The 72089-nt window shown below is 46.6% G+C and overlaps 1 protein-coding gene across 1 annotated transcript; it reads right to left on the reverse strand.

Moving 5' to 3' along the window:
• Positions 1 to 9182: 9182 nt before the first annotated feature.
• LOC144123905 (uncharacterized) lies at positions 9183 to 30177 on the reverse strand. The gene is made up of 4 exons (XM_077656618.1): positions 29891 to 30177; positions 20361 to 20523; positions 10322 to 10693; positions 9183 to 9215 (listed from the first exon to the last, which is right to left on the reverse strand). The coding sequence occupies exons 1-4, from the start codon at positions 30175 to 30177 to the stop codon at positions 9183 to 9185; spliced, it is 855 nt and encodes a 284-aa protein (XP_077512744.1).
• Between the last annotated feature and the right edge of the window lie 41912 nt (positions 30178 to 72089).

Here is a 72089-nt window from a genome sequence, read left to right on the forward strand (position 1 = left end):
TGGGCAAACTACGTGAGACACAGTCCCATGCGGTGAACCCGTCTGTGAGGCCAGTCAAGCCGCGCAGTACACGGAGTAGTCTGACCAGGCACTCAGGCTACTCAAGTCACGTGAAGAATTTTCCTTCCGGGGCTGTCATTTCACAGAGTGGCAAGAGTTGCTTCGATTTCTCAATGGGACCGCTTTAAGCAAAGTGATGAATGAAAAAGATTAAGCGCAAATGTGCAATCACCAGAACGGCGCATTGCCAACGTGGGGTGCTGCTGTTCACGATTGACGAGATGACTGGAAGTGTAGGCTGTTTCTATTTTCGCTTTAGGTGAAGATGCAGGGCATCAACTTTGAATATTTATTTCTCATAAAAAGAAACTTCTTCATGGTATTTGGTTACATACGGTTCATAAAGGGAGAAGGAACGTTTCATAATTTGGTCAGGATCAGTGCAGTTGGAATGTTGAATAAAAAGTTTTTTCAACTACAGGTAGAACAGGAGGTGTCGCAGGCCCCGCAACGAAAGACGTTTGAAACGCACACCGCCGAACAAAACAGGCATGCCGGAATTTGTGTCGCCGTTTCCAGGGAATTTGGTCAAGAATGGAGACAGGATAGATAAGCGGGCGAGTTGGTGATACATAATGCAAAAAAACAGCGCGAACAAACGGGGACCAGACGAAGAATACACAGGAACAAGCGCTTGTTCCTGTGTATTCTTCGTCTAGTCCCCGTTTGTTCGCGCTGTTTTTTTGCATTATAATGGAGACAGACACAATTAAAAACACAAGGAAAAATACAATCCTTGCCTTGCGAGTCGTAATCGCTAGGAAGAAAAAAAGTCACTAATTAGCTCATATGCATCAGGTCACCTCAGAAAACGAATTTATTGACGTTGTCCTTCTTAAGGTCAGTGCCTCTTATGCTTAGTGTGGAGCAAACAAAGTCTATGCACAGTTGAAAACTACAACAATGAGTGAAAAAACCTTGAGGCGATTCCCATTGAACCTAATCGCTTCGAATAACGAGGCCCAACGTATGTAACAAAAGCTTTTATTTGAAAAAAGAACTTTCAAACAACAGTACGCGTACTAGACTCATTGACTTCATTTCTCGGCGGCCGCCGCGGTGGCTCAGTGGTTTTGGCGCTCGGCAGCAGACCCCAAAGACGCGGGATCGATACCGGCCGCGGCGCTTGAATTTCGATGGAGGCGAAATTCTAGAGGCCCGTGTAATGTGTGATGTAAATGCCCGTTAAAGAAACCCAGGTGGTCGAAATTTCCGGAGCCCTTCACTACGGCGTGCCTCATAGCCTGAGTAGCTTTTCGACGGTAAACCCCATAAACCAAAGCATGATTTTATTTATTTTAAAGCTGCTTTCTGGACTACCACCACACGGGTAATTGGTTAAGCTAGTTACCATGGTCGGTTCTCAGGTGTTTGTGGCAAATAACTTCGCCATGTCCCTGGCGGAAAACAATCAGAAGTTTCTTTTGTTTGGTCCAATTTTATTGTTTGGTTCTGCTTATCGTGTATGAGACACTCTCTGTGCTACTTTATGACCAAAAAGTCAACAAATTACAAGTATTCTGAATATATCTTTTCCTAAAATGTCTCTCCAGGTAGCTTATTTTTATGGCAACTACAATTTTGTCAAAGAGCAATATAAATATTTTGGTCAGATTTTAGCGACACAAGTGTGTACCATCCGGCAGATTTTCATAGAAATCAGTCAATGTTTAAAAGTGAACTATTTGTGCCGGACCTCCTCTAAACGAAATTCTGAAGAAAGTCATCGCCCTAAAACAATTTCTTAGCGCTTTTTTTATTAAAGGCATACTTACTAGGGTGGTCGGTCAAGATTGGAATTAACTTCCGTTTTAGACTGATGCATATTTCCGTAAAAAGGTCGGCTTCAGTTTCCCAACCGCATGACGTTTGACTAGGAGTAAAGAATACTGGCATTGAGCAGAGTTTTTTTATGCAGCCGAAGGTAATAGAGCTAGTGAACAAAAGCAGCAATTTGAGTCGCCGAGTCTGTGTTCGGCGATGACGTTTTGTAAATATGTTCCAATTATTATGACTGAAAATGTCGCTGGCTTTGACGACCAAGCTGGAAAGAAAATGTGGCACGCACGGCCGCTCAAAACCAGAGCTCCGACGTTTTCGAAGCTGAGCGCTTAAAAAAGCATACATTCTGCCTGCCTCCACCACGCAGCAAATGCGGGAACAGCTCGACACTGGTGCTATCAGCGTTTGCACAAAGCGCAGCGCCACACGGTGCAAATATGCCGCTCCGTTCCTGGGTTACATGTGCTAATGTTTTTACTTGCCACAGTAAACTCGAAAAAAGCCCTATACGTAGAGAAAAGCGAAGTGAGGTTTCATGCAGTATATTCCGGCGTCGATCACGGCAGATGTTAAATGCCAGATTTAACCACCAGATAGCTCGACAATAACGGAACATGCTAGGGATAATCCTATTCCTGAAGTAAACACCTTAAAGAAGGATCTGCGCATAAAATAAACGGAGCTGACGCTCGCATAATTTTTGCGTAAAGTGGACATGCAACTGTTTTCTAAAAGCCTCAGTTGGCTCAAGTTTCCAAGCAGTGGTTCTTTGTAGGCACAGCATGTAAAGGATAGAAAGAGTGATCAGGTTTGAGATAGGGTTTTAAAAGTGATAACAGTTTTTTGGACTCCATTTCAGGTGTTCACATAAATTTCACGGCCTAAAAAATGCTTCCTTACCTACTCATCTATTGGAGCCAGCAACGCAGAACATAGAAGAATCTCTTGTTTGGAGCCTAAGTCGTTCCGACATAATAAATGCATCACCGTCAGCCTCACTACGCTCACTGCAGACAAATGCCTATCACATCTTTCATTACTTGGGTAGATACACTGTGGCCGGGAAGGATTTTACGAGATTTTTTTTCTACCGATACCGACATTACGGATGCTTTTCGAGCCTTCAGCGTGGCAGCGCTCTACTCTGTGGCTACGCTGCCCGGCTGTCACGTGTTTGGTCGCGTGGTGCGGAGCAGCTGCAGCCGGCGCGGCGCCAGGGCTGATCACGTGGTTCGTCACGTGGATGGTCACGTGACCAAGTTCCACTCGGCCAGCTGTAGCTATCGCGTCACTCCATGTTTAACCAGAGCTAAACCACCGCATATTTTTTTTTTCATTTTAAGCAAGTACAGAGGTTTTCTCTCGCTCTTTGTGAATCATGAAATCAATGCAACACAAAGCCACGAATGTATATTGCAACAAGATTGTCAAACAAACTTCTCATTTGCCCCGGCAGACATTCAACACTTACCTAGCTATGAAGAGATGAGCGAAGAGCCTATGGCCGACGACAGCATGCCCTATGGATCCCTCGAGGCACCCATTGGATGGCGAACCATACAGGGCGAGTGGTTCCAGGAGGTCAGACGGCGAAGTTCCAGCTATGTGATATTTAGTAGCTCTCAGACCTTGCACACAGGTTCACTGTTTTCAAGGCCTAATAGTCCTCCCGGGGAAATCTGGGTCCTAATAAATATTTGCTACAAGATTTTTTGCTTCTTGTGAGGAATTATTCGGGGCGCTATTAGGATGTTTGGTAGAATAAGGCACTGACGAGACTGGCCACCGGTTTTGAAATTCGTTTTTTGATGCGCGAACATGAATTTAGGCATTCTTTGCAATCCACCCAGAAACATCTAGAAACATACGTGAGGATGAATGGGTGCCTTTCAGTTTATCGTTCGTTTTTTCTTCCATCTGTACCAACCTTACATTGCGGAGACCCCATGCTAGTGTAGTCCTAAAAAGATCTCATGGGAGAAAAACTTCTAGAACAAATTCAAAGCACGTTCTGTCTACCCGTGTTTCACTAGTGTCGTCGTCAGTTCGCCCAGAATCTTCCTTTTAATGCTATTGCGCCGTTTCCAGGCGTCGTGCGGATTCTGTACGCAGCTCAAGAAGAAAACACGAAGAAGCAGAAACCTCTCTATAAAATGGTGGAGCGTATCTGAAAAATACTTCAGCAATACTTGTTTTTAGGCTGCTTGGTTAGGATCCATGCTAGCAGCGCACTAAGGACAAGTTATAACAAGAAGTACGACGGGACAAGGCACTGAACTATGAACTTTTATTTTTAAAGGCGAGGCGGACCGGAATTTAAGAATTTCCCCATCAGGCCACATGACCACGAAAAACCAAAACAAAACCAAACAAAACATGGTACAAAAAGTTCACGGATGAAGATGCGAGGACAAGACTTCACGTGATTAAGAAAGAAAATACTAAATCAGAACAATGCAAAATATAAGATATCTTCCTACAAGTGCTTGGTTGGCTTTGTATAAGTTTGAGCTGCGCAAATTTTTTACCTGAGTTTGTTTTCTTTGTAGGAAGATATCTTATATTTTGCCTTGTTCTTATTCTGTATTTTCCTTCTTAGTTACGTGAGGTCTTGCCCTCGCTTCTCGTATCTGAAGTTTTTGTGCCATGTTTCGTTTGGTTTTTTATTTGTTTTCTCGTGGTCATGTGGCCTGATAGGGCACTTCTAAAGTACTGGTCCGCCTCCCCTTTCAAAATAAATTTTGACAGTTCAGCGCCTCGTCCCGTCGTACATATTGTTCTTGTGCCTTTTCCTTAATGTGCTGCTGGCATGGTATCTGAAAAGCGGCAATTTTTGATCCACACAATTAGACCTGCGCGTTACGACGTAGCGTGTCAGATAACTACCTCAGAGCGTAACAATGTCTGAGGAACACGTGTAAAATAATTGAGTGACACATGTCGCACGCATTGCTTCTGGGAAGCACAGTATTTATGCGTGCGTGCGTGCGTGCGTGTGTGTGTGCGCGCGCGCGTGTGTGTGTTTGTGTGGGTACGTGCACGTGCGAGCGTGCGTGCGTGCGCGTGAGTGCGTGCGTTCGTTTCGAACATGCATTCTTTTTTGGCACTTAAGCCCTGAAATGCCAGGAGACGCCGCCGTCATTCTGCCCGCACGCATCTGCGTCCGCGACCGCTCCGGCACCCGAGGCTATGTGCTGCTCGTTTTTTGTAGCTACATTACGGCAGCATTTCGAGCCTTCAGCCTGACTGCGCCACCACGCTGTCACGTGATTGGTCACGGGGTGCGGAGAAGCTGCCGGCGTCGCGGCGCCGTGGCTGATCACGTGGTTCGTCACCGGCTTGGCCACGTGACCAGCCACGTGGTGCGGAGCAGCTGCTGCTGCCGGCGGCTGCCACGTTTGTGCGCATGCGCCGTATCAAGTGGGACGAAGATGAGGAAGGAACGCCCAGCGAAACGGGGCGGCGAAAGACTGACTTGGCAATTCAAGTGAGCAAGTTCAGCTTCACTCGGCCAGCTGTAGCAATCGCATCACTCCAGGTTTAGCAAGAACTAAACCACCGCCAATTTTTTTTCTTGTTAAGCAAATAGCTTGTGTATTAGCTAAACGAGCTAAACATTAGCTAAACATTGAGATAATAGTACACCATTTAGCATGCACAGTGCCAGCGTGGAATTCTCCCAGAGATAGGTTTGTATATAACTAGCTATATATCTCTCCTTTGCGTATCAAAACGCAAGCTGAGCTCTCATTATCTGAAGAAATGCTTTCTTGCGCACAATTTTAAACGTTACTTGCGTAAACACAGTAATAACGCTGCAAGAATCGCCCATGATGCGAACGCTTGCTTGGTAGCGCTCCACGTGGCATCAACACTTCCCGCTAATTGTATCTACATTCTCTGATATAAACAATATTACATTTTTAATTGCTTTAGTCAGAATCGGGTTTGGCAAGCCTAAAGTACAAAGCTAAAGTACAAACGTGCTCAAGTAGAAACTGAAGTACAAAATTGCTTGATGAGCACACCCTAACTATGGCTGTAGATGCATCGCCTGCCCAGACAAAATTGCGCGGCGTGAAGTGTATTGAGCAATTTTGAAAGAAAAAATAGCGCATTATCGAAAGCCACCTGTGGATTCTTCGCTAAGTGGAAATTTTTACCTTCAAGCGCGTATTTTCCCCACAGTGCATCCTTGCAAATGCTCTTGAAAATGCTCTTCAAACTAGAACACATTGTGTATCGGTGAAGCATCGCGCAGAAATGAATACCCTAAAATGCCTTTGGGGACCTGCCAGGATAACTATTGATAAACACTTAACTATATTCCCATCGGTTCTTTAATGCAACCCCTGCTGAGGTATGAAGATCATCCAGGAACAGAAATGCAAAACCTTACGAAGCCTAATCTATCTCGTTTTGAACAAACCTTCTTGCCGTCTTTCTTGTGTTCATGTCAAGCGCATAATGCGTGGAGATCGTAAACGCAGAAGTGAAATGCCTAAATTATTGGTGCAATCAGATTTGTTGCATGTGTGTAACTTATTTATAAGAATATCGTATTTCAAGTGATACTAAAAATACTGTAATATATGCCATAAAGAACATGCGTTATACGCGGATTGTACCTGCGTAAGGCAACTAATGTAGATTTGCAACTTAACAAGAAACCTTCAGTCGTCAACTAAATTGTAGCTTTCCTTATCTATATTGCAAACGGACATCAGAAATCTACCTCCACAGAAGATAAGCGCTAGATGACAACCACAATGCTAAGTAATTGTATTGAGCCACCGCAGAAATAAATTTAACGTACTAATAATGACAAATAAAAACGTAACGTTTTTATGCATCAGACCAATTTCCGATAGAGCAAACACGCTAAGCAGCGGCAATACTACTTGTTACTGTGTCCCGCAATATAATATTTTTGCAAATTCAGTGATCCTATTCAAAGGTTCAAAAACTGTCTTGTGGTATGAACGAGAGCAGCAAACAGCTTGCGTGCAGTTCTTTCCTTATAGACCTTCCAAATTAGCGCAAATGCAAGCGCGCTAACCGATGCAAGCCGATGCGTATGGTCGGTGAGGGTGCTTGGCCTTCAAAACAAGCCTTGCACGGCACTTACACCACACTGTTTCGACGTTTCTGTTTCAACGCTATCTCTTTATTTTTTCGCTTTGTTATTAAAAAATGAAATCCCGCGTTTGCCATTCTACATTCATTTATCCCGACACCCTTGACCAATTAATCTAGATGTTAGCCTCTTTAGAGCTTATTTTTTGTTAGGAACGAGACAATTCCGCAAAGCTCCGCCTGCTCGAACTGTGGCAATGTGGCGTTTATAAAAACGTGTGCGTCGGTGTGTTTTATAAAGGCTTGTGTGCTTAACGCTATGGCTTCAGAGTTACCACAGGCAATAACGTGTCAAAATTTTTTTAGAAGCATTAGAAATATCTTCCAAGAGAGCTTTACAAATCGGGAAAACACCATGCAATAATGGAAGAAATATAGCTTCCGTATTGTGATTTCGTGCTCCATTGGGCAGTAATGCGATGGCACTGAAACTATTTTTTTTACGCTGCCCGGGGTTCCCCGTATGCGCCATTTGTTGGCTTCAGCGAATTAAAATAAAAGCGACCAGAATGGTAGAATGTAAAGTTTTTTGTTAATTGCTCCTTAGCATTATCTAGAATTCTCTTTAAAAAAACGTTTCCTTGCCGTTTTTTTTGCCTGCAGAAGCTTAAAAACTGCCGGTCAGAAAATTCCCCTCTCAAAACAATCTGAAACTCCGTACAGTTTCCTTTCTCCAACTCTGAGTCATAAAATTCTTAAAAAAAGGAGAAAATTCCACAATTGGATCGTCGCTTCGGAACAGCTCATGATTCCCTAGTTTCAGTGCAGCGGTGGTAATCCGTCGCGCCTTCAGCAGCGAGAAGTGTAACGCATTTTCGAGCACTTGCGATATGCTAACAATCTTCATAAGTGAGCCACAGTTAACTGACACCAGATGCACCTTCTTGTACATAGCTAGAGCTAAGCCAGTTCCTCTGCACATGGGCAATGTTTGCGCAGATACTTAAGAGTTACCTGCGCAAAGCAGGTGTACAGGTTGTTTTCGGTGCCCACTACTATTTGATGATATATGCTGCAATACTAACGCCATCCTTGAGGTAAGATATACGCCTGGCCTTTCGTAGCACTGCGGGGGCCCTGCGTTTGGATCCCACCGGCGGCTCAACGTTATTTTTCTTCAAATTTGTAATCAAGCGCCTTTCAGCAATGATCCAATTACAGGATTAATTTCACATTGATCAGCATCAAAAACAAAAAATTAAATAACCTGTGCTTTCTTTTCTTTCGATAACCTAAGCGCCGCGGTAGCTCAGTGGTTATGGCGCTCGACTGCTGACCTGACAGACGTGGGTTTGATCCCGGCCTCGGCGGTCGAATTTCGATAGAGGCGAAATTCTAGAGTCCCGTGAACTGTGCGATGTCAGCGCAAGAACTCCAGATGGTCGAAATTTCCAGATCCTTTTACTACGGTGTCTCTCATAGCCTGAGTCGCTTTGGGAAGTAAAACACCCATAAACCATAAACCATCTTTCGCAATCTAACAACTGGCACCCTCTTTAGAGGATGCCAGCCAGTGTACTCTCTAGGAGCTTCTACTCCTCCAAATTGCCTAAGGAGTGGAACGCCTCCTTCGGCAAAGAGTACAATGTAATGCAGCGGAGCTATATAGTCACCTACGACCCGTACCTCATGAAAACTAGGTCGCCCTTGATCCCGCTTAACGAAAATAAATAACTCTCCATTTGAGCTGCAGAAAAGAAGCGATATGCCTGAGCAAAGGTTCTGGATCAGTTCCATAAAGCGAAAGCATGCTTTTACGTACATGAATATGAGAAGTGAACGTCTTGTAACTTTCGCAATTTATCCGCAACATAGCGCAATCGCTAAGTATTTTACGCGCTCCGGAGCTGCCATTCTTATTTTGGTACATCTGATTCAAAACGGTGACCTTCCGAGAAAAAGCGCTTCGCTGAAAAGAGCGATGCTAGGGTTCAAGGAAAACAGTTCTGTCAGATGCCGTAAACGTTCTCGATACGCCGCGAAACATCACTCTAAATACTTGCTATTGCAGTGCTGGTACGGTGCGAATGTTCGACCAGCGCTTAAGTCAAGATTGACTTCGTTTTTAATACAAAGAAATATGCAACAGCACAGCAGTTATCTTCTTCACGAACGGTGAGGCTTAAACATACCGTGCACCATGAAATTGCTTCCGAGAAAATATTATCGGTGGCGCGCAGCTGCTGTCGGGACTGTTTCATCACTTACTGTGCTTTGACAACAAACGCGGCAGCTGCCTGGGAAGTTAAATGACAGAAGTTCACGAAACATAAGCAGGAAGCGCCACGGAATTAATAATGAAAACATTTATAAGTGTTCAAAACATGAAACTCTCGTTTCAGTGATAGTGAAGAGGTAGCGCACCCGCCTCACAACCCGTAAAGTTCCTCGGTTCGTTTCCTAGCTTCACACAGTTTTTTTCCCCGGCAGCATCTTAATAAAGGAGTATATCTACTCCTGCAGAGGGCATACTCTTGGAAGGAGTGCGGCAAGTCTGGAAAAAAGGAGTGGAATATGGGACAAGCGGATACTCCATCGAAAGGAGTTCCCAGTACTCCTTATGTTCTTAGAGTGCGGAATCTGTTTGCTTCCTTCGTTTGTATGTAATAACGAGCCCCTCTTTTTCCTGCACTTGCCCACTCAATAGATTAACGAGGTCCTTGGCTGTGGCACTCTTAATGCGATAGATATCTTAAGAGTGTTCTCGTACGTGTTTCTTTGTTGGTGTTCGATCACCTTCGCGGCAATACTATGCCCGCACTTATACAGGAGGGTGGCGCTGGTGCACATTTTCAAGGAGAGGTTACACGCAACATACATACAATCGAAAGTAGAAGATAGAACATCCAGCGCCGTAGCTCAGTTGGTAGAGCACCGAACACGAAATGCGGAAGTCATGGGTTCGGATCCCACCGCCGGATCACACACGAGAAATAAATACACCAGGTGAGCGAGATGAAGTTTTATTTGCAGGACAGCGTAAATCCGCACTAAGACGACAAAGAGCACGACAGGCGTAGTCCACCGCGCTTTGCACCTGCCGACAGAATGAACGTTTCTTCTATACCGTGATTTAATAAAGAATTTCAAACACTTATCTACGCTGCTTTTACTTTTCCTGCTGATGGTACTAATCAGCATCATTGAACGCGCCTCCTGATTTTTTCCCGTTTTTGCGGGCCGGGCTCAGCACATTCTTAATACTCGCAGTTCGACCTGAAAAATGTAGCACAACTACGTCAGCTGTGGCCGTTGCTTGGTCACGCTCATCAGAATCGTCCACAAACGACGTTTCATAGACGTCTTCTTTAGAGTATGTTCCCTCGGCCTCCCTGAAGCTTACTTCCGCAGTGGTATCAGCAGTTAAGCCAGCTTTTCTCCTTAAGCCGGGGTCTTTCTTCTCGGAAGGGGCTCTTGTAATCGTAGAAGACGTCTTCTGCGCTGTAGGCTCCGGAGGTGACGTCAAGCTCAGCGTTGCAGGGCTTTGGATGTTGCTCAGCATAGAGCGGCTCATATGCGCAGCCATCGCAGCGCTGATCACGATGATGCCTATGCAGGCACACACGCCGCAGATGACTCGCAGCTGAGGACACTGGTCCATGCCTGAGGTCGTGCTGCTCTGTTCCTTGCTGGCTGGCGCGTGCTCCAGGTAGACGATACTGCCAGCCTCAGACATCAGCGGTGCGGGAGGATGTTTGAAGCGCACTCGCGGGTTCTGCATGAGAGGGGTGTTGGAAACGACATAAATAATACATCCCTGTCTTAATATTAAAGTCACATGGTTTTGAGCTTTCGAACTGATGCAGGTACTGATCCTCTGCATCATTCCCTGCAACGTATGGCTGATGTGTGCTTGCTCTGTGCGCAATACGGCAGCCTGCTTTGGGAAGTGTTGAATTCTGTTTACTTCTCACCAGAAAAAATGGTTTGTGAGTTGGTTAAGCCCCTTACCTTGATTGCATGCTACTGTCGTGTAACTCACTGAAAGCTGCGATGAAAGACAACCTGTACTCAAATGTCAGAAGCGATCAGGGCTCGACCGTGAACTGAGTACATTTGTTCAGGGTTCCAACCCAATATCAGTTGTTCGGTCACATAGAGAATGTCGGTCTGCCCAGCCTAATGTAGCCATGGATTCACAAATATGCTTCAACGCATGTGCGTGTGAGGGCTTCACGTTATTAGACGGCCGCACAACTTATGTGCACAAGTGGATTTCACGTATATCTCAGTGCCTGATCTGAAGAAATCTCTATGACTTAACTTTGATCATCCTGTATAAAGATTTCATAGATTATTAGAAAGATTTTACTCAGTGAAAAACAGCACTCGTAAGCGTGGCGGTACCTGCGTGTAGAAGAGGTATGTGGAAGGTTGTTGAAAATACATGTAGATGCTGAACAGCCGCCAGAGTCGTAAGTAGGGATAGTGATAAAATGAAGGTGTCAGGCAAGGAGACATGATTTTAGCAGCACCGTTAACGGCGTGTTTACAGCAGTTATTGAAAAAAATGGATTGCGAGGAGTTCTCAATAGATGTTAATGCGGAATTCCTACGTAACCTTCCGTTAACTTATGACAGTGGTTTACTAAAAACTCAGGTTAAGAAACATTGATCATGCATGATCGAGGACTTTCTATGGTAAAGCTCACCGGCGAACCTGAAAATAATATGAACAAATGTAAACTAGTGTTCAGTAGTCTGGGTGTCACTGAACAGTTAACGACAACCAGCGATGCATCAGAAGCTTTCAGGAAATACACCAACTTAGGGCACGTAGAATCCGGAGACCCGGACAATGGGAGTCGCATAACTAAGCGAGAAGAAAGGAGGAGTTCATTTTGTTGGCCGTCTCAGTTCGTGGATCAAACGTTACCATTAATGCTGAAGTAGCAAGCTTATGACCATGGTAGCTTGCCAGTACCAGTTAACGTAGGTGGCAGAACTTTGAAGGCTAATCAAAAGCTTGAAATTGAGTTTCTGATAGCGGTATGACCTGAAGAAAAGAAAATGGTGTTTGTAATGTTAAGAGATAGGAAGAGAGCAGCATCAGTCATTAAATAAATTCAAGTTATTCATATCGCAGTTAAAATGACGAAGGACAAATGAGCATTACCAGTGCATGTAATGCGAGGGCAAGCTAACATTGTGGTAAGGGTTTGGAGTAAGCGAGGAAGTAATAGTGACCGAGGGCGATCGAGTGGTCAGGTGGGCAGATGGGATTAGAAATTTTGCGGGATTAAGGTGGCCGCCGCAGGCACCGGGCAGGGTTGATTAAAGAAATTTGGGCAACGCCTACAACCAGTAGGGGTCGTAGCTAGGCTGATGCTGCAGATGATGGCGTGCGGCTTTTCAGAGCATGAGAAAGACAGGTCAAAGGAGGAACGCTTTGCGTCTCCCATGAGAAAATGAGGAGGAAAGCTCGGAGGTGGACAGCGCGGAGGGAATGAAAGCGCTCCGGTTAAAAACGAGGAGGAGGGCAGAAGAGGGAAAAAAAGGTGGGCGGGGCGCTCCTCAGCGCACTTTCCGCTATTAGATCACGTATTTACTTGAAGCATCGGATTGGCTGACGGTCGTGCACCCGAAATGGCTACACTGCTGACAATAGAAGAGCTCAGAATAGGTGGAGAGAGGCTCATGGGTGCAATAAAGACAGAATTACCATTGATATGCAACTGCTGTGCTGATGTAGCCACGGATTCACAAATATGCTTCAACGCATGTGCGTGTGAGGGCTTCACGTTATTAGACGGCACCTGAGAGATCGGATGGATAGGTTTTACGTTTACAAAACGCACTGGTCACTTACTGCAACAGCATTAGCTACTGTGTCAGCGTCTTTAGTGATCGATAAGCACGGTGTCGGCCACTCCCAGGGTAACTTCACTTATACTGCAGATGTAAATGCTTTTATCAGTAAGGCCTTGGATTAGCGGCTCCAGCGTAAATGTTTAAGCATTTGTGCGCAAGGAAACGTGTTCTAACAAGCAGGGGCATGATTTCAACAAGACATTGAAGAAATTAAGGCTTTGAAGAAACAAACGTGCTCTAAACAGACGTAGACAGAATGCTAGACTACTGTGTTGGTCTGTTAAGTGCACCGTTGTTTATTAAAGATCATGAACAAACTAGCTCATCAAAAGGTGTAGCTAGAAATTAGGACATACACTTAGTTCTGGTCAAATACATTAAACCTACTCTAATATGACCATTCTTTTTTGTTTTGAGAAAACTGACAGCTTAGAGTGACGGATAAAACACAAACTCTAAGGGCAACAATGGGGCCACTTGTAAATCTGGTTAAAAAATTTTCGACTTGAAACGAAAAGATGTAGGACACACAAAAAAAATAAAAATTGAGGGCCCAATCAAACCTGTCTTTGATGCATTGATGCGGGCCGGTTTGAAGAAGACAGTTTTTTTAACTCATCATCATCTCTAATGGTTAAATTTACAACGAGACGCAAGTAAAGAGGAGACATTATCCCCTTTTAGGAAGTCGGCGCGCGCCATCTCGCGTTACAATGCTATCGTCACATTATGCGAAAGCTGTATTTTTTAATCAGCTTGTGAGACCGTTGCGTTGATCGGCGTTAAGTTCGACATCAAATGCACAAATGTAAACAAAAAGATTGCAGATTCACTAAAGGTTTCATTGTTGTCAGAATATCCAGTAAAAAATCACATTAATACCTTTCATCAGCACAGCAGTTGCATATCAATGGTAATTCTGTCTTTATTGCACCCATGAGCCTCTCTCCACCTATTCTGAGCTCTTCTATTGTCAGCAGTGTAGCCATTTCGGGTGCACGACCGTCAGCCAATCCGATGCTTCAAGTAAATACGTGATCTAATAGCGGAAAGTGCGCTGAGGAGCGCCCCGCCCACCTTTTTTCCCCTCTTCTGCCCTCCTCCTCGTTTTTAACCGGAGCGCTTTCATTCCCTCCGCGCTGTCCACCTCCGAGCTTTCCTCCTCATTTTCTCATGGGAGACGCAAAGCGTTCCTCCTTTGACCTGTCTTTCTCATGCTCTGAAAAGCCGCACGCCATCATCTGCAGCATCAGCCTAGCTACGACCCCTACTGGCTGAAGGCGTTGCCCAAATTTCTTTAATCAACCCTGCCCGGTGCCTGCGGCGGCCACCTTAATCCCGCAAAATTTCTAATCCCATCTGCCCACCTGACCACTCGATCGCCCTCTGTCACTATTACTTCCTCGCTTACTCCAAACCCTTACCACAATGTTAGCTTGCCCTCGCATTACATGCACTGGTAATGCTCATTTGTCCTTCGTCATTTTAACTGCGATATGAATAACTTGAATTTATTTAATGACTGATGCTGCTCTCTTCAAATTTCTTAACATTACAAACACCATTTTCTTTTCTTCAGGTCATACCGCTATCAGAAACTCAATTTCAAGCTTTTGATTAGCCTTCAAAGTTCTGCCACCTACGTTAACTGGTACTGGCAAGCTACCATGGTCATAAGCTTGCTACTTCAGCATTAATGGTAACGTTTGATCCACGAACTGAGACGGCCAACAAAATGAACTCCTCCTTTCTTCTCGCTTAGTTATGCGACTCCCATTGTCCGGGTCTCCGGATTCTACGTGCCCTAAGTTGGTGTATTTCCTGAAAGCTTCTGATGCATCGCTGGTTGTCGTTAACTGTTCAGTGACACCCAGACTACTGAACACTAGTTTACATTTGTTCATATTATTTTCAGGTTCGCCGTTGAGCTTTACCATAGAAAGTCCTCGATCATGCATTATCAATGTTTCTTCACCTGAGTTTTTAGTAAACCACTGTCATAAGTTAACGGAAGGTTACGTAGGAATTCCGCATTAACATCTATTGAGAACTCCTCGCAATCCATGTTTTTCAATAACTGCTGTAAACACGCCGTTAACGGTGCTGCTAAAATCATGTCTCCTTGCCTGACACCTTCATTTTATCACTATCCCTACTTACGACTCTGGCGGCTGTTCAGCATCTACATGTATTTTCAACAACCTTCCACATACCTCTTCTACACGCAGGTACCGCCACGCTTACGAGTGCTGTTTTTCACTGAGTAAAATCTTTCTAATAATCTATGAAATCTTTATACAGGATGATCAAAGTTAAGTCATAGAGATTTCTTCAGATCAGGCACTGAGATATACGTGAAATCCACTTGTGCACATAAGTTGTGCGGCCAGGGAGACAAAAGGTGAGATAATATTCGTCTCTGTCAGGCACCTAATTACCTAAAACTATTTATTGAACTTTTTTAGGGAATGCAGTGAGCCGGGCATGTTAATATCGGAAGTTTATAGACAAACATATTTTCAATGCAATTCTGTTTTGTACAAGTCTTCTAAATGCCCGTGTTCCGAAATGTCCGACTGCAAGTCTTCATATGTTCGTATAATTACACATACAAGACTGATGAACAGCTCCTAGCTCCTCCCCGGGGTGAGGCGTCTGTTGCTTGCGGCGTTCAGTCTGGAAACGGGGTTAAAGCATAGATAAAGGTGATAAATACTCCCCTCCCTTTCGCTCTCGGTTGGGGAAATAAAAAATTAAGATCCCAAAACCGCTGCCGAAACACGCAACCGCTCAGTCTGCAACGACAGGGACGGTGCCTTGCCGAGGCATGGGAGGCAGCGGAAAAACCGGAGGAGAAAATGCGTGCGTAATGGGTGCCCAGATGGACGGGCGATGTCTTTGCCTGTGTTATGCAAATAAAGTAACTGCTGATTCTAATTCGTATAATTTGTTTTCATTGAAATCAACAAAAAACGTGACTTGGCAGTGCGGAATACTCCATTTTGCTTTTTAATGTCCAATGAGCTCATGCACAAACCTGAATTTGTATGTAAACATGACACCCGTAAAGATATTATGCCTTCTAGAAAAGTCCAAAATATTTCCTATCGCAGCAGCGACACACATAAACCACTATCGCGTTGCTCCATTAAATCAGTGCAGTGCTTCTGGGTTGATGGTCGCACGGGCCGCTTTTAACCCGTTCTTTATGGCATTAAAGTCAATTCTCTCTCAATTGCACAGATATGACCTTTAATGCAGCTCCCCCAAAGCAAGCAAGCGTAGAAAAATCAAGGAATCTGGGTCGCAAACACCACATCTGCATTGGACCTGATCCACAGTCGTTGAAAATGTTTGTTCAACAAGCTCTTTAATTGTAGAAGAGGAACGTAGTGGTACTCTATCATGCTGTACCAGAATTCACGCGCCTAATTACGGAGCAGATTAGCGAAGTAGTCGACAGCACCAGCAAGTATTTGTTGCGCGCACCTCATTCTGTCGAGATTGTCCTGAAAAATTTTAGGACCAATAATACTATCATCTTGTATTTTACAATATACATTCACAAGAGTAGATATTCACACTCAACCATACTGGGTGCTTGTTTTTGCCGCAGTCGATAGTAATTCTCTTGAAAGCAGTCGAAGAAGTTGTAAACATTCACAGTGACATTCGGACAAAACCGAGGTTCATCAGTCCAAACTAATTTTTTGTAGGAATTGCTTACCGTCATCAATTTTGATCAGGCCCAAATATATAAAGTGAAGCCGCTTTTCAAAATCTGCTTTATTAAACTCCTGGCGAAGGCAAACGTGGTACGGATGGAAGTTACAGTTCCTTAACAAATTGACGGCTGTTACGAAGGTGCGTCGTACTCTTAGTAATCTGTTGCAGGCTGACTAATGGCATGCAGTTAACGTACACGAAACTGTCAATTTACAAGCCTTCATCGACAATCACTTTTGTGGCCTGTCCCTGATGTTGGTTTTAGGCGTTTATGCGGAGGCGTTGAAAAACGTTTATGAAATTTTACTTAATCGGACGCTGACGCTTTGGCTGGCGAGCCGCTGAGACGCATCGCTCATGAGGCGTTGTCATTCATCTGAGCCAACGGAAGTACACGTCTGTTTTAAACGCGACAATGTTAAGGAGCTCGTGTCGCAGAAGAGCCGGTGTCGTCGGCGTCTTTGGCCGTGAGCGAAAAATGGCGCATCTCTGTGGACACCTGAACCGCGCCGTAAGAGAAAGGATTTTCCTTCCCTTACGGGAGAGCCAACGAATGAACGCCGTGAGCGGACGCACTTCACCTCGGCTCCGTGGATTCTTTTGTAGTTCTAAAAGGCTTTCGGGAGTAATTAGGCAAGCAACTATAAATAAATAAGCAAACAAATGCTTTACCTCGCGGGACTCACGTAAGCGTGCAGGTGATCTGATTTAGATCATGTTTACAGGAGTTACAAGAAGTTGGTCAAGAGAAATAAACCAGCGAAAAAAAGACGCAGGACAAGAAGACACACACAGACTGCAGCCGGGAAAAAGTTGGTGGCCAGGCTTTCATGCACCAGTGGTACACAACTGCGTTTCGGCGCAATTTCCATTTTTTTATTGCGACTTACACATGCACCTACAAAAAAGATATGTACGCGCAGTCACCTACGCAAAACATATGCATCAGTCGAAATTTGGTTTTCGTGTTACCCTGGTAGGACGTGAAAGCCCCCTACCGGGTTAACGAAATCTCCGGCTTGCAGGCGCCGCCATGCTTTCGCTTCTCTATTACTTAGCATCTTATCCGGCGGTGGCAGCAGTTTTCTGTTTAGTCTATAGTTCTCAACGATTTCAGAATAGGTTTGCGCGCGTTCGTCCAGGTTCCGACAATCCGGCGGTTCCATGGCTACAGGGAAGCAAAGAATATGGGAATGCGCTGACTACCCCGGAGTCGACGAAGATATTGATAGCAGAGAAAGCTGGGAAGCTATGTTGCGCAGCGAAGAAACCGCTCGGCAGAAACCAGCCAATCCGCCTGGCGGCTGATGCCGCTCTTTGCTAGCCTTTAGTCACGGAGGCTCCGACCCCCACCCACCAGGCCTGCGTGCCGGGGGCGGTAAGGGGTCTCCATTTGCGGTGGAAATAAAAACTCTCATCCATCCATCCATCTGTCCAGTCGAGATTTCCACAAGTGAAATTGTCGCGACTTGACTTCCGCTGCTGGCGCAGTCCGCGGCGTCATTGGTTCCGCCGCTTTCTGAAGCTGCTTATAGCTCGAACATGCATGGTGAAAGTCCATACTGTTCAACACTGCTTAAATTATCCAAAATTTTTAAAACGTAGCCCTTGAAAGCCAGCTGAAGCAAAGCGCTACGCAGCAAGGCCGTCAGTTCCGTACTGAGATCCCCGTGGATGACGTCACGACAGTCCCGGCCAATCGCGGGCAAGAGCAGCGTTTGCTCGGCGCCCTTAGCGAAGAGCCCGTTTTCTTCTAAAAAACAGCTTTTTGCGCTTATTTCCGCTATTTTTGAATGAGATATTCTTTTTCAGCGGAATAAAAGCTATAAAATGATGAGAACTCAATTTTTTCCGAAAAGTGCTTCAGCTGCCTTTTAAGCGTCGTCCAAATTTTTTTCTTGGGTGGAGTACCTCGTCCCGGAGGAAGCAGCTATGTAAGTGACGTGGGTTTCAACGTTATTCTTCGTGGTGGTTTTTCACAGGCGGCGCTAAAGCGGAGGCAATCTTGTAGCTCGCAACGAATGCAACCCGTTGACGAGATGATGTCGCAATGCGATTGCAAGCAGTGCAAAAACGTGCCGAAAAATTGTTTGCCATGATGGACCTTAAAACTGTAACGCCTAATGCTTACCCCACACCGCGCAGTCACTACTGTATTTCCGCAAGCGAGATTGAAAGAGGAACATATATCAGCCGTACATATGCCATGACCCCGCCGACAAACAAAACGCAGCACGCAACATCCGCGTTACAGAGGGTAGAAGCGTTGCACAGATCCGCGCAGTCTTGCATGCGTAATTATAAGAAGAGATGTGAAAACTAGTTGGTTATATGACCTTATAAATTTATTTATTTTTTATTCATTATTTATTTATTATAACTTGATATGCCCCAATACAGGAGTATAAGATGACGGAGTGGAGTTCAGGGCAAACGGTTGTTTCTATGGATGGTCTGAATGATGATGGGTCGGAATAAAGTACGACGCCGTTGGGCAAGTGATTCGAGTCCTTTGTAGTGCGTACAAAAAATGATGACAGAGAAGCACTTGTCCGGACAGGGAGAGGGCAAACAGCCCTCTGGTGGTTTGTGCGGCTCGACATGGGGTGGGCAGGGCTGATATGAGAATTTATCATAGGATAATAGCAAAACTCATGAAAAGGCAGTCTTGCAACAGTACGGCGGTCTGCCAAGTTTGTAAGATGAGCATTACGTTTTAGTTTAGTTACATTTACGTGATAGGAAAAGGCCAAGCGAATGAATCTTGCTGCGCGGTTTTGTGTTGCTTGTAGCATGTTAGATAGGTTACTGTGATAGGCGTCCCAAACAGCGCATGCGTATCTAAATTGCGAGGACTGAATGTTAAATAAGCTAATAATTTTACTGATAGGAGGCCTAGGTGAAGAGTTCGCCGAAAATAACCGAAACGCGATTAGCATTTACTCAAACGTTCATCAAGAGAGTTTACTTAATTACGTGACTTATGGTGGCAGTTATCTCATTTTGTGTCCCCGTGCCTGCGTCACTTATGTGCTGAGGTGGATTTCACGTACCTCTCAGCGCCTAACTTTAAAGCGTAGCTTTGGTTACCCTGTATAAGGGTTCGTTATATTCCTCGCACTGCTTGATTACTGTAATGATTGTACGCATATCCCCGATTGTCGAGTTGCCTATGACCCATATCCTGGAATATGGCAGATGTGGTATCTGAAATTTATTACTTGCTTTATAATCATCACCATGTGTTCGAGGTGTTTGGAGGGTCACTCTGGCTTGCTTAAATAAGTGTCTGTTAACCCTGCCCCTTGTTACGCTAGTACATGTATTAAAGTGTTGGCACTCTTCCGCTCTCTTACAAAGGCTTTGACCTTCACCAGAAGACAACAGCTCCATAACTGAGCTGATGTCCTACTTGACTGTCATACCTGCCCTAAAACGTGCACCCTCATATTTGGACTAATACACGCATGGCGAAAAATTGCAGTACAGTGATTATCATACCATCGAGCTTAAAAATGCAGAGAAGATTACGCCTAGACGGGAGTTTCGACACACGAAAGTTTCTTCTTCATTGTCTTGTTGTTCCTCTGTGAAAGCGTCTGTTTTAGACGCAGACAGCAGTACTTCAGTTAACTTCTGGTCCTATAGCCATGCTTATTTGGATTTCCTCGCACTTTGCATTCATTCATATAGTACTCGTAAGCTTAAGAAATAGAAAATATTGTTGGTTCGAGGCTGTCAGGCCGGCTTCCTGAGAGAAGTGGAATAAAGAAATAATGCGTTAGTAAACAAAAGAACTAAAACTCAAAGGGACCTAAACTGAATCGATCCACTGAAGAAATTACCTTTGCCTGCGGCAGTGGTGGTAACAGTGGCGACAGTCCAAATGTGGGCTGTGGCCTTCTCCACGCAGCAATCCTCGGAGAGAGCAGCCAACTCAGATCGCTCAGTTCTTGCGCCGGCGCCTGGTCCGCAGACAGTCGAATCCGGTGACTGGTGAAGTGCAGTCTGCAGTTAAAATTATGCACTATATGCAGTGGTTTGGCTCAGTATATGACAGCAGTCAGCTTTCCACACCAGAATACCACTTCATAAGTTCCAACCATGCAATGTTGTGCCCCAAAGTATTGCGCCTATCAGTTACTGTGATGGCCGCCTTTTTGCCGCCCCTCTCCTTACCCATGTTACAAAAGCCAGAACGACAGAATACCCGGAATTGCGGACGGCAGATTGTGGAGCATGCGAAAAGCGCCAAAGTTACTTTTGCATGCTGTGGATGACAGTCACTCTCCCAAAACTCGCAGTTATGGTGAATCCACTGTTAGGAAAATAACATTTCTGATTATTTCAGTTTAGTGGCGGGCACTACCACGTTCTTGAAAACAAATATCCGAATATCCGAATGTCATTTCTAGATATGATTCTTGAGCTTCGCTGCTCTTCCTATCTGCTGTGGCACTCCGCTTTTAAATTTTGCCTAATAATCGGGCGTTACGCGTCGCGCTGATTTTCGTCGGTGTTAGATTCTGATAAAAAATCCACGTATCACTTTCCCTGCTTCCTGGATGCTGCTTTACTCGTGCTTGTCATTGATGTACCCATGATTTTTTTTCCATTCTTCGATCTGCTATGATTATCCGAATTTCTTACTAGGCATTACACCTTTGCTTAAAAGCCGAAAAATAAACAGATGAAGGTGAGTCGAAATCAGTTTCCAAATTCCTTTTATTTCAATATTGCTAACAATTAAAATTGCTCTCCATTCATTAGGAGTCACACGCAGCGAGGTGTAATCAGTGATGTGATAAAGCGCTGAATGTACTCAATCCTGTATCGCACAAGGATGGGGACTCCCATTGATCTATGAACATAAAGTTCATAGTGATCAATTTAGCATATATGGGCATTAATCCATTAAACCTATGGCGTCATGCTCTTAAGGCGAAGTTTAGGTGATTATGCGTGGTGTTTAGCAAGTGCTTATGCGAGGGAAATGCGATTATACAGAAAATGGCACCCCATGCCGCCCGCCCCGCTTATCTCCCACACACTTGGCACTGTGTGGTGCGGGCAAGCTTTAAGGGAGCCGCGATTTTAATAGGCCTTCACGTCATAACTCTAAATGCTAGCACAGAAGGGCTTCACATGGTTTACCTGCAACTTTGACACATTCGACGCTTTGAAGGCAGTCAAATTCTCGATCTGAGTTTCCCTTCAAAACTAACTCTTTAAGAAATACAGTTCTTTGCAGATAAATGATATTTACTGCAAGATCAAAAACTTGTACTTGTAGTGTTACGTCTCACTCTAATCAAGAAAACATCTCTGTGTCTTTGATCGTTTTCAAAGCAGCTTAACGCTCCTACATGTAAGCCAATTAGAGTAGAGTTTCTTGACATTGTGACATTCCGTGTGTGCTACGAGGATCCACGTTCGACGGCGCGGCGTACACGGAGACCCGTAACAGCGGCATCATCAATTATCCAGCCATGCTCTTTGAGTGACGACCAGAACAACCGGACCCGCCGCCGCCCCGGGGAAACAGGCTTTATCCTCCCCAATTTCCGGGCACATTCCAGGACAAGGGAGCTGTCAGCGGGCCAGAGCGCGCCGTACCACAGCCGACGCTATGCGCTACCGCGAAGACAACATTCTTTCCCTCCTTCCCCTTTCGACGTGGGCTATCGCCGGGAAGGCACCCACAGCTTCCCGCCGTGCCTCGTGAACAAAAGCGCATTCCCAGAAGGGCCGTGACGGACACCTGTCATGGCGGACAGGCAGTACTCGCCAAGAATGTGGAAAGACAGGCGCTAGTGAATTAGCTCCGAAGAGAGAGCCTGTGTATACTCTCACTTGAGAGAGAGTGGTGGCGTTTTTGTTGTTTATTTAGTTTGTATTGTTAACAGACTCTGGGTTCGAGGCTAAGCCCAACCCAAGGGGTGGTCCCCATCTCGCATGTTATTTTGGATTGGAGAATTGATGCTTTGGGCGGGCCACTGGAAATGACCGCCCTTAGTCCTTTGTTAATCAAGTGCTTAAAAGCACATGTAAGCGGATGCAGTCGAGTCTGAGCTGAGGACGACATCGTTCGCCAAGAGGGCCTTCAGCGCCGAAGCCCGACGGCGTGCAGCTTCTGCCAGCAACCGCTCGAGCCCAACTCCGGAGCCACTCCATCGCCCCCATGAAGTCGTCGGTACGTAAGCTCGGACGCCCCAGCCTCTGATGTATAACCTTAATCATGTGTAATTATTGAATATACCTGTTTGTTTAAACTGAGCCATACGGTGTCTCTTTGCCTCTCCGTCCCGTGTGGACCTGCGCATTATGGGGGTCATCACACTGGTGTCAGAAGTGGGGTCTCAAAAGCAAATGTCCTCTGAATGCTGCGACATTCATGACTTCAAAATTGTAATCAAAAGGGAATCACGGGACTGATTGTGGGACTTTTACCCCCATTTGAGAGGCTTGAGGCACCGGAGGGTTTGAAAAAAAAATGTCTTTATCTGAGGGAGCTCCCACTCCACAGCCGTCGCTCGGAGCAAGCATGCTGGCATTAGGAAGCGTCGTTCCGACGTTTACAGGAGATAAGACAGGGGTTCCAATCTTCGATTTCTTTTCCATGCTAGAAGAGATTGGGAAAATGGGGGGATGGTCCGATGCTCAAATGCTGGGAATGGCGAGGTGTAAGATGGCAGGAGCTGCTCATGATTTTGCATGGCGAGACGAAAAAGTAAAATCCACAAAATCATTTGCGGAATTTAAGAAGCTCGCGTTTGAGCATTTCGACACGGAACCACGTCACGTGCGGGTACAGAGGTTCCGTGACGCCGGATAGATGGCGGGGGAGGACGTGCGAACATTTGCGTCGCGGCTTCAGCGCCTAGCGCACGATACGTTAAGCAGGGAGGAGGAAGGAGACCAGCTTAAGAAGAAATACGCGGAGGATATACTTAAAGAGGAAATGACCGCTTTGTTCGTGGCTGGTCTGCAAGACCCCGTGCGCCGGTTCGTGCTCTCGCGCAAGCCGAGCAATTTCGACCAAGCCGTGGAGGCCGCATTGGATGAGGAACAAAATGAGGCGTTAACGACAGCCGCAGCGAGAGTACGCGTCATAGAGAGAGCGGTGCTCAACCCTGAGGTTGCTCTCTTGACAGAGCGGTTAGATCCCTTAGAACAGCTGCTATCTCAGCAGGTAGAATGCCAGGTTGAAGCGCGCGCTCAACAGCGCCCATTCGCTGGAAACCGGAGACCGCCACAAAGCTACAGGTGCGGTATGCGAGATTTTGAAGAAATCGTATGCTTCGCTTGCCAGGGTCGCGGACACATCGCCAGGTTCTGCCAAAACGTGCGCCGTGGGGAGCCACAAAGAGAAGCAGGCGAGACACGCCCTAAGCAAGCCTACAGCGGGGCTCCAGATACCGAGTCAAAAAGCTAGTTAGTCCTCCCCAGCCTGAGGAGCGTGGGGAGGGAGCAGTAGATGATGAGGTGGTGGTAGTTTGTGTGGCCGACGAGGCATGCCCTGTTGTGCGTTGCAAGTTAAATGGTTGTTGTATGGAATTGTTGATAGATACGGGGTCAAAGGTGACATTGCTTAAGGAGAGCAGTTTTAACACGCTTCGAAGGAAGGGGGACCGCGAGGTGTTGGAAGCGTCTGGTGGTATGGCAACCAAATTTGTAGGCATAACGGGGGATCCTCTTGGCATAAGTGGACTCTACCGGTTACACTTCTCTCTCGGCGGAATTGCATTGGAGCACCCCTGCTACGTATGCCCGGACACGGTGTCTCTGCCAAACGGAGTGTCAGGTATATTAGGGCAGGATTTTTTGAGAAAAGGGAAGGTAGTAGTCTCATTCTCTGAGGAAGAGGTTAATGCGGGCGGCTCAAAAGTTCCGTTTTTGAACAGGAGAGGGGCTGAGATTCGCATTACCGATATTGACACCCGTCAAACAGTGGGATCATTGGAGAAGGTATATTCGCGGGTTGCCGTCCGGCTGGTCGAGGAGGCGGTCGTCCTTCCTTGGTCGGAGCACATTTTGTACGCGTTTGTGCCTTCAGATGTAGAGAGCGGCGCCGTGGGAGTGCTTGAGCCGGTCGACTCTCTCAGCAATGGCCTGAAGGCAGCCGCGTGCCTCGTGACAGTTAATGACGCCCACAGAGTGCCCCTACGGGTGGTTAACTGTAGCCAGCAGCCACTGAGCCTTCCCAAGAACAAAACATTGGCTTTCTTCACCTCTGCAATAGAGCAACGTGAGCCCACCGATACGGTACTCGCAACTGTAGAGCATGCTAGTCCTTCGGCTGCTCCAAAGGTGTCGTTCGATCTTTCTCACGTAAATTCCAGGGAGAGGGAGGCTCTGGCTGGTTTGCTGAACGACTACTCGGAGGTATTCGCCGCGTCCAACCTGGATTTGGGCTGCTGTGGCGTTATAAAGCACAGGATAGAAACCGGCACTTCATCGCCCGTTTACCAGCGTGCGTACAGGATTCCTTACTCCCAACGTGAGGAGATGGAGCGGCAGGTGCAGGACCTGATTGATCGCGGCATTGTCGAACACTCAAAGTCACCCTGGGGAGCACCAGCACTATTGGTGGAAAAGCCAGATGGCTCGTATCGATTGGTAGTGGACTACCGCAAACTAAATGCCGTAACTCGCATCGATCCATACCCCATCCCCAATATACAGGAGACGCTTTCTCAGCTGGGCTCTGCCAGGTACTTCACGGTAGTGGACATGGCGGCGGGATTCTGGCAGATAGCAATGGATCCGGCAGATGCCGAGAAAACGGCATTCAACACGCCCTCAGGGCACTATGAATGGAAAAGAATGCCGATGGGTCTGGCCAACAGCCCTGCTGTCTGGCAGAGAACCGCTGATGTTATCCTGGCAGGTCTTCTGGGGAGGCTGTGCTTCGTGTATATGGATGACATTATCATATACAGTGACAGTTTTGATAACCATTTGCGCGATATTGAGCAGGTTTTGGTGCGACTAAGAGTAGCGGGTCTCAAGCTGAAGCCCTCTAAGTGCCAATTCCTCAAAAACGAGGTGAAGTACCTCGGGCACGTTGTTTCAGCTGACGGCGTGCGACCGGACCCTGAGAAACTAAGGTGTGTCTCGGATTTTCCATCCCCGACTAGCGTCCGCCAGGTCCGGCAGTTTCTCGGCCTGATCGGTTACTACCGAAGGCACATAGAGGAGTTCGCCAAGTTCGCTAAGCCGCTCACCGCCTTAACAGCCAAAAATGTCGCCTTTCGCTGGGACGAAAACGCGGAGAATTCTTTTGGGGCCCTGAAAAGGAAGCTAATGAGTGCCCCGCTGTTGCGCCACCCGGATTTTAATTTGCCCTTCGTTATGGCCACAGATGCGTCAAAGTTCGCAGTTGGTGCCGTGCTATCTCAGGTTATCGAGGGCAAAGAACATCCCGTTGCTTTTGCTAGCCGACAGCTGAGCCCCACAGAGCAAAAGTACGGAGCTACGGAAAGGGAGTGCCTCGCCGTTGTCTGGGCAGTAAAGCACTTCAGATGCTACCTTTACGGCCGCAAATTCAAGCTAGTCACAGACTGCCATCCTCTGAAATGGGTGATGAGTGTCAGGGACCCTAGCTCGCGACTCGCTAGATGGAATCTACACCTGCAGGAATACTGCTTTGAAGTTGAGCACAAGTCAGGAAAGACACATCTGAATGCTGATGCACTCAGCCGCACAGCTGCCGTGGCAGCTATAGATGAGTTTGTCCCCGTAGTCGACCCCGCCGAATTACGCACAGAGCAGTGCAAAGATCCTGACCTGAAGCGAATAATCGAAAGCTTAGAGGGCGCACCGTCTCACCCCGAACAGCTAGGTTATTTCATTGACAAAGACGGCACCCTGTGTCGGCGCACGAGGCCAACCAGGAAAGGGAGACCAGAGAAAACCGCTTGGGAGAGAGTCGTCATACCTCGGTCGTGGACAGAAAGGGTTCTTCGCGAGTTTCACGATGCGCCATGCGCCGGTCATTTTGGCGTAGCAAAGACACGCAGGCGTGTGGAGCGTTTGTACTTTTGGAGTGGCATGCGACAGGATGTTAGAGACTACTGTGCGAAGTGTCATTCCTGTCTCGAAAGAAAAACACCCAAGGGACGAAGACCAGCTCCAATTCAGCCGTTCTCTGAGGTTTCGGCTCCCTTCGAGCGGACAGGTATGGACATAATGGGCCCATTGCCCACGACCACTTCCGGAAACAAGTACATTTTAGTATTTGTCGATCACCTTTCAAAATACGCGGAAGCGGTAGCACTCCCAGATCAGAAGGCAGACACGGTTGCAAGAGCATTTGTCGAACAGATCGTGCTCCGACATGGACCCCCGGGGCAACTCTTGACAGATCGGGGAACGAACTTCGTGTCGCAGCTAATGAGGAGAGTTTGCGAGCTGCTTAAGATCGCTAAGAAGCAGACAACACTGTATTATCCGGCTTGCAACGGCGCGGTGGAGCGACTGAACCAAACCGTGGCCGGGTTCCTGTCGCATTTTGTTTCGCGCGACCAGCGGGACTGGGACTTGTGGCTCCCGTATGCAATGTTTGCCTACAATTCCGCAGCACACGAGAGCACGGGCGAATCGCCATTCTTTCTTCTCTACGGCCGAGACCCGGACCAGCCTAGTGAAGTGCCAGAGGGCCCCCGTCGTGTCCCATACGCTTCACTGGACGACTATAAGGTTGAGCTAGAATCGCGCTTGCAAGTGGCGAGGGACATCGCAAAGGAGTCCTTAAAGAAAGCGGCGAAGCGCAGGAAGGAGGTGCACGATCGCAGTGCTAGAGACGCGCCGTTTGATGTGGGGGACAGCGTGTACATTGAAAACTGCCAAAGGCAGATTGGGCTAGCTCGTAAGTTCCAGACGAAGTGGAGAGGACCGTGCGAGGTTGTCGAGAAGCTTTCTCCGGTAAACTTCAGAGTCCGAGACGTGAACCGGCGTTTGATAAGGATACACGCAAATCGCCTCAAGTCGGCACCGGTTCAGTATTCACGAAATGAGGAAAGGGAAAGCGCGGATTTTGATGGGGACAGAAGTGAAGCGGAGCACGCAGATAGTTCGCAAGAAACGCCCTCTCCTGCATTTGTTCGGCAGGCGCCCGAGGTGACGGCCGGAATGCCACCGGATTTACTTCATGCATTGCTAGAAGAAGAAGCGCGCGAGGTTGCCGCGCAGATAACGCCAGGAGAGGCTCCTGCCACGAGCCCTCGCGAGTCCCAAAGCAGACAAAGGGGCACAGACTTACTTAGTATGACTCATGAAGGCCGATATCCGCTGCGAAATCGGAAAGCTAAGTCGGACTAATGGCGTAAACAGAGCGGAGTTGTGAACTGGTTAGAATTGTGTAATGCCGCAGCTCATAACATTGCTATGTGCTTATGTGTTAAGTTATCAGAGTTGGTAGTTAAACCTTTCTGTCATTATGTAACACCTTCACAGGAGAGCATGCGGAGCGCATGCAGAACCTGCCCTACTTCCTTTCGTTATCTATATTTTTGTCTGTGCCGTGATCGTGCTAGAAGTGGGAGCTCCTTTGTAACTGTGGTAAATTTATTTCGTCCAGTTTGGACTAGAAAGGAGAGGCTTGGGTGCTGAGTTTCATGTTTATCTGTAAAAGAAGATCAGTGCTGCCCCTGGAGACGCCAGTATTGACAGCGGAGGCATATGGTGTTGTGCAGTGGTGTTGAGTGCAGCGAAAAGTGTTTTGTCGGACGCACTGTGCGAGGCGATTCAGAAAGACAAGGGGAGCTGCGTGGACTCAAATGTTCGGAGAACATTCTTCTGGAGGGTGAGCGAGTGTGACATTCCGTGTGTGCTACGAGGATCCACGTTCGACGGCGCGGCGTAGACGGAGACCCGTGACAGCGGCATCATCAATTATCCAGCCATGCTCTTTGAGTGACGACCAGAACAACCGGACCCGCCGCCGCCCCGGGGAAACAGGCTTTATCCTCCCCAATTTCCGGGCACATTCCAGGACAAGGGAGCTGTCAGCGGGCCAGAGCGCGCCGTACCACAGCCGACGCTATGCGCTACCGCGAAGACAACATTCTTTTTCTCCTTCCCCTTTCGACGTGGGCTATCGCCGGGAAGGCACCCACAGCTTCCCGCCGTGCCTCGTGAACAAAAGCGCATTCCCAGAAGGGCCGTGACGGACACCTGTCATGGCGGACAAGCAGTACTCGCCAAGAATGTGGAAAGACAGGCGCTAGTGAATTAGCTCCGAAGAGAGAGCCTGTGTATACTCTCACTTGAGAGAGAGTGGTGGCGTTTTTGTTGTTTATTTAGTTTGTATTGTTAACAGACTCTGGGTTCGAGGCTAAGCCCAACCCAAGGGGTGGTCCCCATCTCGCATGTTATTTTGGATTGGAGAATTGATGCTTTGGGCGGGCCACTGGAAATGACCGCCCTTAGTCCTTTGTTAATCAAGTGCTTAAAAGCACATGTAAACGGATGCAGTCGAGTCTGAGCTGAGGACGACATCGTTCGCCAAGAGGGCCTTCAGCGCCGAAGCCCGACGGCGTGCAGCTTCTGCCAGCAACCGCTCGAGCCCAACTCCGGAGCCACTCCATCGCCCCCATGAAGTCGTCGGCACGTAAGCTCGGACGCCCCATCCTCTGATGTATAACCTTAATCATGTGTAATTATTGAATATACCTGTTTGTTTAAACTGAGCCATACCTTGTCTCTTTGCCTCTCCGTCCCGTGTGGACCTGCGCATTATGGGGGTCATCACAACATTCTTCTAGAGATATGCCCTGCGCCTAAATTATACTTAAAAGTGCTATACTAAGAATACTAGCTACAAGAACTATGTCAGTGTCCATATAATGAAATGCTTTCTCCGCAATCCGGCATTCGTTGTGCAAAAAGTAACGCTAACTCTGTGTGCTAAGTTAATTTAAATGAAAACTTTTTAATCGCTCCGACTGATTTCATTCGCTTTATGTGTGAAATCCATTCCCTCCATACACAACTAACCTTCATCTTTCTTGGACCCTCCGATACGCGCCCACGTTACTACGCTATGGTGGCCGTCAAAAGCATTCTGCAATTAAAAATTTTTAACCTTTCGCGCCCCGCTAGCGTTCCAGCCATGAAATTGACTTTCAATCGAAGGAGCATGAAGCCTCGCTGCTGTTCATTTTTCGCAATGTATAACACTATTAGTAGTCTCTTCCTGCACGATGTTTTCAGCTACCCAAGAATATGTGGTTTTTAAACCGTCGTAATTTGAATGTTTGCATACGCGTTATCCCCAGCAGTTTCCACTCCGAATCCGCCTCACAAAAAAAAAAACTACAGGAGATTGGAACAGCCGACGGTCCAAATCACAACGCGCATTATCAGCACTCACCCAGGTGGTGTAAGCGCTGCGTAGCCCCTGTCTGCAGGAGCTGGTGGCGGCCCTGTTGGCGGACTGTCAAGAGGGCACATCGAAAAGTGGAGCTTCTGTTCGTCCTCACGCACTGCCTCCCCAGGACTGGAGGGGCTTGGGGTTGGATTCGGTTGCGCTGGCGGGAGAATTTCCGAAATCTTGCGCCAAAGAGCCGCGCCTTCTGCCGCCACTCTTCCATGATTCGGTGCCTTGCGCTGAGGCGACGCGGGAACTCTGCGATTCGGACGCCTTCTTGAGTGCCTCATTCTGGTGACAGTCAGGTTCAGTTCTCCTGCTTCTTCTTCACCTCCTCGCGACAAGGCAGCCTGCTTTCATGTCGTCATTGTCCTCGGTGTCCATGCTCTACTGCAAACACTTTGAAAAACCCTAATTCCGTTCTGTCAAGGGCCTCCACACAAGATGTTTGGGTTGCGCCTGAAGACTTATTTGAAAGCTGTGTTAGCAACGATGAACAATGATGTATAACCAAATCAATGGGTTCTGAATACGGTACGTAGCAAGTAAACGCACCTAGGGTAGAGGGCGAACTGTATCTATACTAACCAGTTTGATTAAACATAAAAAAAACAAACCAAACGAACAATGTAGTTTCATGACCGCAATTGATGCATCTATTTGGCGTGTCCACAACACAAAACCTTCGATTTTCCTCCTCAGTGCCGATTTAGAGCAACGCTTCTAATCTTGTAGATTATTGTTATGAAATTCCTCTTTTTCTTTATACTGTACTGATTTACTGGAATGTGTTCACTTACTTTCCTGGGGCTATTATTAAAGTCCTTTTTTAGTGTTCTCGCATTACTTTATTTTCAAACACCACAGCAAGGGTGCAAAGGTTGGGACTTTCTGCTCATCCTTGAGCCACACCACCATCATCATCAAAATTAGTGAGGCAGGGGATGAGAGGCAACGGAATTGCGCCTCGGAGTTCCCCACGAATAGCGCAAACAAGTTTCAGGAGCTGAGGAAAACAAAATCTAGTTCTTGCTTAGCGTCAATGTGGAGAGTGACTGCCCAGCCTTTCAAAGCTGCTGGACAGTCATAACTCGTCTCTACTCTGCTTCTTAAAGGTAAATTTTCTGGTGGATACAAATACGTGCAGTGTTTCTCAGCATGCTGACCTCTTCCGAGACCTTAGGCTGTCTTCTTCACAGGAATGAACAGAACCAATGTGGCACAGGTTACTGATTGAACCGCATTTCATTTTTTGAATTAGCACAGAAATGTGCAGAATGGTCGCTGGCATGTCAGTAGAGGCTCAAGAAAGCGGACAGAAACTTTATTTGAATTTAAATAGGCTTCCGTCGGATATTCCTGTCTTTATCGACTCATCCCATTATCGCATTTTTCGCCTGCCAAGCACCTCCAGCAGTATGACGACCCGAGGAGAGCCGTGCAGGTAGGCTTGGGGGGGGGGGGGGGGGGGGGGGAATTAGGGCGGCACTTTTAATCCCAGGGCTAGGTATATGTTGTAGTTGTTGTTAGCCTATCAGAAGATGGCACATACCCACACTGGAGGATCGGCCAAGAATCTGGTGGCTATTCACCTGTACTCAAGTAATTAAAATGAAAAGCACGCGGGAAAGCAACACCGGAGGATACTTCCACATCAAATGAAAAGGTATAAAAGTTTTGATTTCAAAATTAGTAATAATAATAATAAAATAATATAGAGATGGGCTGAAAAAGAATTATTGAGTCAAAATATCCCAATCGCGCCTCTCGAGCCAACCGCTGCTTTGTCGTCGTTTTGATTAAGCTCTTAGGCTGCACGGTGCTAGGCACGTGGCAATATTGTATGCACTGAGAAAGGTAATTCATATCTGCGAGTCATCGAACTCTAGATAATGCGGAATAACGGCCACATATGTTCAGGTTAGCTTCAGTAGGCTTAAATTTAGAGCAACCGTGATTCAGCGCACACGCACTTGGTGCTAATAACTGATGAGCGAAAACTGTCGATGCGATTTGACGAGCGCCAACAGAAGATCGTCACGCAGACGACATGGAATTGTGCTGGACCACTACCGCTCCATGCTATTGAAGATGTGACTACACCGCTCGTCGGCCTCTCGCAACAGCGGTCACCATGCGAGCAATCCTTTGGCGTCTGAAACTGCATCTGGGCGTGGCTTTCTTTGAAGCAGCTCATCGCCGCTTCAGGTTCTCGTGATAGTGAATTCCCCCTCGTCTGTAACCAGGCAGGAAATAATGCGCCGCTGCATAAAGGTGGCTTGTATGGCTGTTTTGACTTGTCAACTAACTAATTCTCTAGCGTCCTAGTCACGGGACGACTTCAGCTTCTGTACCATTCGTAGCACTCAAGCTTACAAGAGGTCTGATTAAAATGGAAGGTCACTGAACGTAAACGAACTAGAAATGAAGGGCGAGGAAGTCCGGAGAAAGGAAGGCTGCACAGGAGCATCCACGGTGATAATAAACCCAAGCTTCACTGACGTTCAGGCTAAGATGAAAAGGTGCAGTTTCAGAGCCAATGAACTTGCAAGGCTGCCTAATAAGAAAACGAAGTTAAGTTGGCGGCTGTGGAGAATTCATTTGGATATTGACCTCCACCACAGCAGCTACTGCAGCTTCAAAGGTTCGCCAAAAACGTCTAATGATGAATTATTCCAGCAGGACCATATGCAAGGACTTAGAGAGCAAACTTAGAATAAATTGACTTTGAGGGATTACGCGGATGGATCGCAAAGGTCAGGGACACCATTAACGAAGATTGACCTCCAGGCTTGGCCGTTGAGCTGGCGCTGAAAGGGCTGCTCTGTGCGAGCCAGCTTTGCCTTCCACTGCTAATAGCTGAGTTCCTAAGAATTACTTGTGTACGCTCCAAGTTGCTCGAGAGAATTCAAAACCATGTAGAGGTTGCTGGAAACGTCTCTCCAGACCATCCATATAAGGAAAGATCTATTTTCACGACACCAGTGTAGCCTTTTTGTGCGTCTTGGCTTCGCGTCTTCTGAGATAGAGCTGTTGATGGTGGGTATCGGGGTCGCTTCTCGATACAACCTTGGTCAGGATGACGCCCGCTCCATCCCGGACAGGAGTGCCGCTGAGTGAAGGGTCCGTTAGTGGAGAAAGAAGACTTGGTTTATTTTACATATTTACAAGCCTTCAAGTTCAGAAGGGAGCTCCTCCAACTGCATCCGCAGTCCAGATTTATACACTGCGTCTTCCCTAGATTCCCCAGGTAGGGGACGCCCTCGCCGTGGTACCAGGGTGTGGACAAACTCACTATCACACACAAACAGACACCTCCGCACAATGGACACGCCTCTGGCATAAGTTGAGCCCGAGGGAGAGGGGTATGCGGCCAGGACCCCGCCGGGCTGGCAGGAGACGTCAGGTGTTCGGCCCGCTCTCCGCCGGTCGGTGAACTTCGAAGAAGCCGAGGCGCAAAGCCGGAGCGTCCCGTCGGGAGAAATTCCCTAGTGGTTCTGCCATTAGCGATGGCCGGCGAAGCCCGCAGACGAGCCACTGTGGAGATCCGTTCCCACGCTGGTGCTGTACTCGTGAAGCCAGGAGTAGTCGGGTCGGTGGAGACGTTGGGGAAAATCGGAAGACATCCGGAACCACTTCGCGGCCGGCGACAGCGACTCCTTAAAGGAATTTTCGCAGAACCCTGATCCCCGCTTGTCTCACGCAGCAACGACCGGGCGAGCGCGGTAAATGCACCCTGCTGACACCTGGCGAGAGATTCTGTCTTGGTGGCAATCCTAGAGACATGCTGGCGCCAATCCTAATAGAGCATTATCTATGACATTCGGGATTACTCTGTTCCCCTCTTCAGGTGCTTACAAGATTTCATCTAAGCTACGGCGCCCAGGAGGCGCCTAAATCTGAGACGACTGCTTCATGATTTCTAATTTTTGTTCTTTTACTTATACTTAGAGCAAACGTTTTCGAGATGACATTATTAAAATGTTACACTTAAAATATGTAGAGATGACAGAACGCTACTTTCAACACATTTTCGATCGTGTTACATATCTACCTGACAGCAGACCGAACAGGCGGAGTGCATATGATCGCGTTATTTCTTGACGAAGACAAAAAAGTTGAAAAGAATGTGAGAAGAAGAAGTGACTGCCACCGCCTAACCTCTCGCATCGTGGCCTCTCTGCACTGCCAAGGACTTCTGCTACAGGGCCCAGACGCCTGCAGTCAAGGAGAGGGTAAGAGATTAAACTTGTCATCAGATAGCCCAGATGAGTACGCGCTTTCCTGATTACTACGCGAGTATTAATTTCTCACTCCTGATGAGTCTCACTATTATATGCTGCCCATTCTTGGACCAATACGTGATTCAGGGTCTATAATAGGTACATAGAGCAGTTTCCAGAATTCTCGCTGTCGCCCCGAGGAGCATGTGAAGAAACATAACAAGCAGCTAAAATGCACACAAGGGAACACTGTTTTTTTTTTTTTTTTGCAGAGCCTGCAGTACAGTTTGCTCATAAAACGGCTGCCTGAACTACGTTCGAATATGCTGGAAAATGTTTTAGAGCTATGCCTTAAGGAACGTGGCGAATATCAATCCCGCCACGGCGACTAATTGGCTGTTTTGTTGTGCAGGCGAGCGCTAGCTGCGAAATTGGGTTCTCTATCCGGTAGTTACTTTTGGTGTATCGGAAGAAAATAACGTGCCTTTCAGTGAAGAACAGGTAGCAGAAATGCATGAGCGTAAGACCAGTTAACCATCCAGAGCCCAAAATAATCAAATGAATAAAATTCCGCACATAACATCACCCGGGTACATCTGCTAGCTGTAAGTTGACTTTTTCACGCGCTTGCTGTAGGATAATTAATAACTTCAATGCTATTTCATTATTCTGTATAACTTCCACAAACCCAATCTGTAAAGCGCAAATTCTGAAGTAATTACATAGGCTGTGTTAAGGCCACACCCTTTAAGCGCAAGCGCCAATAACCAACACCTCTGAGGAATGTCGACTTGTACAGCTGCTGTAAACAGCCCTCTAATTATATTCTGGTGCTGTGAACTCGTCACATAGGCCAGCCTTTTCCTCTTCCTTGTCGATGGAGACAAAATGCACGAAATATAATCGGCGTTGTAACTGCAGAATATGCATCACCAAGCTCGACTGTCTGTAGACCACAAAAAAAGACGACACGCGCTTCGTTTGGTGCAAGCCTAAAAAAAATTGAACGAAAATATCTTACGGCCCCGTTAGTAATCTAAACATTAATTCGCAGGCTCAGACGAATGGCGCGACAGACGCCGCTCCAGTCGGCCCACGAGCGGGCATCTAGACGTAGCCCCGTGCTCACGCCATCGAGTCCTACGAGCCCACGGGTGAGTACGGAGCTAGCTGTTTTGCAAACATTAATCCCACATGCCTATCAGTTCCTTAGGCTGTTCACGGTTTTCTTTCTGGGAGAAGTGTATGACGATCATCGAGCACGCTTGCTGTGACGCCGCCAAGTAATTCAGTTTTTTGTGGGCACAGGTCTGCCCTATAAACAGTTTCTTTAAGAATCCCTTTACGCTGTATTTATTACTGCCGTCACTATTACGTGACGATAATTATATTCTCATAGAAAACTATTAAAACATTTTGAGCGAAACAAACTACGCGAAACCAGAGGCGCTTTCGGCGATTGGCGTGACCGTCAGTTGGCGCTCAAAGCAATATCGCCAAACTATCCGCTGGCTTTTTGATGGCTAAAGCACAGTAAGCGATAACCTCGTTCATGATGCTTCTTGAGTGAGCGAGCGTAATCATGAGATTTTCTTTGGCAATCATGAAGCGAATATCAACTGATGGGTAATTTACTGTGTCGAAGACGCAAGGTCTGCCTTAGTAAATTACCCAAACAAAGGCTACGAAATACAAGCCTTAAAATGCGATCACTTTCGGAGAGAACACTCACGGCTGTTTCTGTTTTGACGCAAGAGATCCGAACTTGAGCTGAGAGTATACAGTAAAATTGTCACTAAAATTCCTGAACCTTAGAGCGCTCGCCCATGCATTCAAAAAGGCCTTGAAATGACTACAATTTTCTGCGAACAAAATTCCAGAAATCCTCCAGGGTGGTTGAGGCTGATGCGCGGGCGCCAACAAAATCTGCTGGCGTCTCCAGCAGATTACGCGAATGGCTGCAAAATCCCAGCCAGATTTAGTATTTCCGAACTGCGTAAGGTCTCAGAAAATGCGTTCAATATATGTTTTGCGCTTCATTTGGACCTGTATGCGGTGAGGTACTTTAATACTCAAGCAATCTTTTTCAGGACTTCGAAGAGCCCATCAGATGTGCTTCAGGATTCAAGTCCTCCCTACTGGTTTGTGCACTTCGTCTTTTACGCGCTCTATTTTGTGATTCAAATAGCTAGGCACCTCTTTTGCTCAAAGCAGAGCGCACTCACATTCAGCAGTACCCATGTCTCAATATCTTTTTTTAAACGGGTTGCCCTGCATGTTTCTCGAAAAATGGTTTAGCCAAAGCACCGCTTTTTTAACCATGGCACAGGTGATCGCAGAAATATCTCATTGCAACACTGTTTGTCGCAAATACTATTTTGTAATTTATTAAATGCTGCCGTGGTTTTTAACCAAAAATATTACCTGACCACGTTGCAGAGTTCCAAAAACTCCACGTTACACTAACCTGGCAAGTGCTTCGATAGTAGTACGCTCGCTGGCGGCTATTCCTACCAATGAAGAGAAGCCCATATGGGAGGACCGTTTGTAACTGTGTCACTCCACAAAATGAAGCCGTAGAATAGTGCCGCAGGACAACTAGTGCGATGCTGGCTCCGCCGGTGATGCGCGCTTCGCCGCTCTTGTAGATCACGCCATCTTCCTAGGCTACTTTAAACGGGTTATGCCTACAATATTTGTTGTAATCATGAAAACTTTTCTTGCTACGAATCAACAGCATTTATAGATTTCAGTTACGTAAAAAGTGCGCCGTTTCAAAATGTTATTACGAATAAGTGGTCTTTTAAAACACACTATAAATGAATGCGGGCACGATATATCTCTGCGTTGGAAGACTGGGCATGTTCAGGCTATAGCTTTCGCTTTTTTGTCAAGCTCAGTTGTCGCGGAGTAAAAGACTGAAAATAATACCTTGCCTGAGTGCTGGCAGCCTATGAATGTGTGAATGTTAAGTAGAAAATGAACGATTTTGCATATATGGGCATCAATCAACCAAAGATACCCTTCAGACGGAGTTAAGTGCCCCCTCCAATTGAATAATTAACGCCTGCTTTCGCATGCCTACTCTGTTTAGCTATGTTAAGTCCTTGCCAATTTTTCCCAAGGAACGTAGAAATTTTTTTGAGCTGGTGAGGCTAGAGCGAGTCTGATTGCTCAATTTTTTCACGCCGCTTGTCCAACGGCTCCCCTGTGCAGCTGCGACTGCTGCTTGGTAACAATAGCAGCACATGAGGAATTCACAGCTGGCAACGGCTCTGTATTTACCAGAAAGGCTTTTAACGTGAAGGTCGGAAGAGCTATCTGCACTAATAGTAGGTGCTTGGTTGTTAATATTTCGATTAAAAAAAAATGTGGCTCCAATCCATGCTGTGAATGTGGTTTGACAGCGAAGATAAAATGACGCCCAATTACCTATTGTGACGTGAAACCAGAGACAAGTGAAATATACTTATTTTACCCTTTATTACTTCACAACGACATTCACTACTGCTTGATGATCACTATGATATACACTGAAATTTTCAGCTCTAAATGTAGATAGTCATTAGTAGGGTTAGATCAATGCATGAACAATGAATGGTTGTCAGTTGAGCTGCATTGGTGAAATGGTGTTCTTATTGTTCACACGCGCCTTGTCATTCATAATGTGGTTTTGATGCTTGTTTTTTTTTCTAATGAAAACGAGTACTGAGCTGTATGCGGTATGCCCGGTTATCATTTACCATTCATATATTTTTATTTTTCGTTCTTTTAATTTTGAATTTTAATGTGTTTGCTTATTTTTAAACTATAATGATTTGTTTGTTTTTTATTTCTGTGTTTTTTTTATTCTTCTCACATTACGACTCCTCTATGATCAGTATGACACACCAGCTATATTCTGTTGGGTACATTTCCACTTGGAATAGCACTGAATTTTTAGCCTGGCGTTTTTTGCTGACGACGCCGATGACACGGAAATTTAGTTGGACGGTAGAGGTAATATATGGTTCACAATAACTGGACCATTTTCACGGGCCGCAATCTTCATGTAGAAGCGTATCATGCTGCAATCGCTCGCTTTGCTTTTGTTTGAAACGAGATAAGGAAAATTAAGCATTATTACGCAAGCGGGCTTTCACACATATCTCAACCTAAAGAAAAATTTGACGTCTCTCTCGCTAGAAGTGTTGTATGAGAATAAAAAGACGCCCCTTTGGCGAATACGTCATGAGTGACAGGTGTATTGAAAAGATAAAGGCAATATTTTATGCTATAAAAGCGCATAAGAACGTTGGAATCGTCTGAGACAGGTAGGTGGCCATCACGTTTGGGCAAACAGAGACTAGTTGAAATGCCTGCTTCAAAACCACAATGGCTGTGAAAACAATATGTGTAAGACATGCAGTTTTTTCTAGCGCATGATCTTTCTTGGTTTTATTCGGCTAAAGTCGGGCCACAAAATTCTTTTTTCGGCAGACAGGTGGTGATGCTTACCCGTGTTTCGCCATAATAATTATTCTGTGGAAGAGTTAAAAGTTGAAAAGCGTGTGCATAGTTGCCATCCGTTAAGGGGCACTTCCGTTTTTTTTTTAAATTTCAGGCATTGCTTTTAAAGATGACGCTATGAAAAATTGTTGTGACGGTAATTAACATTGGTGGCAAAAAGAGCTTGTCACATAAATTACAACATATGCACGAAACGCATATAGCAAATTCTGGGTTGTGATACGACTACGAGGTGGTAGCAGGAGCTACCTTCAGGTGTAGTTAACATATTTATAAAGTTGTAATGTTAACTAGACTCTTTTGCAACATTTACCACCTTTAGAAAGACTTGACAGGATATACCGCTAGTAACGTTTAATACACTATCTAATATTATAGATATTTAGGACGATCGTCTTTTGCCACGACCGCGCGCCATATTGCGGGACTTAATTCTGACAGTTTTAACTATTCTTACCGCAGCCAATAGAAACACCACAGCGTCTACAATCCCAGTCTGAGTGGTTAAGAAAAAACTTCCTTCAGCCTGATTTCAAGGCTAATTTCAAGCGGTATAGCTTTTGATACCACTAATTGCTAATAATTACAAGAAAAGTATGCGGAATGTTCTATACTGAAAGTACCAGTCTTCCAACTCCTGAAATTTGAATCTGCAACCGAACTCAAGTCTCACCATGCTACCGAAGCAATTCGCCCAGTCTTTTTGAAATGAATGGCCTTATATATATTGAACACAGATTGTCCTAGGATATACCGGTCGCCATTTTGTTACAAGTAATGATTTTAGACCTATAAATGCCATTTACCTGCCCTGTCCTTTTGCAATAAGCTGTGGTAAGCCTTCATGCACATGCATGACAGTTCAAAATCCAGTATTTAGTCACATGAACACTGACGGAAGGTATAGTTTACGCGCAGCACTTCTCAAGTACAAATAATTTAAAATGATCTTGCGCAATGCTCTGATACAGGAAGACACCTCAGCATCCTCCTGCAAACCGCCGACTAACTGTTCTCCTATTTCACGTCCTCGCATTCACTCGCTGGCGCCGCGTTTCGTTCTCGTGCCTTTTCTGCGGCGCGGCCTCTTCGTCCTTTTGTGCCCTTACTGCCACTTCGAAGGAGGCTTAAGAAGCCACCATTGCCTTAGCAATCACGCGCATGGAGGCAAGTTATATACTTTCAGACTCTCAAGCTGCCATATTAAGTTCTGCTCGCAGGAGAGTTCACGTCCCTGCATACTGAACTCCCTCGCCGCATACCCGCCCCGCCACATGATCATATGGGTGTCTGCTCAGTCCGGGAATCCCAGAAAAGAGGCTGCCAGCGCTTTAGCCCGAGGTTCTCTCAACCAGCACCCGCGGCCTCCAATCTAGGGTTCTCACGAGAGCTCATGCATTCGTTCAGTGAACTGGCGCAAACCTGCAAAGCCGAACGTCGGCTCAACCCCCCCGCCCCATCGCTCCCTCGACAATTATTACCAGACACTTTGGAGGTGGCTCCAAACACGCACCTTACACTCCACTTATATTCGTTTTCGCAATCACGAAGTCCGCACAAACCCCTCCTGTACCCTCTGCCACCACCCCAAAGCCTCTCTCGATCATATCCTTTTCCTCTGCACGGCTGATTGTCCCCCGCGGGGCCTGGAGCACCTTACCATTTGGAACGCTTGGGAGACCCTACTGCGCTCCGAGGACCCCACCAAGCAAGCCAGCGCCTTAGGCCGGTCTGCCAGCGTCATGAGCCTCCGGGACATGAACATTTGATTTCAGTGGGTCCGTGCGGGGGCCCAAGGACCTGCGCGTCCTAAACTTCCCTGTTTCAAATAGTTTTCATCACCACCTTTCCACCGGGGGGAGTGTGGGGGGTAGCGAAGAGGGTAGAATGAGAGGGACAGGGAACGCACCATATGTTCCCAAACACACACATACCCGAAAACAGAGTCAAATCCCAGTCCAAGTTCAAATACGGGAAGGCCGTCCGATGTCCATGAGGTCCTCAAGTAATACCGTGCTACAGGAGGGTGACCTCAGTCCGTTGGGACCGGGGGACTTGCTACTGTGGGCGCTCTTCAAATCATTGGCCAAGACCGACGAGAAGTGGTGGCTGTGTATATTTCTCTGCAGTCGCAAGTGCTCCAAGCGCCCGATGTCGCCGCATGTGATGGGTTTGCCACAAAATCAGCTAGGTTGTGTCTGTCCGATAAACACACTCATATTTATGGGATGGTTTTAAATAAGAACGAAAATGTTTTTCTCTTTTTACCCCTTGGATAAAGCTCATTCACAGTGGTTCAGATATGCGGCGAGTGAAAGGGATTTCTCTGTTTATGGCGCCGATCTGGGTGAAAAGCAGCGCGGCTCGGCGAGGACGGTTGGTCCGTGACCTACTTGTTCCACCTTCAACGAGATAGGACGTTGGCATTTTAGACGAGACGTCCCGTTTAATGCAAACATGGCAGCGAGCAAATTGATGCAACGCCGTAGCCTCTCCTTCGTGGAGATGCGATAAAAGAATGCACGTTTTTATAGGACAAAGATGCACCTACGGTTAACGATATTGTGTGCAAAGACGAGTTTTACAAGGAGATTGGAAAATAAATAACACTCAGGGGGCGCGTAAAGCTGCTTTTCGTCAATTATTGAATTAGGTTGTTTCAGTATTGCGTACGCAAAAACTGTCGCTCTTCGAAGAGTACATTCACAAACGCTATCTCTGGTTGAACCTTATTATGCGGTTTTTATAGGTGTTTAAATCGCGTAACTCCAGCGAAGGATAGGAGAGGAGGTAGCGTTTCCAACATAATGGCACGCTCTAAAGCGCGAAGCTTTGCATCGTAGTGAGATTATGGTTGTTACCGTGTTTTTCAATACCTGTGCTGGGCATAAATGGTGCACGAGGATTTCGCTTCTTGTCATCAAGACAACAAAAAATATGAGCAATAAATATGTTGTTTTTATGTCGCTAGACGATTCTACCGATCATACAGCTAATTCGAAACATTAGTTTATGAACAAACATGGTTGCCGTTGAACGAAATGCAAGCCGCCGCTATTGATCATGTTAACCGTCATCGCAAAGTATAGATATCCATGTATTCTCAGAAAAGCGAGAATTAGCTGTAGTTTCCCTTTTGCCAGTGTCAACCGACGAGAAGACGTTTTTTTTGCGAGAGAGTCCACTTCGCTCGCATCAGCTTTATAGGAATATTAAGGGGCCTCTAACCCGATTTGCTTGAAGCAAGTGCCGTTCATTACGGTCTCGGCAAAACCACACATGGCATTAGGCAGCAATGTGTTGCAGTTATCATATATCTAATATTCCGGTCAGATATGCTATAGCATATTTTCTGGTTCATTATGGTAAAGGCAGTAACGAGTTCTACCCTAAAGCGTGTTGCCTATATCATGTACTGCGTCCACTGCCTTTGATTCCTCTGATGTAACAGTCATGTGTGGGTGGTAACAGCTGCAGTTCTCTCTCTTTTATTGCATACGCTGGCTTTCAGGTTGAAAATAGAGAGAAAGAAGGCAGTAACGGTGAAGAAAATGGATCAACAGCAGCAGTTTCTTGCCTTATATGAGACAGCAAGCTTCACAAACATAAATAAATGACATGCAAAAGAGGCACAGAATTTTGTTTTATCTTACATAGAGCGCAAAGACATACTCATACGTCATCGCTTACTATCATGTATTTTATTTTAGGGTGAAAGCACTAATCCGGTTTTTGTGAGCCATGAAAAATCGCCTATATACGATGTATGTCCGCATCACCTCTATATCACCTCAATATCCATGACTAGTATTCATACCTGCGGCGGCGTGAACAGATATGCTTCAAAGACCTCTGCGCGAGACCACTAGCGCATCGCCACTTCTTTTTCCCCTTTATTGACCACTAGGCTATCGCCACAGCCGATCACGCTCTGTGTTTAACACCACCACACACTAGCGCAGTGCACTGCAGAGCTTCTTCTTCACAGAATTCCATCTGGTCCGTCCGGGGGCACTGTCCGCTTATCGTCGTCTTCTACGCAGCACAAAATCGTGTTTTCGCACTGATTCGAATGTAGTAAGCATGCTCTAGAGTTTTTACTGATACTGTTTTAAAAGGCCTTTACAACGCACCGATACTTACAGAGGACTGGGCGTGAAACTGATCTGAAATTTTTTCGAACTCAACAGTCAGCGCCCTTTTTTTCTTAGAATAAATGTCATCAGCCTGATAATATCCTCTTGGCTGACAGCACGAATGCCGCAACTTTAGTATGGTAGCCCGGGAACTCCTAAATTTGCGGGTGGCATTCTATCTGAATCTAAAATATCTTATGCATTTTTGCTCGAATATGTGCTTTTCTTCTGTTGTTTATTTTAACAGGCGGATGAAATTTTCGCTCGCGACAAAGGACGACAGAAAAGTGAACCATGAACTATAGGTTGTTCAGTCAGTTAGGTAGACTGTGCTGTATCTTTTTTTGTCGCTTAATGCATGTGTACGGTTGCTTCGGGACTGACCCACTGTCAGCATGTTTTAAGGGTGCAATACCTGCAAGATTTTATATGCACCAATGCAATGCAATACACTCTCTACTTGAAGTCGCAGTAACATAAGGCGAGCTAAGAATATAAAGCCCTAACTCCTTTCTAATTCCCACGGTGTTCACGCCTGCAGTTATAATAAAAAAAAAGTGAGCAGAGACAAGACTGCTTACGTGTGACCAGGCGTAAGCTCGCCCGCCCCCTCAATGAACGCAGTAGCCGCGCGCTGCGGCGTGATGTAAACCGATGCCTCGATGCTGGGAATTCTGCATGGGTGAATTCTGCGCGCTAACTCCGGGAAAGCAGTCGCCGGCTGTACTGCGGCCCGCGCTCCGCCTAAAGGGTCTGACGCGATAGCTAATGGATTAATGGCCTTATATGCAGAATCGGTCTGTCCATACTTAACATTCAACGATCACTAACAGTCTTCTCTCTCTCTCTCTCTCTCTCAACCACACACTCACGCACAAACACAAACACACACGTGCACGCACACACACCCACGCACGCACGCGCGCGCGCGCACACGGCCGGTTTTTTGCTCAATGGGGCAAGTTATACTAACGTCTAAAAAATGCCACAGAGTTATAGCACCGCGCGATCCGCTACTATGAACCGCTGCCGCGTGGCGCCACTCCGCGTACGCAGAACGCCATGGGGGCGCCAGATGGCGCCACGTTGCCGTCAGCTGCGTGCACGCCTGGACCACCCAGCGCGTATGTAGTGGTGCTGCGCAGAAGCTGTACACGGTAGCGAATCACGAATCGCGCAACGCTTTAACTCTAATATCTGGCAATCGGTGGACCAATCCGATGGAAATGCGAAGTATCAGTCAATCGGCATTACAGAACACGACACACGGCACACATTTCTTTGCATTCACCTCTATTGCGCACTTTGTCGCCTTTGTACTTCTTTACACTTGACTCCCTACCTATGCGGTCTGTCCCATGTTTCATCTCAACTACTCATCGGCACTCGGATCTGGAGGTGACTAGCACGCATCGACTTCAACGAAAGAGTGACGTCCTGAGCGTGTGCGCCACACTACTATCTCTTCTTCCTCTTCTCCTTAGTAATCTCGACTCCTCTTACCAGCTCGCTTTTCTCCTCACCCTTTGCCTTCCTGTATAGCCACCCGGCGGGTTGTTTGCTTCGCGACCACCCTCATGTTGCGCATTCCTTCGCTCTTGTCAGAACCTCCTCCGTCTAGGTTAATTAATTAATTAATTTATTTATTTGAAATACCCTCAGGGCCATACGGCATTATAGAGGGGAGTGGTTATACAATGTAGTTAAACATAGAAATATGAGCACAATTTTACGTAAGGTTGCTAGTTATGCAATGTTAGTTAATGCATCTTGAAATAAACGGTGATCATTAAATAGAGCCAGTGGTGCGGGAAGGTGATTCCACTCATCGAATGTCCGGGAGAAAAAGGAATGAAAGTAGGTTTTCGTTCTGCAGAATGGTATTCCAACCTTGTGGGCGTGATCCATGCGGGATGACACGTACTGTGGGGGTGAAATAAGTTCTTCGCGTAGATAAGAATGGTGAAAAAGTTTATGAAAAAGGCGAAGACGATTGCCATCGCCAGAGCCCACCTTCTGGGCTCTGCCGATGGCAACCGCTTTCTGGGCTCTCCTCCTCTTCCCTATATGTTGAGGGGATTTTGCTCTCATCAGTTTCTCACCTGCCAGCAGTGGCATGTGCCATCAGAGAGAGCACCGCCAGTTGACATTTTTAAAGCGTTAGCACTTATAGCGAGCATAAGTGGGCAATTGCCGCATTTAGCCTCATGGCAGCATCAGACATGGCAGGACAGTGGCACTTTGTTTTTGAATGGTACGACTGAACAGCACTGACGAATGGAACGGAGGAAAAGACAGGCAGAGAGCGCATGTGTCTGTCTCTTTTTACGTCCCGTCCGTCAGCGCTGTTTCGTCGTACCATACAACATGAACAAATCAGCCCGACTCAGCCCTCTCCTTGTCTTCCGTGAACACTGGTTCAGAACAGCAGAAAAAGTTCTAACGCGCCTAATTGTTTGTTTGGTCTAAGTACGCAAAATCTTCCATCAGTTTTTTTTTTCTGACACGTAGGTTTTAATGCTCTCGCATTATTAGAATATTCCACAGCAATGCTATGACGAAAGCAACAGTGAAGAAACGTCAAAAATAATGCGCTTACGAGTTAGACACATAACTTTTGAAGGTCAGTGCAAAAAATCTGGCTTCGTTTTTAATTCCCATTAATCTATTTTTTTTAATATTGGATCTTTTTTCTCAGAATGGCTAAAAAAAGGTTCAAATATGCCGTCAAGAATGGAACAATTAGGTAACACTCATTGATCTAAAATTATATATTTCCAGCAAAACTTGAATTTCTGAATTTTTTCATAGCTCGCATTGAGTTATTTGCCCCATTGAAAAATAATAGCCCATTCCAGGGAACGTAAGTTTTGCTGTTTGTTCATACTTCGAGTTCCACTTCTTCCACCCAAGTTTGCCTCTCTTCAGGACTAACTTCACAGCTCTAATACGAGCTACACGGGACAAAAAAGCACAAAGTAAAAAGGAAACAAATTTATTCCTGAAAAGTTTTGAACTCTTTTTTTTGTAGCCATGCTTGCGTCCATTATATATACGAAGTTTAATTAGCGTTCCTTTTATTGGTGATTGCTAGAGAATATTTTATTATTACTCCTTCTGTAGTCTCGCTACAACTTAGGCACCAGTATATTGTGGCACACGAGTTAGGACCTAGTACTGCATAGACCGGCATAAAGCACATATAACAATAAACTAGAGCTGCCGTGGCGGATCATTGATTACAGTGGTCGGTTGCCGGCCAGCATGAAGCGGGTTCGACCCCGACGGCGGCGGTCCCGTGTCTATAGAGGCGAAATTCTAGAGGCGCGTTTACTGTGCGACGTGAATGCACGTTAAGGAACCTCACGGGCCTAAATTATCCGGAGCCAAACACTACGGCGTCCATATCAGCCTTAGTCACTTTGGGACGGTAAAGCCGTATAAACCTAAACATAAACATGTATAAGTACGTATTCTCATCTAATCATACATCGAAAAGTTCTTGTTGTTTCAGGCACACTCATACGTCGATGCCACGCAGTTAATCTTTTTTCGGCTAAAAAGATCTTCAAGGAGGTGACGTGACGCAGATCCATACATGGCGTCTGCATAATGTTTTCATACGTGTCAACGTTCGCTCGCTTTTTTATGTTTTGCTGTGCTTCGGCAGAAGTAAGTTACCACCAGTTTACACTGGCAGCTTATGTCCATGCGCTTCATGCATACATACACCAGTTTGTCCAATTTATGCCTTTCGACACAAAAGGGATAATTTGTACACCACGCCGCTTGCGCAATTTCAAATCTGCCAGGAATATCGCTTCCCACATAAAAATTTCTTCTTTTTGCATGCATAATGCGGGAGCACAGCTGAGCAAATTGCAAGAGGCCTGAGAAAACAACGCGCGTATTCTGCTTATTCGCATTTTTTTTCTTATTGTGCGCCAATCTATATATATAAAACTCACTGCTATCGGTTTCCCGTCATTTTCCTTCCTAGTTCTATTTTCAACCCCCCCCCCCCCCCCCTTACTTTATGCATCAATGTCTCGGCGATTAATACAACTTGCTGCAGATAAAGATGTTTGCTTTTGATTCCTTTGCAGTTTTTGAATGAGCTGAATCCTAATGCGTAATTCTTTATTTGACCGTGTATTGTACATCCAGCAGGCATGTTTCTTTTCAAAGGACAGTTTAACATCTAAATCTTAAGGATGTATTCAGTAGGAAGCTAATTGGTACAAGTCAGCTTTTGGCTATGTTGCCTAAGGGTATTTAAAAATTATTGCTACTAAGCGTTGATGGCAGTCCAGTAATCATAATCACGGAGAAAAGGGTTAAAAAATTAATTTGTGCTTACTTCCGCCCAGCAATAATTGAATAACTCGGCGGCGATAGCCACAAGCGTGCTCGGCGGTCCTCGAACAGAAACCCTGTATATCCTGTCAGCGCTCAGTTTAAAGCCGGGCGTAATTCATCCTTGCTCACGATAGTTACCAGAAACAAAAGCTCCTAATAGGCGAAAGGGCCCTGCTGTGCTTTCACACAGTCCGCGGGCGATTTGATTGCTTCCAGCTATGTTCAGAAACTATTTAGGTGGTCATCAAAGTTTGAGTCGAAGACAACGACGTCATCTAAATATACAAGGCACACTCTCCCACTTCAGAGCTGCCAGTACTGCTTCCGTTACCAGTCAGAACGTTGCTGGTACAGAACAGAGTCCAAATTGAATCGCCGTGAAATCGAAAAACCCACCTGGTGCGATGAATGTGGTTTTCTCTTGGACTCTTTCATTGACTTTAGTTTTCCAGTTCCCGCTCTTGAAGTCCCCCGAAGAGAAGTACTTCCTGTTGCACAGCCGCTCCAGTGTGTCGTCGATGTGGGGGATTGGTTAGACATCCTTCTTAGTAATGGTGTTGAAGGGGCAGTTATCGACGTAGAACCACAGTGTGCCGTCCCTGTTTCTCTCCTAAACAACAAGTGCCGCCCAGCGACTCTTCGACTGCTGGATGACGACGTACCAAATTATTTTTTCCACTTGGTCCGGGCCCGAATGGCTTAGCTCTGTCGCAGCGACACACGGAAGAGGCTTTGGCGGAATGGTCAGGTGTGCTCGTCCGTTACAATGCGATGTTTGGCAATCGGTGTTTGTCTGACCTTTAGAAGGCGACGAGAAGCTCTAACTTTGAAGAATGTTGCGTATTTCATCTTTGATCTTCTGTCTTCCGTGGCAGCAACGGGTTGATGTCGAATGCGGGCAAGTTGTCTTGATTACGCGAAATCCTTTGCTGATCGGACGGAGAGGGCGAAGGCCCCTCGTACGCCGGATAGTTCATCTAAAAAAAGCAATCGTCGTGAATTTGTTGGGGTGTCGGTATTCTTCACTAAAGTTTGCCACCAGTGCCTCAGCCACTCCATTTCGGAAGCCGGTGGTGCTTCTATAGTCATCCCCAGTCCTTGGTCTAAGGGAAGCTGCGTGTTTCCCTCGATGATACCCTAGATGTTCTTGATAATTCTGGCACAAATTGAGATGATGACGCTTGATCGAGGCAGAACACGCACTGCTGCTTCAAACACACTCAAGGTGACGGGATTCTCCGACTTAGTCTTGCTAGGCATACGGCTTCCCACTGAAAACGCGATGGCCTGTAGTTCTGTCTGCATCTTCTGGCCGCGCTCAATTTTTTGTCGTCAATGAACGTTCGAGATAAGGGACCAGAGCAGCTACAACAATCCGGAAACTTGCGGAAGTATTGCACTTAGCCATGATCACTCGAGTTAGGTCTGCTCGCCTTCTCGCTTCACAAAAAAAAAAAGACAAAATCGCGTGCCGCATCTTCCAGTGTCAACGAAGAAACAGTACCAATTTTCGCGACAGCACGTCCCATCATTCTCACATAGGCCAAGACAGGTTACTTGAGGCGCACTAGACTGCCTTGAGCGTAGTTAATAGCACTATTACCGTACCGGACGTTAATAATGTCATGAACTATGAAGCAAGAAAGATGTTTGACAGATCAAATGCCACAGATGACCCTACGTAAATGCTTTACAGCTCCAATATGCTAGTGGGTTTGAGATCGACACAAGCGTGGCACTGCGATAAAATTACAGCAGCGGCGAAAACATTTCCACAGAAATTTCAGAATTGTTTCGAAAGGCATTAGCATCATTATATTCTATGCTGGGCTTGACATTTATTGTCTCTATAAGGCAGCGAAGAGAGCAATAGCAAACATTGCCCTTCTGTCGGCGCTACAAATTTAGAGACACAATTATGCGCCGCCTTACGGGTGTAAAGCGAAAGCGTTAATGCTAATTTGCTAGTTTCTTGCTTAATTAGCACCTCTTTTAATTCATGATCATCATCACTAGCCAGAGTACACCCTCTGCAGGGCAAAGATCTCTCCCAAGTCTCTCTAATTAACCCTGTGCTTCGCCAGCAGGCATAAGGGGCCACGACATACACCACAGTACAAAATTCTCTATTTAACCAAGTCGAACGAACGTCAATAGCCTAGCGCAAACGTGTGGGACTATAGTCGCATTCAGCTCACGAACGACGCGGCTTTTCCCCTTCAAAGGACCTTTTTCCAGACGGTAGCGTCGGTCACTTCTCATGAGCCAGCTAGCGTCAGAATGCAGGAAGTGGCATGATAATGCAGGTAGGGGACTATCCCCGGCCATGGAGGGAGGGGACTGTCGCCTATCATCTTCCACTTCCTCCATTACCTCGTTAGCAGGGTCATGAGAATCGGCCGATGCCATTGGCTGGACGGAGGTCCTTTGACGTGAAAAATGCGCTTTGTTCTTGAGTTGTATCCGGCTACAGCAACCCAATGGCCATGTTTTCAATTTCCAAGTAAATACCGCAGTTATCTGTTCAGCGAAATTGATTTACTTAACCTAATTATGGGTCGTAATGATATTAAGTGAAACTACAACTCATAATCCCAGCTTTATTCGAGTTCTGGCTATTCTCATTCCACAGGTGAAAGTTTGCGTTTGAGCCCTCTGGGCTAATCCTATATTAGTGTGAGAAGATGTGCGGCTTTTCCAGTGAAAGTCCGCTTTAACGCTGCCAGGTTTGAAGTCCTGCATTCATAAGGCTGAATGTTGTTTCTCTACCGAGATTAGAAGATTAGAAAAAGCAGGACATCTGCATTTTATTTTTGTATCAATCGCCGAGTGCCTGCTGGAGGAAGCGAAAGGACAGAAAAGCATACCAAGAAAAAAAAATGAATTGAGACAGAGAGCTCCGCATTTCTGCATCAAATGTCTCAGTCTGAAAAAGTGGCGAAGAAGTGCAATGCTCCCGTTTTGTCAGATTTCCGAAAACATGATCGATGGATCCCCATCTTATGGATGCAAAAAAAGAAAGCTGGATGCGGGACCAATCATACCAGGCCCAAGTGCGCAAGTGGTTTTGTATGAATTACCCCTTCTGCGTGGAAAGATATGCATTTAACAAGCTGTAAGGGAGCGCGAACTTGAATTGTCACTCCAAAACTCTGCAAATTTACACCTGGGGTAGACTGTAAGTACAGAAAAATATAAATCAAAGCTTAAGATTATAATGTAAAGATTTTAAGCCGAAGCCACGAGACTGGGGCACGTGAAGTCTTTGATGCCGCTTTTATCCGAAAAACGTATCAACAATGCATCGGCGACGTCAGTGTACAGATAACAAAAAGACATTTTCTCCTAACAAAAAGTTCTTACGGCTTGTGCCGTCTTCCTTTATGTGGTGCGCCCTTTCCGTTGCCCTAGCCGTTGTCCGTCCTAAATCCTGACCCTAGCTAGCCCCATACAAAACGCTACTAAAATAGAAGCACACATTTCGGAATGCTAAAAGAGTTGTTTATGAACTGCATTGGCCTACCTGGCCAGCAGTGCGCTGGAAATAAAAACAATCAAGCGCGTGTAGTGTTTCATCATAAAAGGAGAAATTGGGACTGACGATTACATAGTGTAAAGCTAATCTTATCAGCGACTTTTTTGTGCCCTCTGCTGTGACTCTTTTCAGAGAGCCCCACCTCACGGAAGTTGTTCTCTGCTTTCCATTCTTCGCAGTCACCTAGGCAGCTGTACAAGCGCCTCGTCAGTCCGCGTGTGCAGCATAAACCCTCGCCGTACCGCATCGCCATAGCCGCAGCCGTCGGCGCTGCACTCTTAACCGGCGCCTGCTTCCTGCTTCTGCTCGGTATTTTCCATGGATCGCTCCGTAACGAAACCACGCTCTGCACCAGTCCCGCCTGCGAGCAGTTCGCCAAGCTCATAGCGGAGTCCGTCAACGGCTCCTTAAATCCGTGCGCCAACTTCGATGCGTACGTCTGCGCTGGGTGGCACACCAAGCGCAAGTTCTCGGTGCACGTGGAGCTTGTCGCCAATGCAGTCGACAAAATGACCGAAGTCGTCAGCAGAGACACGAGCCCTCCGACCACAGGCCAGAACATAGTGCAGAAAGCCGGCCTCTTCTACCGCTCCTGTGATATGGTCTGGCGTGGCGAGCGCGATGAGCTCCCTGTGATCCGCGAGTGCTTCCGGCGAGCTGGCATCGTGTGGCCGCGCCTGTCCACGACACCCGATGTTCTGCGGACGCTGCTGAGCCTTAACATCGAGTTCGACTGGGCCGTCGTGATTAAAGTTGTCCCACGCCGACACAACATCTGGGTCTTTGTCCCCCTATCTTTTGATCTCGCGGTGGAAGAGCAAGAAAGACTTCGCCGACTGGACAGCAGGCGTACCAGCTTCGAGTTCATAAGGAAAACGTTCTCCGGAGGCGATACAGATAGGGCTGTTACGTTCGAAGAAGTCAGCGAGCTGGAAGAGACGTTTCTCCCTCGGCTTCATGCCGCTCGAAAACGCTTAACAATGCAGGCATTCCCAGACCATAGCCTACAGGAAGAGAAATGGATGGAGTTACTCGCAGAATTCAACGTGACTAGCGTGCCAAATTTTCGGACATTTAGATTATATTACGTAATGACATTTATCGAACTTTGGAAGAAATTAGGCGAGAACAAAACTCACCTTTTCGTGTCTGGGATGGCAGCAAGGTACGCCAGTGTGTTTGCAAACTACCAGCTCATCTCGAACTACTATGGTACAAGCAATCATGAACTTATTCGATACCATCATGGCCGCTTGTGCTACAGACTCGTCTACCAATTCGTCGGAGACTACCTCTTCGTTCCGTACAATGCGCTGATATTTTACCCTCAAATACGCGAAGATGTGGAACGTGTCGTCCTGTCCATCAGAAAAGAATTCGCTTCTCGGCTGTCTTCGCAGCCACATTACTCTGACGACACTTCCATGAGTGTCCGGTGGAGCTCACTCGACGTTGTGATGGGTGCATTGAACCGATCGATGTCTAGGGACGCGAGCTTCAACGCTGCAACTAACTCCCTCCCCGAGATGGCTCTCTCGCTTACTAAGAACAGGGAGAAAGCTTGGGGAATGTTTCGACTCCAGGAGAACGACACCATACCGCGGACGCTCGGTTGGCAAACCCTCAACCAGTTCTCGTCGTATTCTAACTGGCTCCACGACTATGTCCTTGCTCCATACGTAATTTCATTTCCGCTGTACGACTTTAGCATTGTTGACGCTTTAAAGTACGGCGCACTTGGAGCTCACGTAGCGAAAGCGTCCGCTGAAATATCTCTCATCCACTACTTCAACATTAACGCAACGACGGACTTGATACAATCTGCTCGCAATTGTGTCACGCCCCCGGAGGGGAGATCATGGCTAGCCAGTCTGTCAGATTTCGCGTCCTTGGACATGTTGGTGGACGCATTCAAGAGCCGCGGCTTTCAGAACAGATTGGCTGACTTCAGCAGCATGACAGAGCTGCAGCTTTTCTTCGTTTCCTGGTGCTACATCAAGTGTCGCGGATTCTCGGAGGTTCTGGGGGACGACTGCAACACTGCTGTGCGGCACGTGGCAGCCTTCAGCTTGGCTTTCTCGTGCACTGTGGGCGAACCGCTCAACCCACGAAATAAGTGCACCATATTTTAGTGCGAAAGTTTGCGCTTGTTTATGAAATGGCAAAATGATCTGCCGCTAAGACTCAAAAGCACCGCCATTTTTCTTTTCAATGCACTTCTCCGCTTACTTCACTTTATTTTACCTTGAACACATTAAAATAGTTCAACGCAGTGGTCTCATCTAGGGATACACCAAAGGTCGTTAGAATGGCATTCGTCGAGACTTATTCCATGACCTCAGAAAATAAAATCTTTACACAACCCCACTCGTACTGGTGAATAAGCGTGTTCTTGAGATTACGGGGGTTTTATAAAATTTCACCGTATTTGTGATTTTAAATCTGAATTCAGCGCCGCACTGTTAATTTTTTATTTACATTCCCGCGCAAATCGAACCGCCGCAAAGGCGCGGACGTGAAAAGGATGTTCATCATGTCTGTGCCTTTGCGCCGTTTCGGTACTGCTGGACCAACTTGTCCAAGCCCCATTTTGTAGACTAGGGGGAATATAAAGTCGATCGGCAGCGCCTTGAGTGTACAATTACACGGAAAATGTGAGCCCAGTTTGAAGTAGTAAAGTATTCGAGTTCGCCTGGTTTCCCGTTTTGTAACGCATTGTTGGTCGCCTTGGACTCCACAGATGTGTCGGCCTACTTCACTTGGTTGTTACCGATGCCGTTGCAGTTTGGCACAGCTCATTGTCGGTGGTCCTGAGTAATGCAATGAACGGCATCACAAACAGAAGGCAACTCCAGCCGATCCATCACGTAAAAGCGTCATGCTTAGCCTTAATGAAATCTGCTATACTACTTTAGATTCTATTTTCTGAATAAGTCGAGCATGTGGACTACTGGAACGCTCGATGGTAGGCAGAAACGAGATTCTATTATATAGAGCATACACAGTAAAGTCTGAGTCACATTGTTCCCTCTAAAAGAGGAATTCTCTATGTTTTGGGGAGACAATGAATATCAGTTATGTTCAGCTGTTTGACCGGAGGAATTAGCTGTTGGCAACATAAGAGGAATCAGAAGAGCCAACTTTGAGCTACCTTTTCTTCTGTGTTTATCTGTCACGTTTGACTTGTCCTGAGAAATGCAGTGTTTTAAAGAAAGACTTGCTTTGCCTCGTTGCGTAATGATATCTCCAGTTTCTTAAACTTTAAGTAACACTCTTACTATTTACCTAGCCGTGCCTACCACTCCGGGTAATTTTCGTACCTTCACTGAGGCGTGTGGAGAGTGAGAACTGGCACAAGAATCTATGCACTGTACCATTTCCCCTTGTAGTGTTTGTATCACGATAAGCAAACGTCGAAAACGACGCAAGGAAGGCAGAACCGGAGCCACCGTCTGCCGACCACGGTTGCGGCGCCCATGGTGAGGACTCCTGGCAGCCGTGGCAACCATCTGGGTCTCATACGGGTACTGACGACAAGAGTGCCGTGCAACCGCAGAAACAAGCAGCGAGCACCACTGAGGAAGATCCAGGGGCGGTCACCGCAGGAGGCGGAGTATCGACGGCAGCCCTCGATTCCGAAGACGCCGATCACGACTCGGGGTTTTCTCCTGGCGCCAGGGGCTACGAAGCCTCAACACCACATCGGTACCCGACCAGGGAAAGACGTCCCCGGATCGGTACAAACCGGGGCCGTGATTGTGCCAACCAACATTTGGAGCTACAGCTTAAACAGTTAACTTGTTTCTGCTATGTCTGTATAAAATCTAACCTTTCGTTATAAATGACAACCATTTGTGATGAGAGCATGCAAAGTTTAGGGAAGAGGGAATGTAGTGTTTGTATTACGATAAGCAAGCGGCAGACTCATGGCCACGTGCCAGTGTTTGGGCAACGCCCCCTTGCCTGTCTGTATCTCGTGCATGGCGTGCTGGTTTGCATGGGCAGTCGTAGACCAGCGGGACGCGCGGTCTGACGGCCTGCTGACATTAAGCCTGAGTTATTTTTACACCTCGGCTACAATGTCGTTTCCCTCCCAAGACACAACACCCCTCACATCTCGATTTCAGATGTACGCTTCTTGAACAACAATCGCAACTGTTCACTTATAGCTGTCTCTGCTAACCCCATTTCTCCAGTAACCCCAGCCCACCGCACACACGCTTCTCGTCAATGTCGGATACGTGATGTCCAAATGTGTTGATAGCACCACCTTATTTTGAGGTCTATAATAAAAGGTTGGTGAGAACTGCTGATGACCATGCGCGGTCTCTGCTGTTGCTCATGGCGCTATAATATTGCTGACTGAAATGGACTGGTTACTTGCACTGCAAGATCTCTCATTCCTCCCGGGGCTGGCTACTGCTGCTGTTTTGCCAATAAAGCCAGTGCTTCCGATGGTGGCTGCTGTGCTTGTGCTTTCTTTTTGAACCCTTGCTCAGGGAGCTAACCTGTGCTGTCTTTTTCTCTCAAGCGGGTACCGCATAATATTTACTTATGCCACCAAGTCTCCGCTCTCTAAAACAGCGGCATATATTGAGCAGTATTTAACAGTAGAAAGTAGGAATATGATTCATCCATTAGCATCTGCGGGTTTAATGCCAAGCACAATTCAGTTATGCATTGCTTCGAAACCTTTTAGTGCCTTTATCTAAAGACGAAGGACAAAAAGAAGAACTGAGCAGACGGGAGAGCACTTGTCCTGTCTGCTACTTCCTTCGCAATGGAAAAAATGTTATTTTCAGCCAGAAAGCGTAGCAGTAAATTAGCTGTCTCCCTTCACTGAAAATCGGTCCACGTCAGACACGTCCACACGTAGACTACCAAATGGACAAAAGGTGGCTTTGATCATGTCTAACTGCACACATAGATATTAAATAATGAAAACTCAAACAAGCGTGATGGCAGTCAGTTTCTCAAAATTTCTTGGTCCTTTCACTGACACGGACGATAAGGACTTCAATGCAGCCTCTTTTTGCATGTAGCGTGAAATTTTCTTTGTGTGCACAAGTGCCGGTGGCAGAAAGAATTCGTCCGAAGCGCTCTGTAGTAGCTAGCGTTTAATCATTTACGTTTACACTCAAAACGTTTACGTTTACGTCTACACGCTAGCTACGTTTGCGTTTATACGTTTAAAAAAAATTCAATAAGGAATGTGGTTAGGTTTTACGTGTAGAAGAAAAGCTGAGGAGCCCTCTACGAACGCGAAGCAGAACGAATTTAAAATATGAGCGGAACTTTTTATAGATCATAAGTTAGAAAAAAGCTTCCAGAAGAACAATCCGAGAAAAAATTATATGAAGTAATTAATAGGCTCAAGATGCTCCCTGATGCCGTTTTAAAGGAGCGCATGAAAACATTAAGAACCCAGTAAGAACATGAGATTGTTTTTCTCTTGGAGTGCGAATAGTTTCAGCTGTTCTTGATTTTGGTTAGTTGTATTCCTGTACCCGTAATACAGTGCTTACTTTTTTAAGACTCTAATATAGGCAAGGAAAAAATCTTGTGGATCCCAATGTTTCTACATGAATCTTTTCTGGAGAGTGCATCGCCTGGTTATACCAAGTTCCCATGCACCGGCAGTACATCAACAAGGCTGTTTCATAGGGCCCAGCTGCATTGGCAAGTGAGTGAAGAAGAGGAGAGGAGCATGAACACAAAATAAACCTGGCTGCACAAGCTTCTTCTTTTTTTGAAAGTTTTTGATGTCTCATTGCGACAGGTGTAACTTGGCCGAATTCCTAGCATGGACCCTGGCTCAACAGTTTCAACATTGCCCAACAATCCCACCATTCTTACATTCGCAGCGACAAGACAAACACGGGCACGAGGGGAGACACCACCGCGGCGCTTTGTGGTGTCTCCCCTCGTGTCCGTGTTCGTCTTTGCGCTGTGAATATAAGCATGAAATACCAACTCGCCCAGGAACTGATTCTAAACAAGTCCCACCATTGCCCAACAGTACCACCATTGCCCAAATGTCCCAACATTGCCCAACAGTTCCAACGTTGCCCAAAAATCCCAACATTGCCCTACTATCACAACATTGCTAAACAGTACCACTATCGCCCAACCGTCGCAACATTGCCCAACAGTACCACCATCGCCCAACAGTCGCAACATCGCCCAGCATCGCCAGCAGTCCACTGCGTTTTCCATTACCGTATTCCACCAAGGTGTTTGATGTTGGTTTCCAATTTACCCATTGTTGCCGTTTTTCCAATAGGGGGAGACTCCTACCTTGTCGCTTATGACGCCTTCTAGAACTTTCCAGAGGTCCAACAACTCCAGGACACTACCTCAAGGACCACGATAACTGCACTCAGCGCTATCTTCGTAACATATGGCGTCCCGGTAGACGTTTGCACGGACAATGGAACTTAGTTTTCGAGTTACGACTTCGCCATATGTTTGCACGAAACTATGATTTTTCACATGCAACCTGTAGTCCTCATTTGCCGCAGTCAAATGGGTTGGCGGAAAAAGGTGTACAGATCGTCAAACGCATCTTCAAAAAAAAAAACCAGGAGTCCGGGGACGACTTCTGGCAAGGGCTACTGGCTTATCGCTCAGCTCAGAGGTTGGGCGATCCCCTGGGGAACTGTTGCAAAGGAAGCGCCTGGGAGCCAATCATCCCGACTTCCATGTAGTACACTGCACCGAGGTGAAGAAGCACTGCCAGCACGCACAAGGCAACCCTTTGCCGAGGCTTTCTCGAGGGGACGTAGTACGGCTGCGAGGAACGAGAACGTGGTCGCGGAAAGCGAGGGTAAGAGGCACGCAAGCTCCAAAGCTGTACCAGCTGGTAACTGAAGATGGGAAAGTGCTGCGGCGCAACCGCAAACACCTCATACAAACGGATGAGCCGTATTCTGAGACAAGCAGCGAAGACGGGGACGACACAACCGAAGCGAACACGCCTGTCGACAACCCTCAGGTACCTGCAATGCATTCTTGGGCTGGGTCAACATCGCAGGCCTCGGAATCGTCACGAATGATTGATGGGGCACAACAGTGGACAGCCAACGCTGAAGGAAGGTCAACACCTGATTCTGTGTAGACCCCAGCTCCTAGAAGATCGTCCAGGAACACTAGGCCCCCCGCAACGCCTTCACTATGACGAGGCATTCAATCAAGTTGCCTAACTAATCTGTCGAGCGTCTGTTTTGTTTCTTGAAACGTAAGGATGTATCAGACGCGTGCATGACCATGCGCCGGTTCCGGACAAGCGCGCTGCGGTCGGCCTGTTTTCACTTGGTCGGCTATAAAAGCAACAATTCTCAATAAACCCGCGTTTTTCTTGTTCTGGCCATCTGGCTTTTGTCACGTCCTGTGCGGCACGGATACAAGCAGGAGCCGTCACTAACCGAGCAAAAGCAGGCGGAGGCTAGATGTGGGATTGCAGTTCCCCAAAGGTCAGCTTATGCTAATATTGCTGAGCGCCAGCAAGGCGTCTTGGCAAACCACTCAACGACGCCTTTAATAGATGTTATGCTAGGCTGCCGATTTGCTTACGAGTGTGAGCTCCTCGCGAAATAAATGTTTTCTACAAGCTCCTTCTTCTAGTAGCCGTCGTGTTGGTTTCCCTACGCAGTCCTAAAGCATGCGGTGGGTTTGACGCGCATTTATTCTTTCTATCGTCATTTTTCTTGATTCTGCACTCTCTCTCTCTTTTTTCCACACGCTTCACTGTTAGTGGCCCAGTTGGTGCCGGTTGACAGGCTCATGCCCATTCTTCTTCATAAGCCCACTTACTAGTACCACTAGTCTATTTGCGGTAACCCGTCCTGCCTTCCCCGATACAGCTGCCCGCGGTTCACACTACGGCTACAAATGAAGACAAACAGCTATTTAAGAATCAGCGCCCTCGTTTGGCGTGTCTTGTAGTCCTCAATGTCGCTATGGCACGTACGGAAATTCATCAGTAAATCAGCAGCGTACATAGACGGATATTTAGTAAAGCATTGTGCGAAATTGTGTCATAGGCACCGTTCCTAAATTCCGCTTGTATTAATGATATTTAATGATTATAATTCATAATAATTAGTAATAAAGGTATTCTTGAGTACTACAAGCTGCGTGCGATATAAAGTACTTAATGAATTGCAGAAAATCGTGATGCATCCTTCGATTCCTGCGAAAAATATCATGGCTTCTATGACAAACATTATTCCAGCTTGTTTTTTGCGATCCGTGCGTAAAGGGTGCACAACAATGGGATTTTGAAATATTTTTTGAAAACTTTATCGTGTCACAGTAGTCGAAGTATTTTCTCAGGTTGTCCAAAAGGCAAAGAAGCCGACAAAATTGCTTCAAAAATGAGGAAAGGTAAGCCGTGTCAGATAAGAAATTCGAAATGTGAGAAAATTTCCGTATTGCGCTATATTCGGCCCTAATTTTCGCAGTGAGCTGCTCATCAAAATATGAAATTTAGTGCGTATAACAGCACGATTCAATGCATTTATTTCTGGAACACTTTTTTTAATGGAGGAAATAATGTTTAATGCTGCGTGCCCGCGTCCGATTCCGGCGTTGCCCTATACCAACACTTCATTTCAGTAAGCTTCGCCGCCGGCTGCAAACATACCCAGAACCCGCTGCTCGCATGCGATGGTGCTCTGGGTTTCGACGATGCCAGCTTGAGCAATAGAGAAATCTTCTCAAGGGCACAATTACAGAAAAAGGAAAATGAAGCGGCCACGTAGCAGGAGCATCAGGATAAACCGCGTCGTAACTGGAGATGCGGACAAAAGAGCGCTGCAGCCACGCTCCCCACTCCGCAGCTGCGAGAAGCGCTGTGAAATGCAGGAGCCGCTTTAGGCCCGAACACAAGCAGACTGGCTAGTGTTCTACCAGGCTAGCAGTACCGCTCTGCCCTCCTACCAGGAAGCACACTTTGCGTTCTGATAACAAGGAGAGTGAAGGCGGCTCCAAGAGATCGTGCGGCATTCTTTGAGCAAATCGAAGTTGTTTTTCGTGAGTTTGGTCACGGGAAATCCAGCGCCGTGGTTTGGTTGTACCCATGGGCGGAAAGAAAGTAAAACCGAACCAGATTGTCATTTTACATCTCCTTTTGCAGCAGACGAAGGTGCTACGCAGCAAGAACCAGTCTTCAGAGGTTATAGAAAGGACAGATACTGACCCCTTATGAGCTATTTACAGGACGGAGAAAACTATAAAACGTGCCGTAGCCCTCTGGATGCCAGAGGAGTTTATTCAAGACCAAAGTTTAACTGACTTGACGGTTAAAAAGCGCGCGCCCTTTGAACGGAACACGGGCATTTCATCACATATCAAGCCTTCACCTGTCTTAAAGGGACGATAACACTGTTGTAGTCTCAAGCTATTTATAACATGTTCGCTATGCATTTCGGAACTAGGCAAAATATGAGCTTATTTGGTGGCTGCTTAAATACGGCTGTCGCTGGCAGGGTGAGGAGCTTAGAGCCGATATCGTCTAATGGCAATTTACAGCTGAAATGCGCGCGTACAACATTTGTTCTCTCTTAAGCACGCGCGATAACGTCGTGGCTATAGTGGGATACAACTCAAGAACGAAGCGGCAGATGCTTCTCATAGGAGGCCCACAACTTGAAGAATAACTATTTTTTCATTTAAAACAAAAAGTTGCATGGGTAGCCTTAAAGAAACTCCCGCATGGCACATGATATATGCTCACTTTTGATATTCTGAACTTTTGCGTTAGAGCAGTATGAAGTACAAAAAAATGCTGAAATCGAAACAGAGACGCGCAAAACGGCTTCGCTTCCCGCTGCCTTGGAGCACTCGACCACTGCAGCAGCCTCTGCAGCGCTGCCCCGACTGCAGTGCGCTCTTTTGTCGTCGTGCTATCTTTCCCCTGTGCTTCTCTGTTACCGTGCTGTTTTTTTCGCTGCGCAGTTTTGTCGCTGTGCCATTTTGTCCGGCGTGCCGCTTAGACGCTGGCTGATTTTTCTTTGTGCTATTTTGTCGCCATGCTACTTTTTCCCTGTGCTGTTTTGTCGCTGTACCATTATTTATTTGTGCTGTTTTGTAACCGTCCTGTTTTTTGTGCGCTGTTTTTGCGCATGCTCTTTTGTCGTGTGCTGTTCTTTCGTGTCCTTCCCTAAGGCGTAGGTGTGCACCCTCTACAATATTTGAAGAGAAATGCTTCAGTACGCTAGGTAAAGCCGTCGTCACGTAGGCCGCAGAATGACTTTGAACGGCCTTCAGCCTCACCAGGTTAGCCGAGTATGACCATACGTGTTACAGTTATGGTATCGAACCCTTCACCAATGACCTTTAGTTGACCTTTAACATTGGGTGACCTTTGGGTTGTCCTTTGACTTGGAAAACATCCGATGAGGTGACGTGAAGCCACGATGGGGGTGTCGTAAGACCATGTGATACCCCGTCATAGCCCCGTGGTTGTGTGGGGATATATCTAAAACGGCTGTCGCGAGCATGTAGCAGAGCTCCCATAGACGAGCCTGAGATGCCTAGCAAGCGTCCTTGCTTTTCGCTGAATTCTAGGTTTAGCCAAGTTAAGACACATACAGTTTTTTTCATTTCATTTAAGAGCGTCAGCTCTTACTCATCACGTTTCGAGATTTCTTGCGGTCTGCTACCACACTGAGATCACAGCGCCATCTGTGGCAGCAAAACTTATCACGTTTGAAGATTTCGTGGAGTCAGCTGCCACCCTGAGGACACAGCGCCATCCACAATAGCATTGTAAAATCAACCACCTGCCGCGCGCCAGTGATGACGTCCCTTTCCCCTGGCCCCGCTGGATGCTGAAAGACTCGTTTTACGCGCGGCCAATTAAGCTAACGATCGTTACTTCAACGTCTTGCAGACTGTGGCGGCCTTTTTCAAACACGACGTGGTTGAGGTGTCGACAGAGAAGCGTGACAGTTATTGTGCCTTTCCGTCACGCAAAAAATTGCTGGTGGTTTTTGCTCTGGTTAACCCTGGTCGAAGGCGAAAAGCTTCATATCCCTGGCTACGTTTGTGGTCGAGCGACTGGCGGTCTCCACGGCAGGCGTCTTATCGAACACACCTAGCTTTATGCTGAACGCATGAGAGTGCACCGGCGTTTTATGCAGAACCCACTTCTTTTGCCCTGCGCAGCTCCTCCTTTATTTTAAAAGCGTGAGCTCTTATTCACCACGTTTCGGGATTACGTGGGCCTGCTACCACTCTGAGATCACAGCGCCATCTGTAGCCGCAACTAGAAAACAACACATTTCGCATTGAGACTTATAGCGCCATATACGATGTATACATTCGTTCCGTTATATATGCTCCGACAACTAGGGGCATCCATCCGGGTACAGTTGTGTACTGAATTTGGTATTCAAATAAAAACCATCTGGGTTGTGGTATAAAAATAAACGCGCAAAGGAATAATTGGAAAACATTGTATACATGCAATTACTAATTGAATCGTTATCATATCGCACCGCAAGCCGAATTCTAGGCCCATTTTGATCCCCCAAACGAAGCAAATTCCGTTTATGACCAATCTTGAAGGGGTGTAACTCGACAGTGGGTAGACGTGCATCGTAATTTCTCTTATAGATGGCGCTAGGCGTCGATCGATCCGCTAGGTGGAAAAGTGATGTTACCTTTCCGAACCGCTTAGGTTTTTTTCACTTGCCCCCCCGCTGGATGCGGAAAAACTTCCGTTTTATGCATGGCCAGTAAAGCTAACGCTCGTTACTTCAACGTCTTCCAGACAGTGGCGGGCTTCTTTTTTTTATCATGCCTGCCAAGTACGGTCGATCCGACCGTCCAAGACCTTCTCCTATCCTCGTTTCCTACGCTCCCCCGTCGGCTAGCCTTCGCGCCTGCTCTACGCCTTTGGGGGAGAGAGCCGTCTGAGAGGTGCCAGACGACAGAAAGTGGACGAAGATTATTTTTGAAACGTTCCTCTCTTTCTTAGTTATAGGGACATTACGAACCATTACAAGAGGGAGAGGCGACATTGCCACAATCCTCACAAATCGCATAGCAGAGAACAGCAAGCGATCTACCGGCAGATACAGGCGGGATCCTTCCCGCACCCTTACCTGCAAAACAAGATGTACCCTGAAAGATACGAGAAGGAATGTAATTTTTGCAAGACTCAGATAGGCGTGCTCAAGCACGTCATTGGAGTATGCAATTTCGTCAAAGCAATCCCCAACCTCTTAACTGCCCCACTTCCCCACCCCATCCCTCATCCTCGCTTACCGAGCGATGGGAGACCTTCCTAACCAGCCCCACCCAGGAAGTGCAGCTCGTCCTGATCTGCAGGGGCCAGGCGGCTGGGGAAGCATATGGGTCCCGTGAAGAGAGAACCACTTCCATCGATGGCGTCTAAGAAGACATCGTAATTAGCTCGGCTCAATAAATTTGTTTCTCTCTCTCTTCGTGACGCCATGCTCTGCATCTTTCATGATCGTCAAGCTGCCGGTCAGGTATGGACGCGTCATAGAGCGCGCCGTTCGTGGCGCTGCTTACCGTGGAGCTGCTCATCGTGGAGCCCCTGCAGGCGCTGGTTTTAAAAGGAGCCACAGAGAGTGCGGTGCTGCGGCGTTGGCACTGCAACGAAAGGATGTGGCGGCTTGTTCGAATCATTATTGTGGTTTAGCTGGAACGCGGAAACATCCCAGGAGACGCACTACAACTCCTTGGCAGAAATATGAACTCAGAGGATAAAGACTGTAATAAGCTTCGCTATATAGATTTGCGATTCAATCATGTTCAGTAAGAAAAATGGTCCAATGAAATAAAGCTCTGGTCAATCTTCCCGAGAAGGCATTCTTCGAAACTAGCAAGTAGCAGTAACTTTCAAGTCGCAGCTCTACCGTTTGCAGGATAAGCTGTCATCATTACAACTAGATTAAGACTTTCCCTGTCCGTAGCAGACTGCAGCTAAGAATGTTTTAAGAAGCGAGAAGTAAACTCTATTCGCTAATGTACGGCGCAGCAGCTGATGCCGAAGCATTTCGGAATTTCTGCCTGGATGTGACTACAACCAGGCGCTAATACTACTATTCAAAGCTAAAAAAGCAATTGAAAGAAAAGGGGCAGAAAAAAAAATGAATACAAGTTCGCTTCAGCACGTGCTCAGGCGCAGTCACCGTAAAGGCCAAACCACAAGCCAACATTTCTTCGGCGCCGCGTCAGCGTCTCTTCTACGGGCGTTGTCGTTCGGCGCCGCAGGAGGGGCGATCAAACACCTGAGGGCGTATGAACTGGCGTCTCCAGACGGGCGTTAGATGTGTTTTGTTTCGTTCAGTGTAGTTGCGTTCTGTTCGCGCAAGAGACGCTTTTTCGTCCTCGCGAGTACAAAGATGGTTGCGCTACAATGCATATTTCTTATCAATGTAAATAGACATAAATTCTATAAATCAATATGACTACACATACAAAGAGTTGTAACGTATATAGCAGCAGATACGTGCAAAGTTCAGTGTATGGTATTGATGTAAATAGTTGTAAATATATGTAAATAAATGCACGCAAACGTCCCCTTCTTTTCTATAGTCTGTGCAGCGAAGTTCCTCTGGTCCACATAAGCCAGCTTAAAAATGCCCACATCCCACAAAAAACTGTCAGCAGCAGCCGTACAGGATATAATTAATCGGCGCCATTGTAGTGCTGCTGCGAGGACACCTGTAAAGCGCCACAGACCCAGCGCTAGATTAATGGGGGGGGGGGGGGAGGCTAAGGGGGCTGCAGCTCAGGGCCTCACCGCAGACAGTAGGAGAAGGGGGCCCAATTATTCTAACCTGCTTATTATATGGAACCATGGGCAACCGAACTTCGAGCGACGTGTATGAAGCGAGAAAACCAGCACGAGTAGACGGCGCCCCCCGCCTAAAGTAACAGCATGCGTTTAGCGTGATCATTTGGGGAGAGCTTGTCGAGGTGCAAAAACAGGAATCACCCGCCACACCGGCGGGGCCCTCTTTCTTACGAAGCCAGGTGCGTTTGCTTGGAAGAGTTTTCGTGGTTTCCTGTCAGTCCGTCTGTCCAGTGCTGTCTGGAGAGGAGGGGAAAGGGGCAAACACATAAAACATGTAATGTGGGATGAGGACCTAAATCTCCCTTGCCCCTTGTCACCACCACGCCACCCACACACTCGGAAAGAGCTCCGCCGCTGTTCTTCTCATACAAAGGATGCGCTGCAGTACAAAACAGTGCTTCCCATTCGACATTTCTTCATCGTGATGGTAATTTGGGGGGGGGGGGGGGGGATGAGTCTGATAGCAGATGATGATGAGTCTGATGGCAGAGCCTAGGCAGGAAAGGAAAGAAGTCGTCACACGTGCTTTTGTCCGCGTGTCATGGGGCATGGAACATTCACTGTTCTGGCTAGGATGGTGGAAGAGTGAAGGGGGAAGTTGGAAAGCTGGACGCAAAGACCTGTCTCCAGGGCCCATTCCTGCAAAGTGGCTGCGCACTCTCGCCCGCGCTCGACGGAAAAAGTAGGTCAAACTGGCCCCCGAACTTTCCAGAGAGAAGTTGAAAAAGATGGCTCAGAGGCGACAGAGGGCGAGTTACTTCGCCCGCGCTAGGTGTCGCCTTCTCCCCTTCGTTCTCGCGCTCGGCGTCAACGGGCGGAAGAAAAATCGAGAACCTCCCAGAAGAGATGATTGCTCCTAGCCTATAGGAAGACGAGACCGAAACCGGAGAAGGAGTGAGTTCTTACGGAGAAGGAGGGAATTTGTACAAGGAACTCTATGCGTATGTGAACGCCTGCTTTGGCGCTAGTAACAAACAGACGCGGCGCGCGTCCGTGAAAGGAAGTTGATCGCGGGCTGCGACTCAGCCCCGAGCCGCCAGTTAAGCTTGCATAAGCCCGCTCGCTGAGGAGCTCCCGGGGGACGCACCACTCTCGGCCAGCCGCGGACCATCCAGGCAGCGTGCGCCAGTCATCGGGACGGCCACCGTTAAACACCTGCGGTCGCATTTGACTGACGAAGTGCCCGGTGCGGTTCACAATTAGCATCCATTCATGGGAAAATGCTCGATCGGAAAGTGGTGCGTCTAAACGAAAGGCGAAGTTAGAGAGTGAAGGGCGTGAAAATAAGCTACCAAAGATGACAAAGTACCTACTGAATGCGCCTTTCGCGGAGCAGCAGTGTGATCGCTCTACCCAGAGTCCGTTTCAAACTCCCAATAGTACCGACTGCGCTTCTGTGGAGGACCTGCGAACTCCATCATCACGGTTTCCTGGCAAGAATCAAGGTTTGACTCATCTTGGTTTTCTGGATCCTGTAAAAACGGTGCCAACTTCGGTCGTCCATATTTCTGAGCAACCGATGCTGACCGAGCCCTGTCCTGTTCCTGAGTCAGCAACGTCTATGCTACTCGGCCGGGCCCCTGCCACAGAGCTCCAGGTGTCCGGTCCACCACGCCCGATGTCTACTACTGCTGATCAACAGGTGCCAAACCTCCCCGATGAGCTTCCTTCTACTGACGGGCGCCAGGAAACAACACTCCAAGAACCGACTCACTTGTTTACTGTTAGTTTGGCTTCAAATAATCATGTTCCCACCCACAAAGTGTGCCTCGAGGGGACGAATGAGACGGCTTCTCGTTGCGGCAAAAGAGAATTACAGACACCCCCGCAGCAAGAGGTACGTTGCGAGAATCTCTGAAATGACCCTGCTAAGTGGCCGGGCGGTATAATTGACACCTTTTGGAGTGTATGCCTTGAGAAAGGGCCATTGTATTTTCAATATCGGGCAGAACGTTTTCGGTCTTCCAAAAGGTAATACAAAACTCAGAAGCACTATATGTCACCTCATCTTTTTGTGCGAAAGGCTGTAAATGGGGAAGCGTACGAGCGTACACTGGTTAATGTACTCGGAGTCCAAAGGTTCCGTTTACTCTTTCATGTGAAAACTATTTTCGATTTCAAGCAACCCCAGTGCTTTCACCACGCACGGCTTTTCTTATCGAAAAAGAGCAGAAAGAAAGGTTTGCGCGCATGAGCGCCGAGCACCGGAATTACGTGGCAGCATGGCTCGCCCGCTCTATCTCGAGCAGCACAATTGCCAAGGAACAGGTTAAGCATTTTGTCACGGAGACCGCTTACTGGACAGAGGCGTTGAAGCGCGTAGGCGCTGTAGTTAAGCTTCTAGCTGAGCGCAACCTAGCGTTTAGGGGCAGTGAGGAAATTTTTGGCTCACCGAGAAATGGCAATTATATGGGAGTGCTTGAGGCCATTGAAAAGTTTGATCCCTTTTTAGAGGAGCACCTCGAATGCTACGAGAACAAACGAAAAGTTCACCCATCGTATCTGTCAAAAACCATTTGTGATAAATTTATCGAGCATATGGCAAATGCCGTCAAGGAACATCTCGTTGACGAAGTGAAACGCAAAAAAAAATTCTATTTAATTGTTGATTCGACTCCAGACCATACTCACGTTAATCAGCTGTCAGTTGTTTTACGATACTATATAAATGAGAATGTGTACGAACGCTTCATTGGATTTGTTCCAATCGAACCGCATGCCGGCTTGTATCTTTTCGATACCGGGTTGTTCCTCTTGACGACCAATGGCATCTCAATTGATGATTCTTGGGGCCAAGCTCATGAAAATGCGAGTAATATCTCAGGAAAATACAAAGCACTGCAAGCTCAAATCAAACACCTTAACGAATTGGCAGTCTACGTCTCGTGTGCTGGTCGCTCACTGAACTTAGTTGGCGCGTGTAGCGTTGAGAGTTTCCTTGAGGCAGTCAAATTTTTCACTGTAATTCAGAGACTGTATGTGTTCTTTTCTGCCTCACCTAAGCGATGGAGGTATCTTTTGGACAGCACGTGAGTAACTGGCCAGCACCTTGTTTTTAAAAGTCTCTCTGAGACCAGGTGGTCAATACATGCTAAATCATGTAAGGCCATTCTGAAAAATTTCAATGATGTCTTGTGTTGCTTCGAAGCTATATTAAAGAACGAGGAATAAAACGGTGACACTAGAAACGAAGCGCACTCTCCCTTCAAGAAAATGACAAAACTGGAGACTGCATTCATGGCAATTTTCTGGAGTGAAACCTTGGAGGGCTTTGACAAAACGAGAATAGCAATAAAAAAACCAGGCCTAGACATTCCAACTGCTGTAGACATGCTGAGCTCTCTAGAAGGCTTTGTTAATACTTTGCTACCTGTATATGATACCTTCGGAGAGAGAGCACGCACACTAAGTACCAATCAATGTTATCAGGATGAGCGCCAACGCATCGTTTTGAGTAAGCACCAGGACGTAAAAAGCGATAGTGTACTACAAGGTAGAAAAAAGTTTATTGTAGACATGTTGTGCTTGACAGCCTAGGCTCTGCTTTGCGAGTGCGAAAGGCTGCCTACACTGAAAGGTTCGGATTCTTCAAATTGCCGACAGAAGTTGGGAGCGAGGCCTCTGTGGCACAGCAGGCTGAGAAGGTAGTGAAAACCTACAAAAATGATTTGGAGCCAGCATTTTCCGCAGCAATTGTTCAGTTTGCGAACTTTCTGCACAACTCTGTGTGCCAGCTAGGACACGAGACCACTGGGAATAATGAAGTTGCTGCACGAAAGAAAGCTTATTGATGTGTTTCCGAAACTTTCTATTGCTTTGCGAATTACTTAAGCATACCGTTCAGTAAATATCGACGATAGAATTCCGGACCATAAAATGATAATCATCTCATGTCCATTCCATATTTCACACAGCCCTGTAAAACCATCCGTTACCTTTCTCAAAGATTACAAGCGGGCTGATGATATTTCTGTTTTAGCTCACCTGGAAGCTTGTTGCCCAGAATATGAAACGTTAAGTGACGTTTGCGCTTTATGGTCCTATTTCAAAGAAGTTGTTCACTTCTGCGAGCAGCATTATATTCCTTTGCGAAAAAAAACGCGTCAAGCGAGAATATCCGTGGATAACGCGAGAAATTATTCGCCTGAAAAGAAAGATTAAGCGGCGGCGCAAGCATCGCTCGTCAGCCGACCGTGTACACCTTATCAGTACGCTGCACGATATTGTTACGTGGCGGCCAGCCGAAGAAAGAGACACGATGATCGATGGCAATGAGATGATTTAATGGCCGGTAGCCTAGCGCGAGCGCTCCTGCCCGCGCCACTGCACAGTTCGTCTTCTTCGTCGCACTACCGGGGCCACCGAGCGATCGTCTCGATCGGTGACAAAGAGACGCGCGAAGTGATTACTGGCTTAAGAGGATGGTTGGACAGGAACGAGAAAGGGGTGAGGTGCTGGCCGCCACGATGAATAAGATGGCTGAATGATTCCTGGCCTTGAAGCTTCCGGGCCGCAGGTCGCCAAGAGCTGACGGTCGAGTTCCCAGGACGCGCCGAACGGCCTGGGCAGGGGATCGGAGTCTTCAGGTGTAAGCGCCATCTCGGGTCGGTGGGGTCGATAGGTCAGGTCCTTGCGTCGGGTTCAGTCCGTCGTGTTGAGTGGTCGGGGCGGGGGACGGGGCGGGGAGAACAACGGCGAGGTCGGTTCGGGTCTGAAAGGCTGGGGCACGGCCGAGCGACGCACGCCAAGAACTCACGGCTGACGACCACGGCTGACGCAGGACGCCGAAGCTCCCGGACCAGGATGTCGATGGTACACCGCAAGCTCCACCAAATGTTACGTGGCGGCCAGCCGAAAAAAGAGACGCTATGATCGATGGCAATGAGATGATTTAATGCCGGTAGCCTAGCGCGAGCGCTCCTGCCCGCGCCACTGCACAGTTCGTCTTCTTCGTCACAATATAATTCGAAATGCTAAAGCACGGTTCTTATCGGAGACGCTGAAGTCCTTTATGAAGCCATGAGCCACACAAGTTTTGGCGCTATCTTGCAAGCCAGCAATCCACAGCTTCCCAAATAAAAACTCACGCGTTATCATTAGTGACCCAGACACCATTGCTACGAATTTTAACTCCTTCTTTCAGTCTGTCTTCTCACGTAAGGCTTCGGAAACTTGCCTACAAGCATACTCCATCACTCATCCTATGCCTGAAATAAGGATAAGCGAGGATGGCATTCTCTGCTCACTGCGAAAACTAGACACAAAGAAATCTACGGGGCTGGATGATATCTGAAATAGTTTTTTCAAGTAGGTAGACATCATTGGTTTCAATATATTTATTTAGAATATTCACACTGTCAATGCAAATCATAACAATTCCGGATTACTGGCGCTGTGCTGAAATAGTTATAATTCATAAGCGTTGTCCCAACAACGAAATAAATAACTACAGGCCGGTCTCGATAACAAGCTCTAGTTGTAAACTGCTAGAACATATTATTTACAAAGCACTCATTAATCACCTAGAAATTAATCATCTACTCTACAGTCGGCAACATGGCTTTCTGTCCCAATTATCAACAACCACACAGTTGGCAGAGATAACTTACGGTATCGCAAATGCTCTCAATGTAAGGAGTCAGTTAGAGGCCATCTTCTTAGACTTTTCTAAGGCATTTGACTTATTTCCTCATCAAGACTTGCTTACAAAACTCCAGGCTATAGGTATCAAAAATGACGTAATTTCATGGATTGACTGCTTTCTGAAAAACCGTAAACAGTGTAACAAACTGAAAAATTCCGTATCTGGCAACTTGGATGCTTATTCAGGTTCAGGAGTACCTTATGGTTCAGTGCTTGCACCCTTGTTATTCTTAAATATATATATCAATGATATCCATTCATGCCTTGAGCCGGGGGTACAAATCCGACTTTTCACGGATGACTGCGTAGAGTATAAGGTAATAGATTCTGTAGAAGATCAGATTAAACTAAACGATTCTTTATCATCCATTAATACTTGGTGCATTAATTTGGGAATGAAACTTATTGCCGTCAAAACAAAAAGCATAGTTTTTACCAACAAAAAACGCCACTAGATTTTTCATACAATTTAAATAATGTCCCACTCGTAAAAACCAATTCTGTAAAATACCTAGGGGTGACGCTATCAAGCAATCTGACCTGGGAACAACATGCAAGTAGCATATGCAAGAAGGCTCAGGGAAAGATGTATTTCCTCAGAAGAAGATTACGCAATGCTCCTCCTGCTGTAAAACTTAATGCATACAAAACCCTCGTGAGACCATCCTTAGAGTACGCTGATATTATTTGGAGTCCCCACCAGAAATATTTAATAGGCAGATTAGAACGAATTCAGAACCTTGCAGTACGCTTTGTATACTCGAACTATTCCAGGCACTCCAGCATCTCTAACCTACTAAAGAAAGCCGATCTACACAGCCTAGCTCAGCGAAGAGTAGTATCAAAACTGAAGTTCTTGTACCTACTTTATCGCAGACACTTCAACATAAAAAAAGAAACATACCTTCAGGAACCATTCTACCACTCCTCAAGGACTAACAAAACGAAAGCACTTCGTCAACCCATAAGCCACATTAATGTTCACAAATATTCCTTGTTCCCTTCAGCTATCCATTACTGGAATAAGCTGCCATCCACTGTTGTGAACTGCAGCACAGTCGAATCTTTCTTACAGCATGTTAATCACGTTGATCCAACATTCTCACCGTGATGCTTCTGTAATGATGAAATTGTATTTTGTATTTATTTGTGCATATACCTGTCTGCCTTGTTCAATCCGCCATTGTAATTTTTTTGCGCCTTGTATCCACTTCTGCATGGGCCCGACAAGGGTCTGCAGTGTTCGCAAATAAATAAATAAAATAAAATACACGTGGCAAATTGTGAGACCGAACGATCGTTTTCAAAGTTGTCGCTGATAAAAAATCGCCTTTGTTCGAGCCTCCTTGACGACAAGGTGAAAACTCGCTTTCTATCATGCCCATTGAAAATGACCTCCTCCGCGAACTATCCTTCGAACAGACTATATCCGATTTCGCCAACGCGAAGGCGCGAAAGCCATTTTATAAGAGGACTGTTTGCGCTATACATGAATAGTTCCATTAAGTTCGTTGCGTCGCCTCCCAGCCTCCACGTTGCCAATGAAACGATCAGCAGTGTAATTCAAGATATGCAAATCTTCGTTGTTCGTTTCTTGTTTGTTGTTCTTGTGATATTTAGCGTGCTTATAAAGAACTGTATTTTTGTTGTTTTTGATAGTGCCACGTTTATTTGGTGTCATCCTTGCTTGTCTTACCTTTAACGAAAATATTTCCAAATAACGTTTTGTAATTACAATTGGTAATTTTTCTGTATTCTAGAGCATTTTTATGGTGTTCGTATTGACTAACGTATTGTATATATCTATTGCATATTTATAGAGTAACGTTTATAACGACTACTGCAGTCTGATGCTTCAATTTTAATAAAGAAAGTTTTGGATACAATTATGCGTCTTCTCACGGGATTAAACTTTTATTCAGATACCCTAAAGGCCCTTATGGGCATTACATAGGGGGTGGGG

Source organism: Amblyomma americanum, chromosome 3, assembly GCF_052857255.1.
Source record: "Amblyomma americanum isolate KBUSLIRL-KWMA chromosome 3, ASM5285725v1, whole genome shotgun sequence".
In the NCBI taxonomy this organism is placed as follows: domain Eukaryota; kingdom Metazoa; phylum Arthropoda; class Arachnida; order Ixodida; family Ixodidae; genus Amblyomma; species Amblyomma americanum.

Coding starts and splice junctions, on each gene's coding strand:
- LOC144123905 (XM_077656618.1), bottom strand. CDS start 30,177: ATGAGGCACTCAAGAAGGCGTCCGAATCGCAGAGTTCCCGCGTCGCCT. Junction 10,694..20,360: donor CACCACTGCCGCAGGCAAAG/GTAATTTCTTCA, acceptor CCTCTCATGCAG/AACCCGCGAGTGCGCTTCAA. Junction 9,216..10,321: donor CTGCTGATACCACTGCGGAA/GTAAGCTTCAGG, acceptor TTAACTTCCCAG/GCAGCTGCCGCGTTTGTTGT.